Source organism: Quercus robur, chromosome 9, assembly GCF_932294415.1.
Source record: "Quercus robur chromosome 9, dhQueRobu3.1, whole genome shotgun sequence".
Lineage (NCBI taxonomy): Eukaryota > Viridiplantae > Streptophyta > Magnoliopsida > Fagales > Fagaceae > Quercus > Quercus robur.
This window is the reverse complement of record NC_065542.1, coordinates 10,893,188-10,965,276: the sequence shown is the minus strand read 5'-3', so window position 1 is coordinate 10,965,276 and position 72,089 is coordinate 10,893,188. Positions and strand designations below refer to the sequence as shown.

At 33.7% G+C, this 72,089-nt stretch overlaps 4 protein-coding genes and 1 pseudogene across 8 annotated transcripts; 4 read left to right on the top strand and 1 right to left on the bottom strand.

The window, feature by feature from the left end:
* Nucleotides 1–2,356, top strand: part of LOC126700703 (cyclic nucleotide-gated ion channel 1-like) — a 6,065-nt pseudogene extending 3,709 nt beyond the window's left edge.
* Nucleotides 2,357–6,612: 4,256 nt separating this feature from the next.
* Nucleotides 6,613–16,145, top strand: LOC126698713 (cyclic nucleotide-gated ion channel 1-like). Of its 2 annotated transcripts, XM_050396107.1 has the most exons (8): nucleotides 6,637–6,760; nucleotides 8,226–8,358; nucleotides 9,240–9,684; nucleotides 11,510–11,719; nucleotides 12,719–12,996; nucleotides 13,226–13,337; nucleotides 14,188–14,475; nucleotides 15,303–16,145. In XM_050396107.1, exons 2-8 carry the CDS (start codon nucleotides 8,318–8,320, stop codon nucleotides 15,825–15,827), a joined length of 1,899 nt encoding a protein of 632 aa, XP_050252064.1. In that variant the 5' UTR covers nucleotides 6,637–6,760; nucleotides 8,226–8,317; the 3' UTR covers nucleotides 15,828–16,145. The 2 variants fall into 2 exon arrangements, with proteins under 2 accessions (XP_050252065.1, XP_050252064.1); XM_050396108.1 differs by lacking the exon at nucleotides 8,226–8,358 and having other exon boundaries at nucleotides 6,613–6,760.
* Nucleotides 16,146–18,873: 2,728 nt separating this feature from the next.
* Nucleotides 18,874–20,180, bottom strand: LOC126700702 (uncharacterized). The gene is made up of 4 exons (XM_050398904.1): nucleotides 20,029–20,180; nucleotides 19,498–19,803; nucleotides 19,197–19,416; nucleotides 18,874–19,098 (listed from the first exon to the last, which is right to left on the bottom strand). Exons 1-4 carry the CDS (start codon nucleotides 20,178–20,180, stop codon nucleotides 18,874–18,876), a joined length of 903 nt encoding a protein of 300 aa, XP_050254861.1.
* A 24,541-nt stretch (nucleotides 20,181–44,721) lies between these two features.
* Nucleotides 44,722–53,373, top strand: LOC126698714 (cyclic nucleotide-gated ion channel 1-like). 4 transcript variants are annotated; one of them, XM_050396109.1, is made up of 8 exons: nucleotides 44,722–44,851; nucleotides 45,126–45,279; nucleotides 47,450–47,885; nucleotides 48,691–48,903; nucleotides 49,279–49,562; nucleotides 51,176–51,287; nucleotides 51,623–51,871; nucleotides 52,694–53,373. In XM_050396109.1, exons 2-8 carry the CDS (start codon nucleotides 45,218–45,220, stop codon nucleotides 53,165–53,167), a joined length of 1,830 nt encoding a protein of 609 aa, XP_050252066.1. In that variant the 5' UTR covers nucleotides 44,722–44,851; nucleotides 45,126–45,217; the 3' UTR covers nucleotides 53,168–53,373. The 4 variants fall into 4 exon arrangements, with proteins under 4 accessions (XP_050252066.1, XP_050252068.1, XP_050252069.1 ...); XM_050396111.1 differs by lacking the exon at nucleotides 44,722–44,851 and adding an exon at nucleotides 46,153–46,199 and having other exon boundaries at nucleotides 45,133–45,279; XM_050396112.1 differs by lacking the exon at nucleotides 44,722–44,851 and having other exon boundaries at nucleotides 45,141–45,286.
* A 7,674-nt stretch (nucleotides 53,374–61,047) lies between these two features.
* Nucleotides 61,048–68,406, top strand: LOC126700701 (cyclic nucleotide-gated ion channel 1-like). Its single transcript, XM_050398903.1, has 6 exons — nucleotides 61,048–61,470; nucleotides 61,566–61,781; nucleotides 62,479–62,768; nucleotides 64,942–65,053; nucleotides 66,207–66,491; nucleotides 67,778–68,406. The coding sequence occupies exons 1-6, from the start codon at nucleotides 61,048–61,050 to the stop codon at nucleotides 68,246–68,248; spliced, it is 1,797 nt and encodes a 598-aa protein (XP_050254860.1). The 3' UTR covers nucleotides 68,249–68,406.
* The last annotated feature ends 3,683 nt before the right edge of the window (nucleotides 68,407–72,089 follow it).

Below are 72,089 nucleotides of genomic sequence, written 5' to 3'. Positions count from 1 at the left end.
GAAGATGAAGAGAAAGATGAAGAGCGATATTAAAGTAGAGGGCAGTGGGGAGATGAAAAGGTAAGGGAGAGAGAAAATGTAAATATTAAAAAAAATGAGTAAATATTAAAGCCAATTATAGAAAAATTAAAAAGAAATAGGATAATGATGTGGACGCTGGTGTGGCTCAATAGGAGCGTAGCAACAATAGATGCTACGCTTTAGCTTTTAGATATATATAGATATGCTCATTTTGCTTTTAGACAACTTCAAAATCCAGTAGTGCTTGAAATTGTTGTTGAAAAGCTAGTTTGTTTTGTAGTTCTTCGATTGCATTAAAGGTGTGTTTGGCAAATATTAAAAAGCCAGCTTATTTTACTATTCAACTTATTTTTGCTACTATTCATGGGCTCCAGTACACATTTTGATATTATTCATGGGTCTCATTGAAAAAGTTTTCAGTTTCAGCAAAATAAGCGGATCTCAAAGCCTAAGATGTGCAAAAACATCTTCACATTTGTTTTCCCGTGACAGTTGCTAGTTGTTTGGATTATGTGCTTTGTTTGTATATGGTTGTAGGTATGGACCAAGAGTAAGAGTTAGGCTTCAGATTCGAGAGTGAATTTATGTTGGAAAGACTTAAATTTATATTAATTTTGTTCAAAGTTTCTCTTGAAAGAGTGTGTTTGGAACCACATACGGGGTGTAACTTGATGGTAAGAGTCTTTATTCCAGTATTTAGAGAAGAGCGGTTCGAACAATAGCCCTAAGAAGGTCCGTGTGGTACACGTGATATTACCCATACATTACTCATTGCTGTCACATGGCGTGGGGTCTATGAACTCACACCGAAGACTCATTTTTTTATTTAGCAAAAAAAAAAAAAAAAAGAGTGTGTTTGGGAATAGCTTTTAGTTTTTATGTACAACTTTTAGCACACTTTAAATAAATTTTTTTAGCAAAAATTAGATAAACTATTACCAAACAGACACATACAGTGTACATGCTTAGGGTACTTACATGTTTTTGAAGTAATGCTCCTTTTTCTCACATAAGGGGTGGGCCCCATGGTGAGACCCACGCATGGAAAGGGAATCGGGAAAAATAGAGAGAAAAGACTGTAGCAATCTAAATTATCTTTGTATCCATTTGTGATTAATTTATACAAGGGGGGATCTCTTTGGACTGAAAATATATTAAGATCAAATCTCTTCTTTGTGTTTGACAGTCGTTCAAATTAAACTTATCCGTTGTACAATTCATTAAGCCCTAGCTTTTCAACCCACTCTTTACAAATTTATTGTACTAGGCTCATTGGGCTAGCCTCTCATACGAACTGTAAATCGAGACCCTACAAAAATTTTTAAAAATTTGTTGATATTTTGATAATTGATCAATTTTTCATTGGAATGAAATTTTAATTTTTTTAAATATTTAGAATTAAGTTTTGTTTAATGACAAACCATGTTAATAATTGTAATGTACTTTACGTGAATCACATGGTCAAATTATGCTATTCAACTTATTATAACTATAATATACAACCTAATGAAGGGTCTTATAAATATATAGATTTTTATAGAATTTTTACTTAATAAAAAAATTAAAATAATGATATGGAAAATTATGGCGTTTCAAAAAAACTTATCCAATATGAGGAAGAAATCAAAGAAAAAGTCAAAACTTTTCTGGTCTATTATGTTATATTTTATATATATATATATATATATATATATATATTAATTGCATATTTGATCTCATCGATCGCATTATTCATCTGGATTGTTTTTACTTTTTGAGTTAGTTGCCGGTGCTTGAAAATATAAATGAACAACTGTTGCTAAAGATATGCAAGTCTCTCAAGCTAGTCTACTACAATGAGAAGAGCTACATTGTTCGGGAGGGAGACCCAATTGATGAGACGGTCTTCATTACAGATGGAATTGCATGGAGCTATACAACCAAAAATGATGAAGCAAGTGTCTCCTCCCTCGCTGAGTGGCTTGGAAAAGGCCATTTCTTTGGAGGAGAACTTCTTGAATTCGTGTTGAAAAACCCCTCCTTGCCCAAACTCCCGGTTTCTACAAGAACTGTTAAAACCCATGGACCAATTGAAGCCTTTACTCTAAAGGCTGAGGAATTGAAGAAAATAGTCTGTAAGAACTGGATGTGTGTTGGCGAAGGGCAATCGGAACCTTTCGCAGCTAATGTGGTACAAGCAGCCTGGCGCCGCTATCATGAAAGTAAAAAAATCTTGAAAAGTTCTCCCAGGGCGGCAGATAATTGCTCGTGCAAGATTTCCATGTATCATGCATGCTGTGTAAGGAATTCTCAATTAGGTCTTTCAGAGATTGTAATTTACTATCTAGTTGTTTAGAGTATTGAATGAAGGCTAGACTAGGAAAAATAAATATCTTCTGAATTCGAGCTAGTGCTGATGTAAGGTTGATTTGCCTTTTCTTTCTTCCCAAGAAAATGGATTTATTTGCTGAAAAAAAAAAGAAAAAAAAAAGAGGTTTTCATTTAAGTGCTTGTTCTCTGCAACTTCAACTGTGGTCTTCTTAAGGTCAAAATAGAAGTGATGTCTAATATTTTGGTTAAACTATTTCATTTTTTGTTTATGAAAAATCTCAAAAATTCCATGGACCAATATTAAGGAGTGTGAAACATGAAATATAATATTAAGTTTAGGACTCCTTTCAAATTTGTTGAACCTATCTTCCAAGTCTTTCCAAAGAGAATTTTCATATTGAATTTGAAACACATCTAATGAGATAATTAGTTCCAGACTTGCTAAGAAGCTTTTATATATATGGTTGAAGCCCAAAGTCAAAGGCATGACCGATAAAATATTGGAGCTAATTTGATTTGTCTTGAGATGGAGTTTTTAATGCTAAATTCTTCCAAAATGAATTTTTATTAAACTCATCTTTCTAAATTCAAGTAACAAGGCCCACGTTCATTAACAAATAGGACCAAACCCAGTAAGATTTTAATAAAATAGAGGCCCAATTCGTTTTGTAGTGTTGCTTGGTACTATTAGATTAAAACTTATTAAAAAAGAAAGAAAAAAAAAAAAAAAAAACAAAACTTGGGTTGTCCTAATAAAAATCAAGACAAGTTGACTTCCAATATCTATATCATATATATATATATATATATATATATATATTTTTTTTTTTTGGGTTTATGAGATATCTCAAAAACTTCCATAAACCGATAGTAAGGTGCGTGAAACTTGGAATCTCAAGATTTACGACACATCTTTCAAGTCTATTAAACCTATTGTCTAAGTGTTCTTGAAATCACATTTTGTATCGAATTCGAATTTAAAACACAGCTAATGAGATGCTTAAGTAGTTCCATACTTGCTTAAAGGTTTTAAATATGATGGTTGAAGCCCAAAGTCAAAGGCATGACGGATAAAGATGTTTGAGCTAATTTCATTTGTTTCTTTCTTTTTTAATATAAACTTGCTTGAGATGGAGTTTATTAATGCTAAATTCTTCCAAAAGGAATTTTTGTTAAACTCATCTTTCTAAATTCAATAACAAATAAGGATTTTACCCAAAAAAAAAGAAAAAAGGCCAAACCCAGTAAGCTTTTAACGAAAGAGAGGTCCAATTACTTTTGGAGCGTTGCTTAGTAGACACTGGTAGAAATTTCGGGCACGTGTGGGTATTTCACACTTTCTCAAGTCATGGCATAGCTCGTTCTTTCGAACTCGTCCCTATGAATAAGTTTTGTCTTTTAAAGTCATGGCATTGCTCGTTCTTTCGAACTCTTCCCTATGAATAAGTTTTGTCTTTTAAGTCTCAAACATACTACAAAAGTTAGGGCACCACTTTATTTATGGGAACTAGCACAGCTCTCTACTGCATTGGCGGCTCCACATGCAAGCCAGGTGGTTACAACAAGATCACCTTGACTTGCACCTGATTTACGAAAAAAAAAAAAGTATATATATACACTTGCAAAAAAAATATTATATGCTAAACTAATTTATTGTAACCACCCTAATAAAAATGTTGAACATCCTGACTTGAGAATTACAAAAATTTGGGTTCAACAAAAATAAAAGTAATGTTACATTTACAATATTTTTATAATAATTTCACAACAAATTTAATGTAGTAAGCTGTTACTAATTCTAATTTGACCCAAATACCGATATTATTTTTTTAACCACCAATAACAGTTTTTTGCATAAAATTTATTGTAAAAATGTTGTGGATGTAGCATTACTTCAAAATTAATTCTCCCCTCCCCCCAAACATAATTCTTAATCCCTTTTATAAATTTTAAAAAAATCTTAAATATAACAACAAATATAAACCAAACAAAAATAAGATAAGATCAAACAACAAGAAGTGAACAAATTATTCAACAAAAAGCCTATTATAAAAATAAAAAAACCGCTAATCATTTAAAATTATAGATCGTTCAACCTATTCCATAAAATAATATTCTCTAATTTCATTTTTCCTTAAAAAATGGTACTAAAAAAATATTGTGGTTGTGAGTTTTCTTTGATGGTAATGATAGTTATACTCTTTTTGGCTTTGCAATCGCAACAATTTTGCTCTCTTTAGTGACTTAACTTACAATTGTAGCAAATATTCAAGTTATCGCTTTATTAGATTTTGTATAATTTAGATTTCTTAGTGATCACCCTAAAAATAATTCCTCGAGCTGCCTCTACTTCTTTTCTTTTTGTATATTTTTAGACCCCTTAAAACACAAGTTGTTTAACCTAGTTATTTAGCCATGTGATTACTTAGGTAAATTATTCGGATCTAGGTTAACACAATCAAATCATATCATGTAAGTAATGCGAAAATATAAAGAACACACGATATGATAACTTAGGAAAACCAAACTGGTAAAAAACCTGGGGAGGATTTAACCTAATTATCCTCAAGGTAAAACAGGTCCACTATGTAAGAATTAAAGTTTTTACATTAGAACTTAGATCACTAACATCCTATTGCTACCTTAAGTAGAAAACTTACTACCACAATCACCTAACAGCTCCGAATCCACAGACTACTTCTTTCCTTGATCCACTACAACCACAAGTACTCCCACTTATGACTTTGAGACTCCACTCAAAGGTTTTAAATCTTCTTTAAATTCTTTATGCAGCAACTGAAACAATTACCAAGTTCTTGACATGAATCTTACTCTTGATATCTTAACCTTGATAACCCTAAGTGTGTATATATGAAGGTAAACACCTCTAGATTTCACAAGAGATTCAACACACATCACATCAAAGATCTTAGAGAGCTTTTTGGTACAAAACCCTAGATCTACAAAAGAGTCACACTCTTCTCTCTCTAAAAAGTCTTATAAAAATGTGCTTAGGGTTTCTTTTATATACTAGAAGAAGTAGATGTGAAACCCTAATCCTTAATGGGCTTGAACTGCTGTTTGGGTTTAATTTAAATTCTGCAGATATGATTCTCGATCGATCGAACCTTACTTTCGATCGATCGAGCCTTGCAGAAATTGAATAGTAATTTTCTACAATTACTCGATTCCAAACTTACATTAAACCAAACTTTAAGCAAGTCTAAATTTAGACTAAATGTTTTGATCATAGTTTGCCAACATATACAAAATGAAGTTCTAATACATTAGTTTCTAAAGTCTTAGAACCTATCACTTTTCAACGTGGAACTAAATTTTTCAATAAGATTAGCGTTCTTATTATAAAAATACTGATTATTTTAAAGTAGTGTGTCACAATACAATAATGCTAGTTTCAGTTTAACCTTTTTGTTCTGGATAAGTTAGTGGGAAAGGGTCCAAGTAAGTGTATATCTGTTAAACGTTCAAAGAATCAGACCTTTCACCATTTGTTTATTTCCCCCCTATTATTTAATTCGTTTTCTAAAAGAAAAAACGAAACCGAAGAAATGTCAATCTAAAGGAAATTGGGATGTTTTTGTTACATCGAGCTTTGGAGTTTCTGTAATTTTTCTTCTCATTCACATTCACATAGGTTTGACTCTTATTTATTTAACAAAATAAAATATTATATAATCACTAAACAATATTTTATTTGAACGTAAAATTATGGTATACGACATGGTTGTAGGATAATGCCAAAAATGATTCCATTTACTTGTAAGTCATTCCTTAAAATTAAAAGAAAATTGATATATAGCAAGTTGGCTGCCAATGCAGAACCTCATGGACAGAGACAAATAATTGTACGAGTTTCTAGTACAAAATTGAGGAGAGTAGTTAGCTTGTCACACATACAAGCTAAATATAATGAAGGTTTTATGGCCAACTAGCAATCATGAGGCTTTTATTTAATACTTCATCTTTCCATTTCTTACTTTTAATATCCTAAGTTCCCATTTGCACTTGCAATTTTCAGGTCAAGTCAATTAGCACATTGCAAAATATACATACTTTTATATATATTACAATTTTATTTTGCTGCAAATTTGTGCAGTTGGGTTTTTTTTTTTCCGAATGTTTACACTGTCATGCAGATCTGGCTGAGTGGACTTTGGAATATAAATTAACAGTTCATCAGTTGGTAAGAAAAACAATAGAATACTATTAGTTAGTGTAATGCTTGAGGAAGACACTAATTAAACAATACAATACTATTAGACACTAATTGCTTTTCTTATTACTTGTAACTTCATCCACAAGCTTTCAAAATCCAACGACAAAGCCAATTTCAGCCACTTTTTGCTTTCTCCAAATCATGGTCTCTCCTGCTCTGCCTTGTAAAATGCCTGCCACTCAAGTTTATCAGGTTCGATTTTGTTATATAAATTCTCATTCCTTTTTTTTTTTTGGTAGGGGATACTTCTTTAGAACTATTTATTGTTTTTTTTTTTTTCATTACTTTCCAAAATATAATTAGACAGTGTTTTTATTTTTTATCTAATTTTGTGTGCTTCATTTTGGCAATTAAACTAATTATTTTTGGAAATTCAGAGCTATCTTGTTAACAAAAACAACAAAACAGTAGAGACAGGGATACCCAAAAAAAAAAAAAAAAAAACCGTCTCAAACAATTCAACCTTTGTCAGAAACTACTCTGCTTCTACAACACCAATAAAACTATATACGGCAGAAAAACTACAGATTTTCTTGAAGGAAAAGATAAACTCCAGCCATTACATAGGTGATAGGACCCTCTGAAGAATAGAATTCCCTATCTTGGCATGACCATCCATTCTTGCTTTGATATCCAATCTTATTCTTTTAATCAATTGCTCTTCTATAAGGAACCCTCCATGGACTCTGGTTTCTTTGAATCCAGATGTAGATGAAAAGCCATCATGCCACTTTGCATAAGGTTGATCTGAAATCTCTACCCTTTAGATTCCTGATCTCCCATTAAACCACTTCATCCCAATCATCAGAAGCATCAGCAACTAAGCAAAGTTCCATCAATTGCCTCCTAAGTCTTCTAGTGAATGAGCACTTGAAGAATAGATGTTCCTTGCTCTCAATACTGTTTCTATAGAAAACAGTCAAACACAAACACAGTCTCCTTTGTAGCACCATTGCAGCATCCTTTTTCTAGTTGTCAACCTATTCCTCAAAGTCAACCAGCCAATAAACCCATGTCTTGGATTAGTTTCAGGGAACCATATCAACTTCCGCCATGGAACTTCATTTTCTTTATGTCTGAGTTGCTCCCATGTTGCATCACAATTCAATTTTCTTGTAGGAGATGTGATCCAAACAAGCATGTCCTGTTCACCCAATCTGATGAGGCTAAGTTTACTTTGAACAATGACCAAATCATCAGATCTAGCTGGGGACCAAGCCCACTTCCATTAAGCAACACACACTAGTTTTGCCTCAGTGGAGCTTGCTGCATCATGCACCATTCTATACCCATAAACCTGGTACAAGACTCCATCTAGATGCCACCAATCCAGCCAAAGGAAGATATTTTTACCATCTCCTACTTCCCTAATTTGAGTAAATTTCTACAACCCCAAGTGCTTTGTTGTGGAATTTTAACATTCCAATAGCACTTATCCTTCAAAGTCTTGCTATTTTTATTGAGATAGGAATAAGTAATTTTATAAAAATCTTTGCTTCTTGATCTCGTGATGCACAGTTTCACAATGACTATCTTTATTGCTTCTGGCCAGTCAAAAGAAAAAGAAACAAATGTCTTAGGGTGAACAGTGTGGAAAGATTACACTTTGAGTAAATGAAAAAAGGGAATTTGTTTAATCTGGTTCAGAACTTTTCAGGATTCAAAATTTCTTTGGTAAGGTTCGTTGGGATCTATAGTTCAGAGATTGATTCTTTATTTTGGACATTGCGTTATTGATACAATTTCGTTATGAGTCAGCTAGTGCATCGGCGAGAGAATGGTCGTCAAAGGCTAGTTTCTTTTACTTTTTGCACCATGTATACATTGAGGGGCTTTAATTGTTTCACATCCAACAGTATTCACACTTTTTCAAATCATATGTAAAATGTGTACAACTAATATGAAAGTGTGGATATTGTGTAAAAAATTTCTCATATAAATATGTGAAACAATCAATAATTACCCACATTCAAATAATATGTCATTCACATATGTCAGTAATTTGAATCAGCAAATTCTTCAAGTTGATTGTTCATGTTTAGCTAATTCTTCTTATTCTTCCTTTTTTTAATTAAAATTTTCTCCCAGTGAGATAACAAAAGCTTATTTCTTGTTTGGCTACTTGTGCTAACTTATTTAGATGCTTCTATATTGGTTATTGATATTATAAACATGGACAAATAACATTTCAGGTCCTTAGCTACTAGTTTGGATTGAAAGGGAGGGAGAGGGAGTAAAGTAGAGTAGAGTAGAGTTAGTCAAAAATCACCTTAGCTGAAAATTAATAATTTTCGGCCAACTCTACTCTACTTTACTCTCTCTCTCACCTCCTCAATCCAAACTGACCATAAAATTAGGCTAATTTCTTAATTTTTTTTTCCTAGAACAAAAAGCCTTAGTCCCAAAACTTAGAATTGGCTATGGATGCTCAACATGCTAATTAGGATGAGCTATATGTTTTCTCTCCGCTTTGGAGATAGACTATTGGGTTAAACCACGTCATGAATTATGCTTATGCTCTTGTACTATCTATCTATCTCTTTGTCCCAACATCAATTATAACATTCTCAAAACCCTCATATTTCCTTTATGAATGGTGCGTTTGACGTTCCTTCATTCGGTTTTATTGTTTTCTACTCACCCCATTTATGTTTTCTTTGTTTTTGTTCAGGAGTCATGAAATTATTGAGCTCGGAGAATACTCGAGGAATGGAGTTGAAGTTGAGGGGCAACATTCCATTAAAAATGGGGCAGATTCAGGGGAAGGAAGGACACCACCATTGCCAAGGACAATTCTTGACCCCCAGGGTCCGTTCATTCACCTATGGAATAAAATACTCCTGGTATCGTGTGTGATTGCAGTATCGGTGGATCCTTTATTCTTTTACATCCCTGTGATCAATGATGCTAAGAGGTGCCTTATGTTGGAGAAAAAGTTGAGGATCGTAGTCTTAGTTTTGCGGACAGTCACTGATGTCATTTACATAGTGCACATTATTTTGCAATTTCGGACTGCATTCATAGACAAGATAGTCGAGGAAGGTGCAGAAATTACTAGTCGATATTCTTGGAAACACTTCATAATCGATATTCTTGTCATTCTTCCCATTCCACAGGTAAGGGCAGCTTTCTTCAGCTAATTTGTTTTTATAGGGAAATGCTATTACATTCATGATGAATGTTTTCTTTAGGTAAAACTCCATTTAGTCCCCTAGCATGTATATTATTATGAGCTGATAGTTTGATAGATTATATTTTTATAGGAAATTACATTTTATTCCCCTAAACTCTATCCCATTTTATACTTACCTTTTAATCTATAAGAAAACACACTTACCCTCTAAATTGTTAGTTGCATAGCTCTTACCCAGTTAAACTATGTGAATGTATATTTACCCCCCTATACTATTACTCATATAATACTATGCTACCATGAGTAATAGTTTAGAGAAGTAAGTGTGCACTGTCATAATTTAGGAAGGTAAGTATAAAAGGAGTATAATTTGAAGATGGTAAAGTATGCATCCTCATAGTTTAGGAAGTAAGTGTAAAAGGGAGTATAGTTTAAGAGAATAAAGTGTAATTTCCCCTAACTTTTTATTGGATTGATATTTCAAAACAGTTGGATTACATATATAATTCTTCATATCCTTAACATACATATCAAGTTTTGTGACAAATAGATCTTATTTACTATTTGATTTAGAAACTCATTTTTTATGCATAAATTTAAGCATAGAAACATGAAATTTAAACATTTGACCAATGAAATTGTTATTGACCTCAGATAATTTTAAAATTTTGCAAACATGTAGATTAAAAAAAAAGTTAATTTAATCTAACGGTTGATTTGTTAAAATTCACATCCAATAAAAAAATATTAAGTGGTATAATATAACTTTTACACTAGTTGTAAGTTTTTAATTTGATACTTAATAGTTATAAACTTACTATATATAAGTTGTGGATTTTATTATTTTTATTTTTTTAATTTAATATGTGAAAAATAAACTCACATATTTTTTTAAAAAAAATTATATATATTTTTTATTGAATATTATCAATTATAAATGTAATATGTATTTTATTAATTATTTATAATTTTAAAATTATTAATTAATTATTTATGACATCACTGGTTCAAGTCTGATCAAACTAGAAAACCAAGAACCACTCTCTTTCCAAAATTTTGATTTATCCGGTATTTAAAAATATTGTGCAAATAACTTAAATCATGACATCTACATGGAGTGTGCACCCTACCCGCAAGCCTGGGTCCAACGGGTTGGGTGTCACTATAGTTATACTGCTAACTCTAGTTGCTCCCCCTACCCTTTTATTTTATTTTATTTTCATTAAAAAAAAAAAGAATTACCTTTGCTTTTAAATATATAACGTAAGCATTTTCTTTTATTTTTTTTAAAAAATTTGAAAACCTGCACAAAAACGGCTTTGTTTCACTTTGTTAACAACAACGTTGAAACGGCCAGTAATGGAAGGAAGGACTTTGATTGATCCCTTGAATACATTTATTGTGTTTTGTAAGTTTTTTTCTTTGTTTATTTGGTTTATTTTGCTACGTATAACTTTTTAACATAAAAATAAAATAAAATTTTTGTTTAAAAAAAAAATTATTATGGGCATAACTTTATGTTTGTCTAATTTATTTTTAAACAAAATATGTTAAAAGAAAATAAGGTATAGCAAACCAATCTTAAGAACCAATTAAACTGATAGCTCCTATACAAACTTAAGGGGACTAAATTATATCATAGTTTTACTTTTTATTTAAATTAGTTTACGTTTTTCTTTTACAAAAACTACATTTTTAGAATTGGTTTTATCCAGTTTCAGGAGAAAAAGAAATATATTTTTTTTAATTATTTTATCCTGCATGGCTAGATTTTATCTTTGACTCTAAACTTGTTGCAATCTATTCAGGTAGTACTTCTCCAAATAATTTATTCTGAAATGAGAAGCACCAGATCTTCAGATTCTATAAAGTGGCTGAACGCTCTCGTTCTCTTCCAATATGTGCCAAGAGTTCGTCAGATCTACATATCCTGGAAGGAACTTACGAAAAGTAAAGGCAAATTTGTTGGATGGGTTAAAGCTGCGTTCATTTTCTTTCTGTACATCCTTTCCAGTCATGTAAGTTTCTTGAGGTACTGATTTCATATTTATCAAGGGTGAATTATAAAATTGCTCGGTTTTATATTTATTAAGATCTGGTTCAGGTAAATTGCACCACCCAAAGTTACCATTCAATCCAATAAGATGTTACACCAAATTGGTATATTTATGGAAATTATATAATCTAAGAATTGATTTGTCAAAATTTACATACAATAAATTATTTTTTAGCGGAATAACATTATTTAAAGTTACACATTTTTATTATTATTTATAGATACGGTAGAATTTAAACCTATAATGTCTATTTTATAATGATTATTTTTATCATTTGGTCAAGATACTAGTTGGTTTTAGGTATAGGTGGATTTTGAACTTTATATCTTGATACTATAGTTGGTTTTTAGTGTATGCGAGGTTATAATATTTCTTATTTGATAACAAAATATTTTATCAACTAAGCTAACTGAAACTTACCTTAAGGTTACACAATCCAACCCTTTTTTTATTATTAAGTTTTTGGTAGAATGACTTGCTCTTTCATGTTTTTTGTTCATCCTATATTCTAAGAAAACAAAATTTTGGTGTGTGTTTACTGTTTATAAGAAAAAAATAATCTTGATTTGGTTTTGACCTTAAGACTAAATTATGTTCTTGAAATTGAGATCAACATGGAGTCTGATATTAAGATTACACGTTCAGACTAAAATTACTACATAAAAGAATAATAAAATTTAGTCCAGTCCTTATATATTTTTTAAGTTTTGATTTATGAATTCACATTTAAAATCTAAAGATATCTGACATTAAATTAAAGTATAATTAAGACTCTTGGTGCAAAAATTGAAATATAATTATAATTTAATTGAATTCTTGATTGAGCTTTACCTTTAATATTACAAAAGAGAAAGCCTACTCAACCAGTTTTGTAGGTTGCCATGATATCATAATTACATATTTTTTTTAAAGAACATAAAAACTTGATGAATGATTTTTAATGTCATGTTCGTCTTTCAGGTAATTGGAGCCTTTTGGTACTTTTTCTCGATTGAACGAGAGACAGTTTGCTGGCACAAAGCCTGTAAAAATCAAAGTGGATGTGCCCGAAGTTCTTTTAGTTGTGCTCACTCGGGAAATTACACATTTCTTGATGATCTTTGCCCTATAAATGCACCAAATTCAACGCTATTTGATTTTGGAATATTTCTTGAAGCCCTTCAATCTGGTGTTGTGCAGTCCTCAAATCTTCCAACAAAATTCTTTTTCTGTTTCTGGTGGGGACTACGAAATCTAAGGTTTGCATGTGCTAGACTGACCATTATTATATATTGACCAGTGATCTTGATTTTTGTTTCCTTATGATCATACTATAAAATGCTTTTATGGTCTTTCTTGATATATCTCCCAAGTAGATTTCTTCGTCTTAACTTATTATTTCCCCAAGAGTTTGTACTTCGTAGATTCTTACTTTATAGTCATTCCAGTTAAAATTCTAAGTTTAGTATGTTTGCGCCATTTTTGCAGTTCTTTTGGTCAAAACCTCCAAACAAGCAACTATCCCTGGGAAAGCTGCTTTGCAATTTTTATTTCTCTCTTCGGCTTGCTGTTATTTTTATGTTTCCTTGAAAATTTGAAGGTAAACACCCAATTCTTTCTTTTCTCTCATTTTCTTTTGTTTAAAAAGGTTTGAGATTGTAGTGGTGGTGGTGTGGTGTTGTAGATTGTTAGCTGAATTGGGAGGTGGGACTATTCATCTATGATTATGTGAAGATTTTAGACCATAAAAATCAGCTTTAATGTATATTGCCTAAGCCTGGTAATGCATTATTTGAAAGGTTAAAAACCAAGAAGGGTTTAGAATCTTTCACATCCTACAATGTCCCATCTCTTATTTTTACATCACGAATAAATGTGGACATCTGATATGAAAGTACAGACATTGTGTAAAACGTTACACATCTTGTGTGTGAAACAATTAATAATTGGCACCAAAAAAAAGCTGTATTTAGTGCAATCTTGGGCAAACCTACCTCATCAACTTCTTGATAAGTGAGTACTATTTTTTCCCTTGTTTTCTTTCATTCATTGTTTTTAATTGACTAATCATGGTACCCTCCTTTTCTTGATCATGCTTTTCTTGAAACAACAGATCCAATTTAATTTGTTGAATTGAACAGCCAAGAAAACGTATATTTAATTAGATTGTGAGATCAATCTCAGTCTCTATCCCCTCAAAATGAAAAGGAGCATTTCTCTATACATGCTAGAGGAGTTGAAACCAAAGCATCCCTTAATTCAATCTTCTTCTTCTTCTCTTTTTACTTATTTATTTTTTATTTTCCCGGTGAAAAGAGAATAATTATTGAACCACAAGTGCGACCTAGGATTAGTCTTAATCCTAGGGCAGCGAATATGTACATACTTTATATGTGCCAGATATTGTAAGATTTGAAGAATTTATCTTACTAATAGTGGAGCTGGAACAGAATTATATCCAGTCTGCAACTGAAAGCTCAGACGAGGACCGTAAGACATCAGGGGAGAAAAGATTGGAAAATCTAAGAAAGAGTAGACAAAGAATAGTAAGAGGAGAAATACAAGTATGGGCCGAAAAATACATGTTCCCCGATGAAAAAAAGCAAGAAATTATGAATATCTTTGATGAAAATTGGAAAGAAGACATACATGTTAATGTGGAGAATCTTTTCCTCATTCTTCCTCCAGAACTGAAAAGTTATATAAAGCACCATCTCTGCTTTCATATGCTAGAGAAAGTGAGTTCCTCTGGCTCTATATATTTCCTAATTAACTTTTTGTCCCCATGCATGCATGATGAGTAAGAATAGTACTTCATTCATATATCTACACTCCCCCAAGAAAGAAAGGTATCGTTAAAAAAACAATTGACGGTTCTATTTATGTGAGAGGAGCAACTGCATGCCTTTATGATTGATTTCCATTTTTTGAAAAAAGAGTTAGGAATATGTATTAATTAGAATTTTAAATATATATTATGGTGATAAATGAATAAGTTTTATTAAATTTAGTTCAAATAAACCTATAGTAAAATCCTACTGAATTCTATATCTAAAATCAAATACCATACTTGAGAAAAAAAAGAGTAATGCTACAACTATAAAGTATTTTACAAAATTTTTATAAAATGTTGATGTGACCAACTTCTTATTAGTTTTCATTTATACCCACCATTAATATCACTTTTTCATCTACTAATAATCATTCGTTACATCAGTAGTTTGTAAATTTTTTTGTAAAATAATTTGTATATCTAACATTATTCGAAAACAAAATGTTTAAAATATATTTAGAATTTAATGTTTGTGTGTGAGAAAAAAAAATATAAAGATGAGATAAAAATAACTTTCTGAATGATAATATGAAGTATTTTTATATTCATGCATACATCATACTCTTAGGGGGAAAAGAACTGCACTTTAATATTTGTAAATTTGATAATATGATTTTTTTTTCATGCTCACAAATATGCCACGGACATGATATATATATATATATATATATATATATATATATAATTTCTTGTCATTATGGCATTATTCATCTCGATTGCTTTATAACTTAGGTGCCAGTGCTTGAAAATATGGAGGAACGATTGTTGCATATGATATGCGAGTCTCTGAAACCAGTCTCCTACAAGGAATACACCTACATTGTTCGAGAGGGAGAGCCAATTGATACTACTTACTTCATTACACGAGGCATTGCATGGACCTACACAACCCGTAATAATAATGGTGAAGCAACAGGCTCCTCACACGCTGAGTGTCTTGAAAAGGGTCACTTCTTTGGAGAAGAACTTATACAATGGGGATTGGGAGAGGCCTCTTTGTCTAACCTATTCAGACTCCCACTTTCTTCGAAAGTAGTTAAATCCCATACAAAAGTTGAAGCCTTTGCTCTAATGGCCGATGACTTGAGGAATATAGTCTCTAGAACAAAATTTCATGTTAGTGAAGAGGAATTGGAAACTAAGGTAGCTTCTATGTTTCAAGCAGCCTTGCGCGGCAAGAAAGAAAAGTCTTCCCAGTCTGGTACAAGCGGCGGGGATGAGAAGTTACCCAGTTCATCAGGTACACAAGTCAATTAAAGCACTGCTCGTTCAAGCTGAGACCTATTATCGTTAGGATATTGTGACTGCTTATTGACATCTCTTCATCATGAACAAATGTGTCTACTTTTGAAGAGTTAATCGGTTACAGAGTAAAACTAAAGTCATTGTTTTGCCACAACGTTACAGTCTTACAGATTGTAGTGCGTGCATTTATTGAATCATTGTCGTATCACAGGAGGCAACCATTCAAAAGTTCAAAAACACTTGTGATGTTATATTACTGATTGTTTTAAAAGTTTAAACCATTGAGATCTGATAAATTTAATTATTTAACTATATACTTCTAAGTTTTAACACCCCCTTACGTGTGGGCAGAAACTGCATTTAATAGGTGAGGTCCAACACAAGAGATTTTAAATGAGAGGTAGAGTGGATAAGATAATGATCGAACTTAAGATCTTTTGCTATGATATTATGTTCTAGTCTTTATTATTACTAGTTAATAAAGACCTACATTTTTCTTTTTTAGAGATAGTTTCAACTTATGATGTCCGCTCTTGATGATAGTTTTTTATCATCAGATCACGACACCAGTCAAGTTTTTTTTTAGAGATAGCTTAAACTAACTGGTACTTTATTTATTATTTATATTTTTCATTTTCATCAATTTCAATGAATTGGACTTACTAGACTGACCTAGACCATAATGGACCGAATGGACCAAAGTGAATCAAATGAACCAAAGTGAACCGAATTAGACCTAAATGGAACAAATCGGACCGAGGCGGATGTTTATTATCTCTATTTCTTGAAATTGATGAAAATGACATATGGTTCTCTAAGTAGGAGCGGAATTGGACCATTTAACTTGACATTGAATACTACATTAGCATACATATATGAGTATAGTGGTGCAATAGGATTTTTGTGTGAGTATAAACTAAAAATAAATAAATGGTGTCTTCGACCAAGTTGTTTTTAATACATTCATTTTTTTATTATAAATTACATTTAGGTTCTAGAATGTGTAAAATTATGGTAGTAAAAAGTGATAGTCCTATCATAATTGGTAAGTTACAATTAGTTTTGAAAATGTGTAAAGACATAATGCATTATTGTATACATTAATATACATATAAGGATGGAAAGAAAATGCATTAATGATCACTGATGTGACTCAACAGAGTCTAGCAACAACAAATGCTACGAACTTATATATATATATATATATATATATATTTTTTTTTTTTTTTTTGAGAAGAAGCTTTTAGATATTATATAGGTTACATTATCCTAGTTTCAACTGTTATAGTATTCCTAACTATATTACATATAATTAATAAAACCCTAAGGTTAATCTTATTATAAATACTGATTATTTTACAGTAGTTTGACACAATACAATAATGCTAGTTTCAGTTAAACCCTTTTGTTATGGATTAGTACTTGGTGGGAAAGGGTCTGACCAAGTGTACGTCTGGTAAACATTGAAAGATGTCAGGTTGAATTTATTTAATCATGTGTTGGCTTTATTCCGTGCCAAATTTGCTTGTATTTTAGCAATTTGATACCCTGTATTTAGGTGAGAATAATGTAAGGGTTGTATGTGAGAAGAGTGTGAAGAATTCAAGTGTGTGAGCATTTAAGAGGTTTCTCTCGACTGGCAACTCGCCAAAATGTCACACGTGTGAAGCATGCAGGAAGCTAAAGGGTCACGACAGCTGGAGCACTACAGGACAAAAATTGACAGTCTGGCCTGGCAGTTAACTCGCGACTCAAACTCATGACTCATCCCACTCGTAAGACTAAGTCGCCAGAATGTCCTGTTTTGTAGAAAAATGACTTTTCACATTCCTCACGTACCCTACTATAAATACCCACCTAAAAAATGTAAAGAGCTTCCAGAGAGAATTTTGAGAGAGAAACCCTAGAGAAAACCAAGATTGACTCATCCACAATCTTAGACATTTGATTCTCCAAATTCCTCTACTTTCACTCTCTCCATTGATATATCCTTGAAAGGTTCATTTGTCAAATTCTTATCTCACCATACCCATATCAGTGAAGAGGTATTTTGGTGCTTGGGAAGCAGTTCGGAGATGACCAATTCATTTGGTTGATGCAATGGGCTTATTGTGGGATTCGGGAAGCTAAAAAAGCTTAACCCTGTTGGAGCAAGAAGCTTGGAGGGCTTAGGTGCATTGGGTAGATTAGGCTTGGGGGGTCTACTGCTATTCATGTATCCCAACTTTATTCTTTAGTGGATCATTTTACCGCTTGGAGGGTAGCGGAGAGGTTTTTCGCCGAGTTCTTTGGTTTCCTCTTTTGTAACACGTGCCGGTGTTATCTTTGTGTTTGCATCTCTCTAACCCTTACTCTTGCCTTTTAATTACTGCTGTGTTGTGATTAATTATGGTGTAGATTTGTTTATCTGGTTAGGTTTTTGCTTGTACTTATTATTTCGCTTATTTATTGTTTAAGTATAAGCTTGTGTTGGTTATATTTAAAATTAGGGGTCTAAACATTCATTAATGTTTTATACACCAAGTGAAATTTCAAAAGAATTAAAGTCCTTCACCCTTTGTTTGTTTTCGCCCTATTATCTAATTCATTTTCTAAAAGAGAAAATGAAACAGATTTAATGTCAAACTAAAGGAAACTAATGTTTAGATGGAGGGTTTATCTGCGACACAAGCATGGCTTTTCGAGATTCATGTCTTTGTTACATAGAGCTTTGGAGTTTTTGTAACTTTTCTTCTCATTCACATTCACAAAGGTTGACTCTTATATTTTAACAAAATAAAATATTATATAATCACTAAACAATATTGTTAGGTTTTTTAGATCCCTGTAAACTAGATTGTTTAACCTAATTAATTAACCAAGTGAATACTTAGGTTTATTATTTAGATCTAGGTTAAAACAATAAAGTCATATCATGTAAAGCAACGGAAAATAAAGAACACAATGATATGATGACCTAGGAAAACCAAACTAGTAAAAAACTTGGGGAGGATTTAACCTAGCTATCCTCAAGGTAAAAAGCAAATCCACTATAGAAAATCAAAGTTTATAATAAGACTTAGATCACTAACATCCTATTGCTACCTGATGCTTGCATGCTAACTGATTTCAACTCTTTCATTGCCTTATCCCACTGCTTATAATAAGTTGCAGTAGCTATCCTCCAAAAAATATCCCTTAAGATCAAGCCAGGATATTTCTTCTTAAAGTTGTTGTACAAATGCCTAACACATAGTCTATGGTCCACCCCAGGCATCAACTCCTCAAATGTGGGCATTAAACCCTACATAACCAAGATAAACACATATCAATAACAAATAAATAATGGACAAACTATGAATAAACAAACAGCATTAAAAGTAAGTTAAAGTTTGGACAAACCTTTTGTTGATCAAAGATGAATGTCAATCTACGCTGTGAACTAGCATTTACATCACTTATAAGCTTTAATATAAACCAAGTCCACGAGTCCTTCGTCTTAGCTTCTACAACAGCAAATGCTAAAGGGAACAATTGATTGTTAGAGTCTGTAGCCACAGCAGTCATGAGTTGGCCACCATAGTGTCCCTTCAAATGGCATGCATCCACACCAATAAAAGGCCTATATGTGACATAGCCCTTCTTACATGCATTTAAACAGACATACAACCTCTAAAATAGTGGACATAATGTCCTCCCAAGCCTCTCAATCTCCTCAATAGGTAAGTTAGCCGTAACCACATTCAATAGGACTGAACTACCTCTATTTGTCCTCAACAACTCAGCACAATATTCGCGAATGTTGGTAAAATGTGCTGCTTGGTTGCCATTAATCATGTCTTGTGCACAAAACTTTGCCCTATGTACTTTGCTCCTTGAAATGTGCACAAAATATTTCTCCTGAGCTCCTTTTACAATTGTGGAACTTGTCATGTTTAGGTGGTCACTCAACTCGCCCACCAGTGTCTTCCCCAACCATTTACTAGTGCATCTCATGTTCTTAAAAGTCCTAGTACAAGTATGTCAACCATAGTATGTTCTCATCTAAAATGTCATTTGGTCCCTCATCGTTGCAACATATGCTATCTACTTACACCCATCTTGACAAACTGCCCTCACTCAAACTTTATCATATTTTTTAAAACAAATACCCCAACCCCCATGAACTACATAATTAGTTACAACATTTTTAAATTGTTCAAGTGAAATAAACAACATTCCCTTTACAAAGTACATATGTTTTGGGTTTGTAGGAGGTATGAACACAGGATAAGGAGGTATAGCATTGTTGTCTTCATCGTCCATTCTAAGAAGCACCTCAGAGTCATAAGGCTGGTCATTCTTACTAAGACCAGTTACAACCTTGGCATTTGACTCTGTCGCCATGTTACTATCTTGTTCTTTGCTTGCCTGGCCTAAATCAACTGGCCCCATCACCAACTTGTCAAAAGCATCATCATCACTACCACTTGAGTCTTAAGAATTATCAGAAATGTTTATATCATCACCTTCATCCATATCACAATCATACACCTTAAACACATCATCAAAAGATGCATCACAACCAACCCCACCAACAATTGCAACAGATTGAGTGAAATTTCCCACATCATCAATTATGTTAGGCACATCCACACAATGCTCTACATACAACTCTATCACCTTATGGCCCTGAACAGCATCTGCCATTCCTATAGCCAAATCATCATTGTCAGTAGTTACAGGCCTAAGCCCACCATCCTCCAAGCTCACCATAGGCATCCTATACCACAACTTACCATAACTCATATACCCCAACTCATATACCATAACTCATATACCCTAACCATATTTCTCAATTCTTGGGCAGACCAACAATCACGATCATAGCCATCAAAATAATTTATAGCAACCCCCTCATACCTAATTGGATTGTTCAGAAGTTTCCCACCATGATGAACTTCCATAGAAAATTCATCCATTCTGTGAGAGACTGCGCCCCCGGCCCATTTTTATAGGATGTTGGGCCAAACCCACGTGAATGGGTGGAGTCGTGTTATTACCTCTCAAAATGGAGGTTTGACTAGTTATATTTTTCCCTTTAGATTAAGGGTTTTATAATTGAGTTGCCACTTATTTAATTATTGGAAAAATAAGAAACCATAATTGAAAAATTCCTCATTTTATTAATTTGAAATTGAATTTACATTGATCATAGGAAAATTATATGACTTTGGTCCTAGATACAATCTAAGATAAAGTACATGGTTTTGTTTTCTAGTTACAATCTAAAAATTGAAAATTACATGGATAAGCATTTGATCTACTAACCCTTGATCTAAGCTCGGAGGCTATGTTACATGGTGGGAAGGTGTTAGGCACCCACCTTACCCGGTGAAACCGGTCTTCTAGACTATGGTGGCCAACATTCATATCACATCATCCAATATGATATCAATCAATTTGCATGTTGAATTTAAAGTGTGTGCATGTAATGACCTTAATTCAATTTATTAAGTATTGCATTCGGATTGAAAAATAAATTCTAGTGAATGTGTGTGGATGGTGATAACCTAGATTCAAAGATCTGAAAGAATAATTAAACAAACATGTTTTTTCATATTTTTAATGTGGATTTAAGATTAAATCTAGTGATATGCATGAACATGTGATGAACAACTAAGAACATGTGAAGAACACATAAGAACAATTAAAAAAATTTAAACATATTCAAGAGAATTATCATGTTTTAATCTTAAATTCTCATCATGGCAACATAAACAAACAGTTAGGGAAAGAGATTATATCTTCATGCAAGATTCATATGGTGGAGGAGGGGACTCTTGATGGAGGTCCTAAGGGTGGAGGAAAAGAAGAGCTAGAAGAGGGAGAGTGAGTCTCACTCAATACCTTAAGTCTTAGGAAGACCAAGATATGACAAGACTACTTAACTTCACTAGAACTCAAGAGAAGAGAAGAGAGGAGGGTTTTTTGTGTCTTGGAATGAAGGAGATGAGAGGTTTATATAGTAGTAGTGGAGGAAATATGAATGGAAGACCATTTAATAAGGGTTGACAAAGAATCATGAACCTAGACCTCATCTTAGCCTTTGGGGAAATTTGGTGCATTAAATGTGGAGATTGATGAGCAAGTAAAGTCCGGTTTTCCCGTAGCTGCTGTAACAGCATGTAGAGCCAACTTCGAAAAATCATATCTGACTCAATTCTGATCAGAATTATCTCATTCTTATACTCAAATTGAAACCCCAGATGTCTAGTTTTTGGGAAAATTAACCTCATTCACAGATTCAAAATATTCTGAGAGACATTGATGAAATAGTGAGCAGAGGTCATTTGTTAGAAAATGGTTTCAGCATAATTAACATTAATAGATCTCAAATTAGCTCCCAATTAACATTAAATGACTCTAATTACTCCAATTTCAGACTTAATTGGTTCCAAATTTATTCCAATTAAAAGATAATTGCACAAATTACTCATTGAATAATTAATATTTAACTATCTAGTTAATTAGGTATGTACAACCCTACCATAAAATGTAGTCCTAACCAATCAAATTATGACACATCATCGTTCTCAAATTGATTATACTTATAATCAATTGAAATCAATTGTTCATAATCACATATAGTCAGACTCAATTTGTGATAATGCATCTTGGCCATTAAAATTTGATTTGATGATAACTTTCAATCTGATGGTCTGATTAGGGCTTATGACCAGTTAATTTGATTGTTACAACATCAAGATCATTTTGGTGAAATGAGATTAAGAATCTAATGACCAGAATCAAGATGCATATGTCCAAGGTGAAATTACCCTTCTACCCTCCATATAAAGTTAAATACGGGTTACAAAATGGGGTGTTAACACATTCTTGCAAAAAAAAAAAAAAAAAAAAAAAAAAGATACATCCACATTAATTATATTTCATAATTTTATTAATGTGTGGTATTTTTGAAACATACCAAAATAAATTAAGAAGTACACATGATATTATGTAGCTAGAGTGTAAACATTGAAAAGCCAGAAAATTTACTCAATGAACAAATCAAAAACTGTTAACAAATCAAACACTCAAGCAATAACAATGAAAACAGCACAATACAAAACTACCACTTTCAAAGAACGTAATCAAACTTTTTTGTTTTTTCTCAATACCCAACAGATTGAATAGATATTTTATATCATGAAAGACAATTTTGTGATGAAACTATGGAGTAGAGAAATGGGTATAGGGAATTGTGGAGGAGTCAGGGGTTTGGGAATTTTTTATTATTGTTTGGATTACTCAAAGAGAGAGAGAGGGACGAACCTGAAGCCACTAGAATAAAGAAGGCGCCGTGGGAAGGAAGGAGAAGGCATCGCCGGAAAGGAGAAGAGATTTTGGATTTTAGGGAGAGTGTTTTACATGGGACTGTGACTCTCCCTATTTAATGAAATAAACAAAATTCTGAATCAAAATAAAAAGATTTTATTTGGTTTTTTTTTTTTTTTTTTTTTTTTTTTTTTTTTTTTTTAAATTGATATGTTAGTCTAGGTGGCGGTTAATGTGGAAATTTTGTTATTTTTTATTTTTTATTTAGGCTGTTTGACACATCAGACTTTTCCATCCAAGAGATAACAGCAGAGACTAAATTGACACACCATTGAAATGTTAGGGACCAAATTGACACAATTGAAATGTTAGGGACTAAATTGAAATATAATGTAAAGGATAGGGATCAAATATGTAATTTACCAAATATGCACTGATTTTTATTTTTAAAATAAGCTGGCTACTGACAACGTTGAGGAAGGACAATATAATCTTGTGTGTGTTTGTCTTGAGCTTCTTTGCTCAATGTTTAGTTTTTAATTTTTACATACAATTTTTTAAAATCTTACATTTTTTCTTTTATTGAAATACAAGTATACTTTAATACATTTTTAGTATAAAACTAAATAAGTTGTTTTCAAAAGTTTTAGGTTTTAGTGTTTGATTGAGAATTGTTTATTTTGATAAGTTTAACAAAAATCTAAAAGCTAACTTATTTAAAAAGCTGAAATTATATTATTTGAAATAAAATTGAGACAAAAAATAACGTGAGACTAGATTATAACATATATATATTTGCCTTTTTTTTGTCTCAACTTTTTGGTATATTTTATGTTAAATAATTTAACTTTTAACTTTCTTGTTCATTTAGGGTCAGTTTGAGATTTGTTTATTTTGCTGAAACTGAAAACTTTTTGTTGAAAGTATTGTAGATAAAGGTAAATGTTAGTTGAAATAGTACAGTGAGACCTATGAATAGTAGCAAAAATAAGTTGAATAGTAAAATAAGTTGGCAAAAAATAAGCTAGCCAAATAGACAGTTAGGGTCTGTTTGGATACCACTTATTACTGAAAACACGGTAGCAAAATAAGTTTTAAATATATAAATAGTACCGTGGGACCCAGTTTTGAAGAAAAATTTGCTGAATTAGACAACTTGTGGGTCCCATGAACAATGCACGGGACCCACTGTATTGGATGCAATAAACTGAATTTCAACGCAATCCAAATGGAGGCTTCGCCTTCGGTTGGATACCAATGAAAAATGAAAATTATTTCACTGTTCAGCTTATTTTTGTTACTATTCATAAACCCCACTGCACTTTTTGATACTATTTATGGGCCCCACTGTACTATTTCACTAACTTTTACATTTATTTACCGTATTTTTAGTAATAAATTTTCAATTTCAACAAAATAAGTAGTATCTACATTACTAAAAATTATATCTTTTAAAAAACTTTATGTAAGTTTTTCCTAAACACACTCTGTATTGTCACATGAATTTAATATCATGAAGGTTTTAAAAAAAAAAAAATATATATATATATATATATATATATATATTTTTTTTTTTAAGTCAATGTTGAGGATGTTTTTGCAACAAGGGTCGAAAATGCGAGAAAGGCCCAAATCTCCCATTGGGTTCTTTAAAAGTGTTTATTATGGAGAATCAAACCCAAAATTCCAAATGTATAATGAACAAACGGCTAATGGTGCTTTGACAAGAGAGAATCAAAATGCTAATAACAAAAGTGCAGAAAAAAAAAACATAAAAATATAACAGGTCTGAAACTTCGACCCGCAGTCACCAAGAAGAGGAAATTGAGAGAGGTTGTGAGGAAGAAAGGGAAGGTTCTCTTGTATCCATATTTTCACCCCTAAGGTTTAGAATTGTGTGAATGTTTCCTGGTTTAGTGGGTTTTTGCTCTCAAGTTTCAGCTCTATGGGGAAAACATGGTTCAACAGGTCTGAAACTTCGACCCACAGTCACCGAAAAGAGGAAATTGAAAGAGGTTGTAAGCAAGAGAGGGAAGGTTTCCCTGTACCCATATTTCCACCCCCAAGCTTCGAAATTGTGAGATTGTTGACTAGTTGAATGGGGCTTTGCTCTGAACTTTCAAGTATGTGGGTAGAATGTGGCTCCTCTCTTTATGAGTTGAAGAGAGAGCTTTATATAGAGTTTGGGGTGTTGCTCTTGACTGGTTTTTGAGTAGTAGAAGAGACTTTTATCCCCTATGATACTATTTTGGTGTTTTGGCTTGGGTTGCTTTTGTTTAGGGAAGAGTTTGGTATGCTTTTAGCATGATTTTGGAAATGAAGTGGGTTTGCTCTAATTGGTTGCCTTTGGTCAGAAATTTCAGACCATTGGGAAGCTCACCTAAGTGAGGGCTAGCAGATGGAGTTGGCCAATGGGAGCCAACTATGTTTAAAGGAAAAGAAAGGGTTTGGGTAGAAACTTTGGGTCACAGTCACCCAGAGCATAAAAATTGTTTTGGGGTAGAAATTTCGGGTACAAGATCTCCTCCATGAGCTTAAGGTGCTACTAGTATCCCTTGCCCACTTGGTAGCATGTATGTGTTGGGCTCATGCAAAAGGTCTAAAAGGAATCGACCTATACCCTCCAAACCACACTTCCTCAATTTTTCCCATAAGTCGCATGGGCTTGGGCCATGTTTAAAAGAATAAAATAAAATATAATACATGAATTGAGCCCACAAGGAAGTCAGGCTTGGTTGAATCGAGCTTGTACAAAATGTGTCGTGAAAATGGGTATCAACATTAGCCCCCGGAGCATGTGTGGCGCTTGCGACATACGTGTGAGTAGTTGATGATTCCCATTGCTTGTAGATGTTGCGAGTTTCGAGAATTAGTTTACCCAAATGCTTTATTTTTTGTTGACATGACATGGGTCAAAGAAGCCCATATGTCGAAATGTTGTCGGTCGTAGAGCCCGCTTTAAGAAAAATCGCCAATTGAAGAAAAAAGCTTGTATGTGTTGAAATATTGTGGTGATGAAGCCCGTGAGACTATGAGAGTCAAGTTGTAACCGGATGAAATTGTTCTTGGAACTTTGACTCTTTGAGCTTTAAGTCCAACTATTTGATCAATAGCCTTCATAGCCACACATATAAGAATAATAATATTCTTATATAATGTTATTATTTCTTCTTCGGCCTTCTTGTAATTTGAATGTGGCATAGACCATAGATGTTTGATGAGTACTAAACTTTATATGACTTAGCTGCCAAAGGAATGATCTTGGCAATGTTTGTGCATAGGCGTGTGGGCTAATTTAGTTTCACATACATCAGCTCATATATTGAAGCTTGGCTCGCCACTTGGTAGTCGACTTATTCTCAACATGTATTAGGTTGTTATTTCGTTAGTTTCAAGAAGCCCCTACATATGGGCTGCGTTTTCGCGCATTGCGGCTCATGGTGCATTTGTTCGTCACCATTTCATAGGGTGATCACATTCTCACATACAATGCATAGGCTTGCTAATTTCTTGAGGAAGAATTTTATCCTCGCGTATAGCAAATTACCATGTGGCAATAAGGTAGTGATCCGTTGCATTGACTTTCCCATATTTTCAAGGGATGGTTATGTCCTCACATCTAGTGGATCATCACACTTGGATCATAAGACATTATGTTGGCTTCCTTACCACTTTGTAAGGCTTGTTGTTAAGAAAATGTTGGCTTTCCCTACTTTGTTGAGGGCATTGCATCCTCGCAAGTAGGGGTCTTGCCACATATGTTCTCTAAGGCAACGGGCAAAGCAGACGTCTAGTCTTGGTCATTGACATTTATCACGGACACGTCTAGTTCAGGGTAGGCTTTCTTAACTTGATGGAGTGCGTCATCAAAGTCTTGAAGGAACGAGCCCCCCAGCTCGCCTAGTAAGGCGTCGGAATCACGGTATTCTCGGACTGCTACCTCCTTAGCCTGACGGAGCTTTTCCTTTAAGTCTTGGATTTCCTTTTCTTTGCCCTCCAGGGCCTTCCCAGCCTCATTTGTCTTTTGCTCAAGCTCTTTCCTTACCTGCTCTGAAAGGTCAAACTTTTTCTCCATAGTGGACTTCCACTTGCTAAGTTGACTTAACTCACTCTCCGTCTGCTCTGCCTTTGCTCGAACACGTTCCAGGGCCACCTCACGGTTAAGGCACTGGTCCATCAGGCCCTTCATCATGACCAAGGACTGAAACAAGCAAGTTAAGAGTGTTAGAGAAAAACAAAGTAGAGTGGACGGGCGTAAACCGACGGACAAAGATTACCTGTGCAATAGCAAAGAGACTCGTCTCCCCCATCGCCTCCGTCGAGTGATTACCCAAATCCTCGTAATCCTCAGACGAGATTATAGAAGAAAGTTTCTTAAGGGCGAATTTGGAGTCATCACGAAGGAGAGGGGGAGGCTTCTCTTGGCTTGTGGTCGGGGCCTTCATCAAACCTTTGCCGGACCCATGCTTTACTGGTGTGACGGTCTTCGCACCCTCAGCCATTAACCCGATGACGGGTTCCAGAAAGACTTTCTGCTGCTTTTGTGGACGATCAGATTTGGACGGAGGCTTTCTTTTTATCGACGGAGCCGTCCCCTTAGGAACCACCTCGCCAGACTCTTTTCTTTTGGCAGCCTGTGCCTTTATCAGAGCCCTCCTCTTAGCATCGTCCATCTCTGCAAAGAAGGACGGATAAAATCATTAACCAAGTTGAAACCGTTTATACAAAATGAAAGTTGACGGACTTACGTCTGTGGATTCTTTCGTTATATCTGACGAATTCAGGAGTGGGTTCAGGATCATCACAATACCAATAAATGGTATTTGGGTTCACCAACTTTGCCCAAGTCCTTTCTTCTGGCTTGGTCTTCTGAAAAATCTTCTCGAGAAAGCTAAACTCCTCAATACTAACTTGTGGGCACCATCTACCTGCAGAGAAAATGGACGGTTAAAAGAAAGAACCATAGTTGACGAATACAAAAAGTATTTGCAAATTAGGATGGGTGCATACGAGATGAATGTAATACTCCCCAAGTTGTGTCGACGGGCATATACTTCGTCTCTCCTGGATGGCTCATCCATTCGTTACCCTCTAAGAAGAAGTAACGACTCTTCCAGTCTCTATTTGAGTCGGGTGTTTCAAAAGTGACCTTCAACAATGGGCTCCTACTGGCAAAACTATACATTCCTCTTGACCTGTCAATTTCGTCTGGACGATAGCAATGAAGGAATTCACGCACCGTCAGCCTCCTAGCACCGTCTATCATAGCACCATAGAGAATCTCCATTGCTATGAAGACCCTCCAGGCGTTTGGGGATATCTGGGTGACGGATAGACCCAAATATTTTAAAAGTTCTCTATGTAGGGTACTTAGCGGAAACCTAAGTCCAGCCTTCAGCATCTGCTCATACACTCCAACACCTTCTACCCCGTCATAATAACATTTCTCTGATACGTAGGGTAGACGGATTGGAATGTAGTCCGAAATTTGAAAGTTAGCTCTAAAAGTGCTGAAATGTTTCTCCCTGATAACGGATGTGAATTTATGCACCGTCCACTCTGGTAGCATGATGAACTCCCTAAGTCCATCAGCACCGATGACGGGTCCCAATGGTTGATCCTCGCCGTCATCAGACGTATCTTCTACTTCAACCATCTCCATATCCTCATTTGTTGAGGACGAGGAAGAGACAAACGGACTCCTATCTTCGCCGGGACTCTCTGGGTCTTTATGACCGGACGGGTATACTTCCTCGTATTCCGCCCCGTCATGGACTACTGATTGATTACTTGACGCACTAGACATTTCCTACAATCGACGACAAAACCTAAGACTGACGGATCTAGTAGTGACTGATGAATGTGTGGGTCTAGCAAAATGTAAGCACAAAATGCAAGACTTGAAAAAATAATAAATACTCACCGCTCTCTGATTAACGAAAAGTCGACGGTTGTATAGTTGACGGGTACAGATGTTCGACGGAGTACTCTGACAAGGTTGACGATGGCGCTCTGACAATATGTTTTGGCTGAAAAATGTTGAAATGAGGGAGGAGAAGTGTGCTATATATATGAGAGATGCACGGAAGACGAAGCGACGCTTCTATCCGGTACAAAATCCAATCAAAAACTGACACGTGGCATGCCTCATAAATGCTTGACAACCTGTCAACAAATGTTCGCAGTACATGTCCCCTTGAAGAACCGTCAACTTCAATAATCTTCAACCGTCAACCTAAGTAATCTTCAACCATCAACCTAAATAATCTTGGACCATCAACATAAACAATCTTGGACCGTCAACCCCAATTAAAATTGAACCGTCACCCTACTGGTCTGACCACCTAAATCATGACAGACAATAGGGTGAAGGGGGCAACTGAAGAGGTAAAAAATAGCATGACGAATCTTCGCTACATTGGACCTGACGGATCCTAGCCCATGGGCCGGCAATGGGAGAGAGCCCAGGGCCAAGCATGACTTAAAATACTTGTTATACACGTTTGAAATTCGAGAGAATCCTAAAGGAAATCAAAATCCTAGTGCAAGGATAATTCTAGAAGATACGCGCTTAGTGAAAGACCCACTCTACAAGGAAATGTTTTGCCCATCACGTTTGGGATTACTCAAGTAGAGTCCTATAAGGAAAAGACTTCTACAACAAGGAAGAGAGGCCAACCTTCTACTACTATAAAAGTCCCAATATCCTCACAAATCAAGGTACGCGTAATTTACCCTCTCTAGCACTCTAGAGTTGTGAGAACAATTCTAACTTGACCTTTGGAGGGTATTTGGCCGGCACCACACCAGTGCTCTTTGTGAGGTCTTCTATTATTTTGTTATGCAGGTCTATTTTGAGTGTGCGAGTGCTGTGTGACCTATTGGTGATTTTTTGGCATCATCATATATATATATATATATATATATATTTATTTATTTATATGTATGTATTTATTTATTATAGAAACTACAAGATAATTGTTGATGTACGGTAAAGTTCATTTGAAAGTTGAAATTACCCCTATTAATCCATATAATGATATAATAAGTTTTTTCCTGAAAGAATTTACAATGCATAGTTTATTGACTTATTCATTACAAAATGATTAATATTTTTTTAATAATATTTAAACTAGTCGATAATATGTGCAATTCACAAGAATATTTCACAAAATATTTTTCTCTCTTATATTTTTGGTCTAAAATAAGAAATTAAATAATTATGGTAAAACAATTTACAGCTTTCACTTTTTAAATGATGGTCTTTGTATAATATATATTTGTTTTAAGCCTGTAAGTTGTAAAGAGACCCACGTCGGCGCTGGGCATGAGATAGCAAAGAGAGAGGGGGTGGAGTTGTGGAGAATGCAAAGAGTGGTCGGCGCTGGGCTGGGGCTTCGGTCGGCGTTGGGCAGGGGCTTGTGTTTGTGTAGAGAGGCACGGGTAGCGGAGAGTAGATGAGGGAGAAAAAAAATGAGAAGGAAAGAGGAAGAAAGAAGAGAAGCCGGAGAGAGAGTGAAAAAGAAAGAAAGAGAAAATATATTTTTAATGGAAGAGGAGAGAGAAATTCAATAAAATAATATTTTTTTTTAGCTCTCATGAACAGTGCACATCTATCTATAGATGTGCACTGTAGCAATGGAGCTAAAAATTATAGATTTAGCTCCACTGCTATGAGTATGATTTTGGGGTTTGAAGAGCTAAAATATAGCATTATAGCATTATACCTCCACTGCTGCAAATGCTCTAATCCTGGTTTATGTTTGCTTATCTTGTGCCCCACGTGTAGGCTTTAATTCGTTTTAGATTTTTTAAAAAATATATAATTTTCTGATATTACCATCTCATACATTATAGTTGCTTCAATTTTTTGTAGTCTTCTTGATATTTACCTTCAATCAAGTACCTATATCTGGGAAATTCGCTTCGTAACTTTGATTGCGATCCTTCGCTTGCTTCTGTATTTGTATTTCATAATTGGAATTTTTCAGGTTGGCACTCGTCATCTCTTTTTTTTTTCCTATGCTTCAGGTCCTTATTTATATAATTGTGTGTATGAGCATTAGAGATGGTTTCTGTATAAATAGAAGGACATAGCATTGCCATTCACTTTCTATATACTAGAACAACTTATCCAAAAGGCGAGCTTTGAAGATTTTATTTTATAAAGCTGCATTTGGTGTAATACACTAGTCACACTCGATCATCAACATCTTTAATTGGTTTGTTGATTTATGGTTTTTTTTAGGCATATTAATTTTTTGGAGGGCCAAGAAACATCCATTTAACAAATAATCTTATTAAATTGTAAGATCAAAATGAGTTTTAGGGTTAATTTAGCAATTTAAATATGCAGCTCAATGCATGAGATGGTATGGGGGCACAGCTATTCTATATTATGATTCTCATACATATTGTTAGGTTCTAGAATATTTAAGATTAAACTGTTAAATTCATCATTGTTTTATCAGCAGTATTAAACAAACTGAACTTGTTATATTACAGACATACTTCCAGTTAATATCTAAAAAATTGGAGGAGGATATACAAAGATTGGAGGAGATTATACAAAATGTGAAATCTAACGGACAAGATTTGGAATTGTGGGATCATAGCAATGAACTGCTAAATGATATAAAAGAGATCATTTCGAACATGTCTCACATATTGGAGGGAAATGAAGAGTTTGATGAAGAACTTGCAATGAAAATTAAGCGTCATCTTCGCAAGCCCTATATAAATTTTTTTTTTTCTTTTTCATTTTCTCCTACTTCTTCTTTTCCATTTTATAGATAGATTCAAAAAGTAGTTTGATTAAAGTTATATTGCTTCAAAGCAGTCTACTAGTAATATAAATCTTTGGAAAAAGCTGAGAATTGAGTTGTTAATTATTGCTAATTATTGTGTTGGGTGGTGGCTATTTTGGGCTGTGTGTGGGGGCATGGTTTTGTTGTTCCTTGTTTGGCAGCTTGGTGAGTGTATATTTGGGTTGTTGTGTTGTTCTCTTGCTTTTTAGTTAATAAGATTTGCTAAATCATAAAGAATAAAAGATTTTAATTATTTTTCTTTGGAAGATTTGTGAATAATATTGAAAAGTTGGAAAGATCTGAAATATTATAGCAATGTAACGGCAATATGATCCTACTCAAAATCTCTTGTTTTGATATCATGTTAAATTACCGATTGTCCTAAAAGTTTAACTTATTGGAATATGATAAATTTAATCATTTAACCACATACTTTTAATATATGATGAAATAATATACATGGTAAAGAATATATACCTATATGTATTTATTTGGTTTAAAATTTCAAAAAAAATTTATAAATATATATTTTTGCTAAGAATTTATATATATATATATATATATATATATATATATGCGTGTGTGTGTGTGTGTTGGGGAGGGGGGGGGTCCGAGGACTGAGGAATACTAGATAACTTGCCTAATCTAGACCCAGAAGGGTAAACGAACTCCGAGGACTCCTCCCACCTGAGGAGAATAAGAGGATTAGGACAATTCGTATCCTGTGAATGCCCCAAGAGAGAAGAAGAGATAACGATGTGGGCAGGGAAGGTGGGAGGAAGTTTCCTGAAGGATATATCTCTCACCTTTGCATTCAATGCCATATACCAACCTTATCAGTTGCATTAATGTGGAAATGATCTCTGAACAGTAAATTCACATCTAGTAGCCCTTCTCACCACTTTCAGTAGAGTTTTGATGGGACAAGTATCCTGGGAAATGCCCTGAGGCATATAGGTGGAGGGCTATGATGCATGGAAAAGGGATATAAAAGGGGGAGAACCCCCTAGAAATAGGGGATGAACATTTGAAGGACCATTAGAATAGTAAAAAGAATAGTAAATAGTCTGGTGTAAAACTTGAACCACATTTATATAGAAGAAAGCTAATCCTCAGACTTGCCCAAGGAGGACATTATACTCAATTGTTGTTTAAATCACGCTAATCTATTTCATTGGGCTCCTCGGCCTTAAGCTTGGGCTTGACCTTTATTTTCGAGTACTTACAATATATATTGACTTACTTTTACATATATTACGGATTTGAATAAATTTTCAAATGGTAAGAGATTGGTGCTAGTTCGAACTTCCAAGTTTACAACCCTCTAGCATGGCGTAATCATTGGGCATGTTGGTATATCTGTCAGGTTTCAGTGTAGACAAATTCAATTAAGTGCTTTTTTTTTTTTTTTTTTTTTTTGAGTTGTACGCATTTTGTTTGAGTTGCAACATAGGGTGAGTTTGGTTCGGCTTTTTGAAGTTGGGTTTTTCGAAAAAGTTGAGTTTTTAAAAAGTGCATAATGAAAAAGTGTTTTTTCAAAAAACTGAGTGTTTGGTAAAAACTGTTAAAAAGTGCAATTTGAAAAAGCTGAGTGTTTGACTAGCACTTATAAAAGTTGCAATTTAAGGGATAAATTACTAAAAAGGACAATGTATATTGTGGGGCCAGAGAATTTGTGGTCCCGGCCCACTTTCCATTAGGGCCTAAAGCCCGCGCCGAGGAGAGTAGTTGCCGAGGACAAGTAGCGAAAGTCCAAATGGCCTAGAGATGCAGCCGAGGATGACCCTGTCCTCGGCATCCCGAGGACCAAAAGGGAATAACAACACGTCATCAAAGGCAGCCTCCAAAGCGCTCCCAGAAGAAAAGGCGAATGGAATGGGACTCGTACGAGGCTGCAATGTGGGAATGGTTGAAGGAAAAGACGTCACCTCCGCATTGAATGCGCCAACAAACGTCCTAGCCACATTGATGGGAAAAGACCCCTGAACAGTGTGGTTTCGGTTATTGCAACTAACAGAAAGTGGGGGGAGGCGGTTGATGGGACAGGCACTCGAGTAGTTACCTGCCTGATTGACAGATGGAAGGTCAGGATCAACTGAAGAGGGCTATATAATGTAAGGATCCATGCACCAAAAAGAGGGGGGGGGGCGGAAATAATTGTACCCAAAAAGTGAAAGGAATAATAAGAACATTAAGTTCAATGGACAAGGTCCATGGACAAACTTAGTTCACCTTTGTGCGTCCACCATGAACACCATGACTAACCTCTGTCCGGTGACCAAGACTTAGCCTTTTAGCCCACGTTCTATAAATTTTATTGTTTAGGCCTCTAACGTGCGAACCCAATACCAGTTTGGGGTCATTACAAATTGAGTCCTTACAATTGACGCCGTCTGTGGGGAAAGGCTTGTGCGTTGGCACAGGCGGTGGTAGGATCGAGCTCCTGTCAAACAAGGGACTGAGAAAGCCCCTTTGTCATTTCCAGCAACACGCTATTGTTGCCCTAATATAAAGTTCCACTAGGGGCTATGCTTCGAAGCACCAGTGGCACGGGCAGTTCTAGGGGCTTCCAACATCAAGTTAACGCCCCACACCTTGGTCGAGGGGCTAATCCTCGAAATTATCCTCGGACTCAAATCTATGGGGAAACCAACTACTTTAAAGAAAATCTAAGTTTTGGATAGAATCAAGGTATTGCATGGTCCTCGAACTTAAACCTATGGGGAAACCAGCTACTTAAAGAAACTATAAGTTTTGGACAGAACCAAGGTATTGCATGGTCTTCGGACTCAAACCTATGGGGAAACCAACTACTTAAAGAAAATCTAAGTTTTGGACAGAACCAAGGTATTGCATGGTTCTCGGACTCAAACCTATGGGGAAACCAACTACTTAAAGAAAATCTAAGTTTTGGACAGAATCAAGGTATTGCATGGTCCTCGGACTCAAACCTATGGGGAAACCAACTACTTTAAAGAAAATCTAAGTTTTGGATAGAACCAAGGTATTGCATGGTCCTCGGACTCAAACCTATGGGGAAACCAGCTACTTAAAGAAACTATAAGTTTTGGACAGAACCAAGGTATTGCATGGTCCTCAGACTCAAACCTATGGGGAAACCAACTACTTAAAGAAAATCTAAGTTTTGGACAGAACCAAGGTATTGCATGGTCCTCGGATTCAAACTTGTCCTCAGACTCAAACCTATGGGGAAACTAGATACTCCAAGAAAATCTAAGTACCCGACACAGCCCAACAACACGCACGACACCTCGGATGATGTCTTTAGTCCCTCAGAAGTATGTTTAGATACAAATTCAACTCCCCATGGGCGCGGGTAAGTTCGAACTCTTGGATGTGATCCCAAGTATATCATGTGCATAGCTATTCATACATGTTAAGATAATTGGTTCAAAAACCATGAGATTCGCAACAATAGTAAATATCGGCAAGGATAACGAACATGTAATTTAAAGGAAAAAGGAAGAAAAGAATTTCATACATGTGGTTAAAGAGTTTAATTACAAGCAAACTCTAAAGTCCTCAAAACAAACGGGAAACTAATTAACAGTTAAACTAGAAACAAATGCAAAAGTTGGCCAGGGCTTCTACTTCTTCAATTTCGTTTTGACCACACCTTGGGAAGGCCGAGCAGGATTAGCCTCGGGGCCCTGGGAGACATCCCCTTCCTGGGAAGGCTGAGCAGGATTAGCCTCGGGGCCCTAGGAGACATCTCCTTCCTGGGAAGGCTGAGTAGGATCAGCCTCGGTGCCCTTGGGGACATCAACAAGGGGAATGGCCTGAAGGGACTGAACAAAGATGGCTGGCTCCTCGGCACCAGAGATCTGAGCACTTACTGTAGACTTGGCAGCCTCTTAAGGCATCTCAGGGTTCAGACCTCCAGGTGCTTCGGTCGCCCCATGAGGCTCTCCTCCCTCAGTCGACTCACCAAGAATGACAATGATCTGAGCAGCTTCTGACTGAGCAGCCTCAGCCTCCTGTGGAACGCTCATAGTCTCGAAGCTGACGGAGGCAGTCTCACGGATGGCTGGAGGATAAAATACGCTCTCCGCCTTCCACAAGTCGGACGAAGCCTCCACCCCAGCTCGTTTGAGGGCCTCATCCCAAACCTGTGAGCAGTATAGTCTACATACTCCAGGGATTTGAGCTTTAAGGAGGGCCTGGGTTTCAGCCATCCCTGCCTCATAGCCCTCCTCCTCGGCCTTGTCCTTAGCAGCTCCGGCCTCAGTCCTAACAAACTTAGCCTCCGTCTTGGCCCTCACGGCTTCATTCTTGGCAAATTCCGCCACGCCCTTAGCATTGTTTGCTTCGATCAGCTTCTTCTTTAAATCACTAATCTGTTCCTTGGCTATCTCCAATTGCTCCTCGACAGCAAGAAGGCGCCTCGTCTATTCCTCGGCCTGTTTTTGGGCACCAGTCAAGCCTGCCTTAGCACTATCCTTGGCTCGGGTTGCCTCTTTTAAGTCCTTCCTGGCCTTCGCGAGGTCGGACTTGGAATGTTTGAGGGTTCGCGCAGCATCTATACGTTTATTGCGCTCAAGCTCTGCGGTCTTACTCTGCTCCATAACTTCTTCCTCCATCCCATAGGTAGCCTGGATAGCCTGCCAATTGAGACAAACATGTTATGAACGAGAATCTAGAAGCAAGAATCGACGGAGTTATAGGTTTTAGGAGCCTTACCATACCCAGGTACCTCTTCACGCTGAGGGCAACCTCCTGCATCCTCATATTCTTCAACTCTCCCATATCAGTGGGAAGCAGCAGGGCCCTCTCTAGCGCATCGGCCACATAACCACCTTCGCCGTCTCCAAGGTTCCTCATGGATACGTCTTCCAACAATGGCTCCCCGTGGAGCATTGGGGCGAGAAGCCAAGCACTTGGCGCGGATTGGGCATCGATCCCTTTCTCCCGGCCTTGATGCCCGATCTTTAACTGCTTTTGGGCTGGCGGGGCTTCGTCCCTCTCTTGAGAGGATTGGGATTTTCCCCCATCCATTGGTTCCTTACCTTTGGGACTCCTCTTTCTCTTTGAGTCAGTGGGCTTAGGCCGAGGAGGCAGAGTTGATTGAGGAGGAGCAGGAAGTTTCGGGCAGGGAGATTGTGGTTGCGACTTGGAAGAGGAAGATCTAGTCTGGACAGGCTGGGCCTGGGGTGGGAGAGTTGGAACACTGGATTGCGAATTTCCCTGCGCACCCTTCCCCAGCTGACCCTCAATGAGGTCGAATAAGTTGGTTGGGGGCTTTCTCTTAAGACCCATCTCGGCTCGAGAGAATGTACCCACTGACAACAGTTCCGCCTTGGACAATTCAGGGTCACCCAGATCACCAGAGGGGTCCTCGGATGGGTCAGTTTGGTCAAATGCCCCAAATCCCTCCTCGGTCAGGCCCAAATCACCTTCGTCCTCCGCTACCTGGTGAGACGAGGAAGAGCTCGCCAATGGGATGCCCTCCGGGACTGGAGATCCTTCAGAGATCAAAAACTCGTTCTCGACTACAGTGATTTTCGGAAGCCGAGGATTGTTAGCGCTAATCACGTGCTTTGGGTCGGCAAATGACTTCTAGATGGGATCGTACCCTAAGATTTTGTGAGCGGCTCTGCCTTGACCATCCTTGTCATTTACAAAAACTGCCGCTTGAAGAACAGTCTCCAAATCCACCTGGTTGACCAGATGAAAGTGTCGGTTAAAAGCGTGTGGATCTGCAAAAAAAGGCATGTATATGGTTAGTAACCGAACCACGCCAAATTAAGACGGCGCAAAGGATTGGCACCCTCCTATTCTCTACACCCCACCTGGTTCTCCCTCCACAATTGGGCAAGGAAGGCCATCGTGCCATTCCCCAGATACAATAAGAAAGTCCTTGTTCAACCCTTTGTTGGACTCGGGGAGGCACTGGATTAGTCGAACCCTATCGTCTCTCGTCTTCATGTAATAGGCTTTGCCCTTCAAATTTTTGGAGATTGTAGCACCAATTTACGTCATGATGGGTTAGTCTTAGCCCAATTTTTTCTTTTAAGGCATCCACACAACCCAGAATCCTAAACATATTGGCAACGTACTAGATGGGAGCTAATCGGAAATGCCTAAGGTAACTCCTCATTATCGGCCCCATGGGGATTCTCATACCCCTCTCTACGAAAGTAAGAAGGGGAATTACCACTTCGCCCGTCCTTCTCTTAAGATGCCACTCCCCCTCCTTGCAGTGCCTCAGACTTACGTTGGGGGGAATCCTGTAGTCGGCGATAAACTTTTTCATCGCCTTTTCGGTCTCAACCAACTTTTTCAATTTAACCATCTCTAGGAATTACTAAACAGACTTAGGGGGTGACGGGAGAAGGAGAGGAACAAGAGAAAAATAAACCCAGAAAAGAAAAAACACTAGTTAGAGAAGGCAGAGAACTTACAGAAAAGAGGAAAGGTTCCTCGGACAGGTTTTTTGTGCTGGAGATAGACTTGAATTTGGATGAAAGTTTGACTGAACCCAAGATATGTGCGCTAGAACTCTTAAGTGCAAAAGTGAAGAGACAAATCAGTTTTAAAAATTATTTATACCTCCCATCGAAAGTAACTGCACGAATTTTCCCGCCCATAAAGGTAAGGAAATCTCCACCGTTAGATCACCATCGTGTCGTTAAACGTGGGAAGCATAGAGCCGCCCGCATTTAATGAAGACACGTTTCACCTTCCAAGACTCCAAGAACGTGTTTCGGGCAGACGAAGTGTCTTTGGAACTGATAGATGACAAGGATTGACAAGCTATGACAGAGGCTTGATGTCATCAAAACCCTCCTCTTCGTTCGAGGATCCGGACAGTAGGATTTTGAGGGGCTATTGTGGGGCCAGAGAATTTGTGGTCCTGGCCCACTTTTCATTAGGGCCCAAGGCCCGTGCCAAGGAGAGTAGTTGCCGAGGACAAGTAGCGAAAGTCCAAATGGCCTAGAGATGCAGCCGAGGATGACCCTGTCATCGGCATCCCGAGGACCAAAAGGGAATAACGACATGTCATCAAAGGCAGCCTCCAAAACGCTCGCAGAAGAAAATGCGAGTGGAATAAGACTCGTACGGGGGTGCAGTGTGGGAATGGTTCAAGGAAAAGATGTCACCTCCGCATTGAATGCGCCAACAAACGTCCTAGCCACATTGATGGGAAAAGACCCCTGAACAGTGTGGCTTCGGTTATTGCAACTAACAGAAAGTGGAGGGAGGCGGCTGATGGGACAGGCACTCGAGTAGTTACCTACCTGATTGACAGATGGAAGGTCAGGATCAACTGAAGAGGGCTATATAATGTAAGGATCCATGCACCAAAAAGAGGGGGGGGGGGGGCGGAAATAATTGTACCCAAAAAGTGAAAGGAATAATAAGAACATTAAGTTCAATGGACAAGGTCCATGGACAAACTTAGTTCACCTCTGTGCGTCCACCATAAACACCATGACTAACCTCTGTCCGGTGACCAAGGCCTAGCCTTTCAGCCCACGCTCTACAAATTTTATTGTTTGGGCCTCTAACGTGCGAACCAATACCAGTTTGGGGTCGTTACAAATTAAGTCCTTACATATATATATAAGGGAATTTATTTCATACTTAATCCAACTACTTCATATACTTACTAAATAATAATAATAATAATAATAATAATATATTATTGGTATTATTTTAATAATGTTTGGGCAATTTTTCTTTTTTAGTGTCATAATTATTTGTTATTACCATTAATGGCTTATTTTTCAATATTAATTAAATCTAAATAATTTTCATCATCATGAAGTACAAAATGAAAATGTAAAAAGATGATAAAATATACACCAATAATCCAAGTTTAAATTGTACTACATATAAATGTAAAAAAGATAATAAAATACATACCAATAACCCAAGTTTAAATTGTACTACATGATATTAAAAAAAAAAAAAAAAAAAAAAAGACAACTACTAATTATTATCCCCCCAAATGGAATTAGCAATGGAATCACGAAGAACCACCATTGCTAATACTACTTTAATATAAATCAACATAATAATCAGAACATCAAGACAATTCAGAATATATCAAGACAATTCAGAATATACCAACATTGTAATGAAAATTCCAAATGTGTTTACATCATTGTTATTAATTCCGTTTCAAACCCCGTTTTGGTTTGTCTAGTAGAACGGAATATTTTGGTACCGGCCTATTTCGGCGTACCGTTTCAGGGTGTTTCGAGGTTCCCAAAAAAAAAAAAAAAAAAATATATATATATATATATATATATGTGCGTGTGTGTATATGAGTACACATATACAACCTATTATTTACAATTTATTGTGTAAGTATTGTGAAAATGTTATCAATATAACATTTTTCTAATAATCATATTTTTTAAAAAAAATAAATTAATATTAATATAATACCTCTGACATTTGCTTTTGGGGCTAAAAAAAAAAAGAAAAGACATTGCTTTTGAATTTTTTAACTTTTTTTGTCATTTCCAAAGCCACTCACGTGATGGGCTTAGAAAAGTTGAAGTTGAAATTTGAAATACTCTAGAAGACACCAAACACTCAAGACAATGGAAAATAAAAGAGCAAAAGACCAGTCCCACCAACCAGTGGATACAAAACGAAGAAGAAGAAGATAAAGAAGAAGAAATGCGCTGGAACGCTAGGTTCATTCAGGCAAATGGTAGGCCGGCGTCGTTTGGACCTTTACTTTTTTTTTTTTTTTTTTTTAAATTTTAAACAGGCTAAATCCTGTACCGGTCAGAATTTACATCTCGGCTGGAATTGGCCAAAATTGTCCGAAATGACCGGAATGGCCCGAAATCTGACCCGAGGTGGAACATGGGGTATTTTGGTACCGGTTTGCATACCGGTACGAAAAATTCCGGCCGGAACGAAACGGTATCAATATCAATGGTTTACATTATACATATATTAGTCTAAAGCTAATACTAAATATCACATAACTTAGTTTAAAGTTAATACAACATAGCTAATACTAAATATCACATAACTTAGTTTAAAGTTAATACAACATATCTAATACTTAGTTTAAAGTTAATACAACATAGTTAATACCACATAAGGTTGGTCACTTCTTTTGGTTATAAATCATTTCTTGTAGTCACTCCAGCTGTGACTCTGGGTCCTTGAAAGTTAGGAACATCTCCCAACGTGACTTTTTTAGTAAGATATAGGAAGCTTGAACCACAAACTTACTATAGAGTCTTATAGAGATTCGAGATGCTAGTAAATAATATAGTTTGGAAACCGGAACTACTAACTATATAATTGGAAAATTATGGTTAAATTCTCATTTTTGCCTTTTACCATATTTTCTATTTAAATAATATTTATTATTATTATTTTATTAATATGTATCTTTTTAATATCTCATTTATCTTATCCTCATCTCAAGTCTCAACTGTGTTTCTCCCTCTCTCTAAATTCTTCTCTGCCTCTAGGACTCTCTCAACTCTCTTCCTCTTTCATGTCTCAAACCAAAAGGTCTGGTACTCTCTGAACTCTCTTCTTCTCTCATATATCAAACCCAAAACTCACACATGGCAGAAAATCCAAAGGCGGAAGCAAGCAGATCCGGGCAGCAGCAAGGTAGATCGGCAGCGGCAACAACGGTGGTAGATCTGACGGCAGCAATGGTGGCAGATATGGTGGGTTTGGCTTGATTTTAAGTTGGATTTTCTAATGGTTTGGTTTGATTTTCTGTTGATTTTAGGTCAATTTTGTGGTGGATTATCAACTGTTGAAAATGGATTGCAATGGTGGTGTTGGGTTGGTGGTAGGGTGGTGCCCCTCCTTTTCTTTTATTCTTCTTTTACTGGATTGTTGTGTCCGTTGGGATGTTGTGTTTGTTCTGTGTTTCTTTTGGTTGGAGAATGGTGAAAGAGAGAATATGAATGGTGAGAGGAATGAAGGAGCTTGCGCAGAGCAGAGAGATGACCCAAAGTGGAATGAAGGCACTGTGCGATCTTTGAAGACATGAGCATTTGAAGGGCAATTTGGTAATTGCCAACTCACCCCCAACGGATAGCCCAAAACGCCCAAGGACTTTTGGAAAATGGACCTGATGAGGTCCATAATAGGAGATGCGCGTTCAGAGCATTTTTTAAAACGCAACTTTTGACCCAAAGTTGCGTTTTGTAATAACCAAACGCAATTTTTGGGCCAACTTTTTGCAAAACGCAACTTTTGTACTCCAAAAGTTGAACCAAATGGGTACATAGTCAAATTACTGGTTCAAGTATACTAAGCCATAGTTTCTTTTTTCACTGATCATACTTTGTGACATTAAAATTGTGGCAAAAAGTGAGAAAAATTTTGTAATCTTAAACTTTTAATACAGAGAGGGTTGATTTTGACGCTGCGTGGACTGATTCTTTAGATTCATGTATTTGTTATTGAGAATTTTGGAGTTTCTATAATTTTTCTTCACATTCATACATGAGTTTTGACTTTCAAATTTTTACAAAATATTTAATATTTTTTTGTACAACATCTTATCGGAACGTGGAATTTGTGGTTTACCAAATGGGCAAAGCAACGAAGGATATTGATAAATTGTGCGTTTGCACGTCCATGTTTTTTCTTTCTGCGTTTTCCTTTTTTCCCAAACCGCAGTTGTTGACCAAGTCTTCCATAAACAGTATTTTTGTGTACTGTTTACGAACCCACAAATTACACTTTTCAACAACCATTTCATTAAAAATGGGTCCCACAGTACTATTTACACATTTAAAAATTATTTCGTTACAGTGCTTTCAATTTCAATTTTTAATTTCAGTAAAAATAAGCTCAATCCAAACGGACTCAAAAATGATTCCGTTTTCTTGATAAACAGTTTTTTTTACTAAAACTTTTACACTAAACTCCAAATGAAATAATAAGCTTGGATATTTTTTTTTGGGTGGGATTCGCGTAGGACCCATAAACAATAAATAAGTCAAAGTAAAAAGCAAATGCCGAACATGCACTGATTTATATTTCTAAAATAAGTTGGTTGCCGACAACCTCAGCTTTAGGTATTTTGCTGAAATTGGAAATCCTTTATTGAAAATACTGTAAATAAAAATAAAAGTTAATTAATATAGTACAATGAGATAATAATATCAAAAAGTGTAGTGGGGTCTATAAATAGTAACAAAAATAAACTGAATAGTAAAATAAATTAACTTTTTAATTTAAAGCCAAAAACACACTTAGAGTCTATTTGGAATCCTTTTATTTTGTTGAAACTGAAAATTTTTTGTTAAAAATAATATAAATAAAAACTTTTAATACGGAGGGTTGATTTTGACGCTGCGTGGACTGATTCTTTAGATTCATGTATTTGTTATTGAGAGTTTTGGAGTTTCTATAATTTTTCTTCACGTTCATACATGAGTTTTGACTTTCAAATTGTTACAAAATATTTAATATTTTTTTGTACAACATCTTATCGGAACGTGGAATTTGTGGTTTACCAAATGGGCAAAGCAACGAAGGATATTGATAAAAATGATTCCGTTTTTTTTTTTTTTTAAACAGTTTTTTTTACTAAAACTTTTACACTAAACTCCAAATGAATAATAAGCTTGGATTTTTTTTTTTTTTTTGGGTGGGATTTGCGTAGGACCCATAAACAATAAATAAGTTAAAGTAAAAAGCAAATGCCGAACATGTACTGATTTATATTTCTAAAATAAGCTGGCTGCCGACAACTTCAGCTTTAGGGTTTGTTAGAATCCATATATTTTGTTAAAATTAAAAAATTCTTTATTGAAAATACTGTAAATAAAAATAAAAGTTAATTAAAATAGTACAATAAGATAATAGTACCAAAAAGTATAGTGGGTCTATAAATAGTAACAAAAATAAATTGAATAGTAAAATAAATTGACTTTTTAATTTGAAGCCAAACACACACTTAGAGTCTGTTTGGAATCTTTTTATTTTATTGAAATTGAAAACTTTTTACTAAAAGTAATGCAAATAAAGGTAAAAGTTAATTGAAATAGTATAGTGAGATCTATAAATAGTATCAAAAAGTGTAGTGAGGTCATGAATAGTAGTAAAAATAAGATAAGTAGTAATATAAGCTGACTTTTTAATTTGGAGTCAAACGTACGCTTGATGTTGTGTTTGGATTGATTATATTTGGCAGCTTATTTTACTATTTAACTTATTTTTGCTACTATTCATGAGTTCTACTACACTTTTTGGTACTACTCATGTGTCTTATAGTACTATTTCAACTAAATTTTATCTTTATTTACAATACTTTCAGTAAAAAGTTTCAATTTCAGTAAAATAAACAAATCTCAAACGGACTCAAGTTTTAATTTTTAGCTTTTAATTCTTATATAGCTTTTTAAAACTTTAATTTTTCAACTTTTTCTTACTTTTAAATTTTTTTTAAGGTACAAGTATGTTTTAACACACTTGCAAAATTTTTTCAATAAAAAACTAGATAAGTGTGAATTTATTTGTTCAATTTTTATTTTTTACCCTTCAGTTAAAATCTCACATTTTTTTCATTTATTTAAATATAAGTATATTTTATCACATTTTTAGTAAAATAATTAAGCTTATTTGAGAATTGTTTATTTTAAGTAACTTATTTGAATAATGTGAAACAAAAATCTAAATGCTAACTTATTTTTAAAAAGATTACCAAAAAAAAAAAACTTATTTTTAAAAAGCTAAAATTATATTATTTGAAATAAAATTGAAACAAAAAAAATAATGTGAGAACCACAAAGAATAGCGATAGAGAATTTAAGCAAAATAACGAGCTTATAACAATTTTTTTTTATTTTTTTATTTTTTGGCCTTTTGCTTTTTTCTCACATTACTCATGTAACCAAACAATTCCAATTCTTCATCACCAGCAAGATCAATCGCCGCCGCCGCCAAAGCAATCGCCGGTGAAAGGTTCGCTCTTCAGCCTATCTCTCTCTTCACTTATTTGGATCTTTCTCTTGTATCCTTCAGATCTGGTACTGGTTCCTTTCGGTCCAGATCGGTCCATTTACTTCATCTCCTCCCTCGATACTCACAAATTAGAGTTCATATATCATTCTTTTGCTTTGTTGTTCTTGATCTGCCATTGTAATAGTCTAAAGCATTGATTTTGAGTAATTTTGCAAGAGGCTAGGAAATTGTCAAATCTTGTAATTTATAATGTAAGTTTTGTTTGCAACTACAGCGTTAGATTAAGAGTTCTGAAAGAGATGGGAGTGGAACTTCGAAACGTGAGCTCGCATTGCTCCGTCGAGAGGCAGCGATCGTTCGACGGTGATGAACCTGACGGTGGAGCTGTGGAGGCCGGCGGTGGCTAGTGAAGATTTTAACAGCCAAGGGTAAATGGTATTACACACTATTTTACACGTCAGTGCATTCTTAGGTACTCTCGGAGGTACTTTCGGAGTTAGGAGAAATAATGTTTCCTCTTCTCACATGGTGGCTCCATTATGAATTTAATAAGTGGTGAGAGAAGAGAGCATCATTATCTGTGTTCTAGAAACACTTAAGAATTACTCGTGGCATGTGTGTACGAATGTGTAAAACAGTGTGTATATAACAAACACTTCTAGGAAAAATTTGCTAAATTGCATAATTTTAGGAAAAATTTGCTAAATAGCATCTGACCAAAGTTATTAGAATTATGTTTAATTTTTTGAGCAAAAGAATTATGTTTAATTAGATTGGCATAATGCTTGGAAACTCGAGTTCCAAAAAGATGTTACATAACTAAATAACTTTTGGCCCTGTGCTTTTTTCCTACATTATTTCTAAAATTATGCTATTTGGCAAAAAATGATGTGACATGTATTTGGGTTTGTAGATTTGACACTTTGTATTTCTGACTTGGTGATGATGTGTTTATTTTTTACTTTTTGTCACTTTGTTATTGGTCCATTTGATCATACTGATAATTCATGGATGAGCAATGATTGATAAGACAAAGAAAAAGTGAAAAATTATTCAAAGAAAGACTTGAGGGTTGACTGTTGGCAATGATTCAATAACTAGAAATAATTTAATGAGAACAGCAAGAGTACCCCTTGTTTATAACTTGCATATGCATTTGCACACTCTTAAAATCCTTTGAAAAGCCTGTGAAATGGCTGCAAGTCAAGTTCATTAGTTTCAATCCCATGTTATATATTTATAGATATATTGTTTAGTTTGGAGGTTGATTCTTTATTTTCTGACATTGTATCTTTGAGAAGCTTTAAGTTATGAGCCTCCGTGGGCATCGGAAAGAAAATGGTGTGAGGTTAGGTTCCAATCCTTTGCTGTTCACTATGTAGTTACTATAAATTGTTTTGATTAATGCCATTATAAGCATACATGGAAGGTTATTGTTTCACATTCTTTGGTGTATACTACTTCACACAATATCCACATTTTTTCAAGATGTCTACACTTTCCACATTATGTAAAAAAGTATGGACACGGTTGGATGTAAAACAATTATACGGCTGAAAGCCTGAAAGGAACCAACTATGTAGAGATTGACATGCTTTTTTTTTTTCTTTCCTCCCTTAAAAGAATCACGTGCTCATATACAAAATGTAGTGTATAAAGTGTATGTGATAAGCAAATAAACATTAAATATCCTGCACTATTTTTTTTTTTTTTTCAATTATTATTGCCAAATTTTGGCACTACTTATTGTAATGCATCAATATAAGAAACAGGTTGGATCCGTTGCATAGTTCTTGGTCATTAAAATTTTAAATGTATGATTTTTCCTGGAACTATGAGCAAATGTAATGAGGATAGAACTGAGGTATAGTTCCTTGGTATAGTACACTAGATTCCCCAATCAAATTTCAACACATAATTGTCTTAAGTTTAATTGTTTCTAGAAAAGATAATATGGGTAGTGTTTCCTTTTTCAATACAATAATTTAATTTTAAAAATGAGATGGGTTAGGTCAACTGCATGAGCTAAACATTATTATTTGTTCTCTGTGTTGTATGACATTACACGCTTGTAAGATGTGCTATGTGCTATATATATGGGTAGTACTATGTTTCCTATATTAGAATTAGAGCATTAGTTATTGTGTGGATAGGTAATCATATTTAATTGTTTATCACATGAGCGTCTTTTTATTTTTTCTTATAGAAAAGTTTATCATATGAGTGTCAAGGTATTTTCTAGTTGAGTGATGCTATGTACTACATATTTTATTCATTACATAATTTTTAGAAAGTAATATATCAACTCTAAAACACAAAAAATTAGAAATTTATTTATGAAATTGTTGATGTGATACTAATCACAGTAATTATCGCGCTAGTTTTTATAAGTTTTTTATAATAAAATTGATGATAACTTTAATATTTTTCTTTAATAGTTTTTTAAATGCATGAAAAAGAATGAAAGGAAAAAAAAATCCTGTTTTGGGGTATTCTATCTAGAACTTCAATGGCGCATTTGATGATTCTTCTTTCAGATTGATGTGTCTATTTTTTGTTTCAAGATTGATTCTTTGTTTGTTTGTTTGTTCTGTTCAGGAATCATGATAATGAGAGGCAAGTTCTCATGAATGATGGAGTTGATCCAGGGAAACAAGGAACAATGAGAAAGACAATTCTTCAGAATCTTAAACTAGAGAATAAGTACCTGCAAATGTGGAATATGATGTTTGTTGTTTCTTGTACAATTGCAGTATCAGTGGATCCTCTGTTCTTTTATCTTCCCGTGATCAATGAAGAAAACAAGTGCCTAGCATTGGATGATAAATTAAAAATTGCAGCTATTTGTTTGCGATCAGTCACCGATATGGTTTATGTCATGAATATCATTTTGCAATTTCTTTGCCCTTCTATAGATGAGGCTCCTCTGAAACTTGGACGAACTGTGTTAGTTACAGATGCTTGGCGAATAGCAAAGAGGTACTTGTTGTCCTACTACCTAATCGACATTCTTGCTATTCTTCCCATCCCACAGGTAAGGGAGACTTTATTGTTTCTAAAATGTGTGTATTTTTTTTCCAAGCTCAACTGCAAGAAGGATTAAATCTATATTTCATGCAAGCATCTTTACTTCAAAATTTTTGATTCCTTGCCTTAAATGGTTTTCCCTTTTTCTCCTTTTTTTATTTTATTTTTATTTTTAGTTGGAAAGGGGGGATTTGAACTCTAGGAGATGGAAACACTGGGAGGTGTCAACTAGTTGGGTAGGTGGGGAATTTGAACCCTAGATGTTTTATTTGGAAACACTAGAAGGTGCCAAATAGTTGACTACAAAACTTTTGGCCTCTTACTCTTACTTAATTGTAGTAAATAGCTAACATTGCATTACTAATTGGTTTTTTGTATAAGGGGAGATTGAACCTCAAATATTTTATTTGAGAACAAAATTTTTTATTAGTTAAGCTAACTAGAACCCACAAATATAATATTTTTATTAAAGGGCTTATAAAATCTTGAACCTTAAAAATGAGTGGGTTTAGATTTCTTAAACACAAGTAATCTAAACAAATTTAGATTAGATTTGAAATAATAATTTTTTTACAAGTTTTGGTTTAAGAAGGTTTTTCCCATTGTAAACTTGTGCTTGTAAATAATTATTATAACTATCTATAAATAATGATATAAAAGATAATGACTTACCTAAGTAGAGCTCACAAGCCAAGAGCCTTGTAGATTAGTTAGTTGGCACTACCTAAATGACTAATGTCTCTAATAGGTATCAAATTATCAAAAAAGAAAGAAAAAGGTAAAGCTCACGATACTCATTGTCATTTGTGTAGGTGGTAGTGCCCATTATTTTTTCGGAAATGAGGGGCTCAGGATTCTTGAATAAAAGGAAGTTCCTGAATGCTGTTGTTCTTTTCCAATATGTGCCAAGAGTTCTACGAATCTACCTATCATGGAGGAAACTTATCAGCACTGACAACAACCTTTCCAGAATTGTATGGGTGAAAGCTGCTTTCAATTTCTTTCTATATATCCTTGCCAGTCATGTAAGTTGGATTTTCAATTTCATTGTATATCCTTCCACATAATTGTTTAGTATGCCTGTATGGCTAGTCTAGTGATCTATCAAGAGTTAGAGCTTTATGCCTCTAGCATTTTTCCTTACTTTTTTCGGAGAAATTACGTAAACTAAATTTTATTTGCGTATGATAAGTCTATTTTTATGTGAGAGGAATGTCATGTGTAGTAAATAATTTCAACTTTGGGCTTAAAAAAAAAAAAAATCAACTTTATATATTGGTGGAAATAATTTTTTAAATAATTTTACTCTACTTTTTGCTAGAAAATTTGCACAATCAACTAATCTTTTATTCTTCTACTAAAATAAAATCTAATCTTTTATTGACTCCGTGATTTTTTAGGTGCTGGGTGCCTTCTGGTATTTCTTTTCTATCGAACGAGAGACAGCTTGCTGGCACATAGCCTGTAGAAATCATATTGGATGCAATCAAAGTTCATTTAACTGTCGTTATAGTGTAGGAAATCAAACATTTTTAAATGATTATTGCTCAGTAGAGACACCAAATGCTGCAACTCCTTTTAATTTTGGAATATTCATTGATGCCATTAAATCTGGTACCGTGGCATCCAATGATATTCCTAAAAAGTTTGCATACTGTTTCTGGTGGGGCCTGCGAAATTTGAGGTTTGCACATATTTAACTCTTTGACATTCCATATTATGCTATTTTTTTTATCAGTGTTTGTCATATATATGATCACATCATGCTATTGGAAAACTCGAACATGTACATTCTTTGTCAAAAAGAGCTTTTGTAACGAAGTTTGTTCAGAAAATTCTAGATTCCATGACAAAAAGATGTTTAAAAAAAATAGTTTAAGTATAAAGTTTAGCTACCAACTTAGTTGTATTTAAGGGCTATAATTCAACTCAATATTTTTTTATTGGGTATAAATTTTGAGAAATCTACCATTAGATTATATTTTCTTCTTATATCCTCTATGCTTACAAAATTTCTAAAAAAATCAAAGATTAGTAGTTGTGTCATTAATCAAATGTTTAAATTTCAAATCTTTGTAGTCTAAAATTATTAATAAAAAATAAGTTTAAATTTGACATATTTTTTAAGAATATAAAGAACATATAATTCAATGATTAGATTTTCAAAATATAAAATCATGCTAATTGTTTTAGTAAATGTTATAGCTATTGGCTACAACAAAGTTTGAAACCAAACTTTATCCTTATAATAAAACATACTTTCATGTAATGCCCAATGCCACACTTTTTTGCATTGCCTATATATCCAATGGCTGAGAAGAAACTTATGTTTGGGAGGTCATGGTTAACTTCTGTCCCATAGATATATAAATAAATTGTATACAACTGTCATAGACTCAGCTTCAATCATTCTTTACTTATAAGTATGGAACTTAATTTGTTTAGGTATTTTCTAAAACTGATTAGTAACTGTGAAATAGATTTGGAGGATAACGTATTATTTTTTTGGTGATTGGTGGAATTTAAAAATTTTCAAAAACCATGGTTCCCCCTCTTCATGTGGACCAGTCATTGTGCTAGTCATGTTCCGTCATTAGTGTAGGAGGTACTATTACATTCATCTAGGGTCCACTCTCATGTGAGACGAGATACATGGTAAATTTTCCTTGTGTAGGGTCACATTTGTTCTTTAGAATGCTGTTGGAATTTTTTTTTTTTTTTTTTTACAAAACTACATCACTTTTTGACATTCATTTATTAAGTTGTTGACACCAGCCAATTACATTCATTGACATATCAGCCTGTAAAAGTTATGTAATAAAATTTGTTGTATCTTTAATATATACCTTCCTTTTATTATGCTATATTTTTAATGAGAAAAAATAAAACAAGAAATAATTGCATTCTAGGAGTTCTACGTGTGTATGTGTGTTAGTGTGCAATATTGTAATCAAATTCATGGCAAAAAGTTATTTGATACATACACACATAACATATTATATATAATTTAAGCTCAATCACAGCTAGCTCAAACATGGATTTCGGTAAAATAATTTGTAGCATTCTCATTTTAAGTGATGGTTTTTGTAGTATTATCTTCGTGTTTTAGGCTTGTGATCTTGGTCTCTATTTGCTTTTCTTAAGGCCGATGTACAGCTCTAGTCTAAACTTTTACCACGTAATGATCGTTTTAATTTTTTTTTAAATTATTATTATTAGTTTTTTACTTTGACCATATTATATCTATAATTTCTGATATTACCATCTCATACATTATATTTGCTCCAATTTTTGCAGTTCTCTTGGTCAAAACCTTCAAACAAGTACTTATATCTGGGAAAATTGCTTCGCTGTTTCGATTTCAATCTTCGGCTTTCTGTTGATTTTGTATTTCATTGGAAATTTGCAGGTTGGCGCTCAACGTCTTTTTATTATTATTTTATTTTTAAGATTAATGTCCTTATTTATACATAATTATGTGTGTGAGCTAGCAGTAGAGATGGTTTCTGTGTTAGATTGCGAGATCAAAATGGGTTTTAGGGTTAAATATGCAGCTCGATGTGCATGAGATATATGGTACGAGGTCACAAAACTATTCTTTTTTACGATTCTCATAAATACTGTTGGGTATTAGAATATTGATTATATGTACAATTAAATTCATTATTTTGTATCAACTTAAATATTTAGGACAAATAGTAATTTATCAATAGGATTTGACAAACTGAATTTGTTATATAACAGACATATATGCAATTAGCAACTCAAAGGTCGGAGGAGATTATACAAAAGTTGAAATCTAAAGAACTGGATGTAAAGTTGTGGATTCATAGAAACGAGCTCCCACCTGGTCTAGAATACGAGATCATGCACAACATTCCACACATACTAGAAGAAAAGAAAGATATTGATGCAGAGAAGCCACTTCTTCATCTTCCCATAGAACTCAAAAGGAAGATTAAGCACCATCTTTGTGAGCCTCTTCTAAAGAAAGTGAGTCTTCCTTTTTTTACATTTTTTAGATAGATTCAAAATGCAATTTGATTGAAGGTGTTTTTTTTTATAAACAAAAATAAAATTTTGGAAGAAATGTGAAAAATATTGAAAATATTTGGAACAACATACAAATAGGATAAGCAATACGATAAAAGTGATTAATATACTGGATGAAATATATAGGATACAAAATATGTATGTGTTTTATTTGGTTTAATGTTTCAAAAAAGGGGAATAATTTTTTTTAAATAGATGTTCATGCATGTATGTTACATATTTAATAAAAAATTAGAAAAAATTAATGTATTATATTAAATTATTTACTTAATTTACTATATATCAATTTAGTAACATACTTATGTTATTAGTTTCATAATATATTATCAAAACCAATCAATTAAGTTTCAAATATTTATAGTAAAACAACAAAAAAAATTTATTTATGTTCTCATATTAGTATAATTTTAACTGATTTTATTTTTACTTATTTAAAGTCTAATATGCACAAACACATCATATATGTCATCAAGATTTGCTAATCCAAAAAAAAAAAAAAAAAAAAAACTTAATACATTAATAAAAAAATGATAGATTATAATAAAAATTAGGAAAATGTAGATGTTCATCAATATAAATAATAAGATATGGAAAAAAGAAATTGATTTTGATAATTTTATTATCGTATATAATAACACAATTTGATATAATTTGATTTTGATCTATTTTGCCATGTCTAAACATGTCAGAGTTAATTGTTTTACTTCTGGAAATTAAGAATTTCTTCTTTCAATTGGTTTTTTCTCTGTTGTTTGTAAGCAGGTGCCAATGCTTGGTAAAAAAAACCAACTGTTGCAAATGATATGTGACTATCTCAAGCCAGTGTACTACAATGAGCACAGCTATATTGTTCGGGAGGGAGAACCACTTGATGCAGCGATTTTTGTCACGCAAGGCATTATATGGAGCTTCGCAACCAGTAATGGTGAGGGTACTGTCTCCTCAGGGGCTCAGTGCATTGAAAAAGGTCATTTTTATGGACAAGATCTTCTAGATTGGGCTTTGAACGACTCCCCCACATCACTTGACCTATCCAAGCTCCCAATCTCTACAAAAACTGTCAAAACCCATGCAAAAGTTGAAGGCTTTGCTCTAATGGCCAACGATTTGAAGACTGTAGTTTCCAAATGGAAAACCGAAGCAGCTTCTGCTTTACAAGCCGCATGGCGCCGCCGCAGCCATCCTGAAAAGAAGAATGAAAAGCCTTCCCAGTCGGCTTCAGAAAACAAAAACTAGCTATCATGCTGGTTAAGCTGCTTTTAGAATAAAAATTCAGAAGTTCCTGATGTTGTTGTTGAAAAGCTAGTTCGCTAGTGATAGAGTTGCTAGTTTTTTGAAATTAGATGATGAACACATTAGGCAATAACCCCGGAATGGGGACAAAATATTTGTTTTAATTGCTTTGAATATTGTTTGTAAGAGCCTTTTAAAGCTTCATTTTTTTTTTTTTTTTTTTATTATTATTATGAGTTGAAACAAAAGAGCTATGGACACCTTGCAATCCTAAAAATGCACATTTTTCAACATTTTAGTTCTAAGGGAAAAATAATAATCTCACATAGGTGCAAATTACATAATTCACCTTGACATTAAAATTATCATCACATAAGGTCATTATTGATTTAAGGGCAAAAAAACCTTTTGAGTTAGAAATAGGGCCCAGGTATTATGAGAAAACAATTTTGATTGGACAAGAAATAGTTTTAATTACCATAGGCATGCATATTCTAATTATTTTTTATTGGCCCCCTTTTTTTTAAAAAAAAATTGAAATTTAATAAAGAAATTAAATTCTATTGGTCCAAATTTTGAATTATGATAGCTATGCAAGTACAAGATAATCCCAAGAAGTAAATACTTCAATTTATTGAATTATTTAAAAGATTATTTTACCTTGTTGAATAATGTTATTGTCTTAATAGTTATATATATATATATATATATATATATATATATTGGAAATATATAAATAAAAAAAAAGTTGAAAACCTTGTTTTATCTTCTAAAATAAATAAAAATTCAAAATAAAATCAGAAAAACAATACCTTAAGTGTGTTTGTTTCTGATTGTTTTTGGTATAAATGTTAATTTCTTTTAGGACTAAAAATAGCACCGATCCCTAAAACACTGAAAGGACCTCCCCCTATAAATAGGGGAATCATGAAAAAGGGATCTAGTTTTGGTGATCTATCATTCAGTTATTTAGTGTTCTAGTAAAAGAAACCTTACTACCACTAAAACCCACAAATTTTCATCATCGCATCTATATTTTCATAGCATAAAAATTTGTTAAATAACACACAAATCACTTAGAAATCCCTAAAATCCACCACACTTGAGTTGTTTTATAAATAGAACAATCGGTATATTGTCATATTCAATGGATGAAAGCATTCGACCAAAATCATGTCTACTTTGCCAATTTCATAAGTTGTGTTCCTGAATTTGAAGAGAATAAGGAGCTTGATGACTAAAGGAGTCCAAAGGAAGAAGAAGGGATGGTGATTAAATTTGTGGTCAAGAGATTAGTAATGAATAATTTTGAGGATTTAGCACTCACTTATGTATCGAACAGTGCATGCATAGGTAAAATGTTGTCCTTATTAGTTAATTAGAGTTAATCTTATTTGAATATGATTTCATTTATGTAGTTCTCAAGTATGGATATTCATAATATCTAAAAGGATATAAAAAAATAAAAATAAAAATATTTAGGTAGAAATTTCTTTTGATGATTATAACATGTCATTTGATTGATTGTCTCTTTGTTTTAGAATGTTAATAGATTTGGTTTTCCATGTTATTTGAGTCATCATCATGTATTCACATATTCATGCATTACATCAAAACAGTATTTCAAGTATTAGGATAGTAGATCTAGTAATTTTGATTTTCAAGAACACATCTTGCATATCCATAGATCCATATGCATAGATTAGTGATAAAAGTGAAGAACTGCCTTAGTTAAGTTTTTCACATGAAATAACATCTTAAGGCATCATTTACAAAAATTTCAACATGTTTTTTCATTATCTGTTTTCTCACGTGCTTATGCATTTCTCTAATCGTACTCATGCATCTTTCATCTTTGGTATAGATTGCATTGCATTTTGGTTCACTTTTTGTTTAATGTACGTTTAATTAATAGGTTGACTAATTTTGTGAATATGTGAAGTAGCCCACCAGAAATAGGCCTAGTCTGATCTGGGTTACATTGGAGTTGGACTTGAATCTAAAATGGGCTTGGGTTTGTATTATCTACTTCTTGGGCTTAAATTAATTCTATGAATTTGGGTTGGATAAGCTTCAGCCTTCAGGGTTCTGTTTGAGATTTAGATGCAGGCTTCATTGTTGGCCCAAGTTGGTGGGCATTGAAGTGGACTTAACACTTAAGAGACATTTAGGTTTATTGGACTAACTGGTTTTGGGCCTTAGGTTGGACAATGGCAACAGGGGTTGAGGGCAGGTTTCGGTTAAGGTTCCTTAGCTCTGATTTTTGAGTGGCCCCAATCATGGATGGTCTGTGTTGGAAATCATGATGATGGACATGCTTGATTAATTTGGGTGTGATCTAAGTGGGCTAGTTCTGTGCATTGATGAGTATGTGTAAGCGTGCCAATGCATATCGAAGTGTATGCTTGTGTGGGTGTAGATAAAGGTTGTGTGAGCTTTTGTGTTTATGTGCGTGAAATCAATGTCGTGAGTTGTGTATGTGGTTGTGTGCTTTTTGTGTGAATCTGTGTATATATATATATATATATATATATATATATATATATATATATGCAGTGATGGAGATGATATGAAGAAGGGCTTTAAGGGGCTAGAGCAACTACATCAGTGGTTGCAAAAATTTACAAAATATAAAAAGTGCTCAATTTTGCACATTTTAACTCAAAAAGCACCTACACCACATCAGTATTTATAAAAATGTGCAAATATACAAAATTGCTTTGCAAATGAATAGTTACCATGCATATAGGCACGATTACTGTTCATGCATGAACAAATGATTTTTTTATTCTTTTTTTTCTCCCCGTCATATTGCTCTCTCATCTGTCTTCTTCTCACAACAAAGAAACAAAAAGGTGGGTGGGGCCATGTGGGTAGTGGTTTGTTTGATCTAATGAAAAATTAAAGAAATATTATTATTTAAATAAAATAGATGATAGAATAGATAAATTAATGTAGGTGTTTTGTAAAAGTGGGTGTGTAAAATAGAAAAAAAAATTTTTTTTCTTGCAAAATAGATAAGAATTTTGCATGGATTAATGTGATTGCACTTACTTGTGGTTGTAGGGTCTGTTGTTGTTGTAGTTGCAACGTTGATGCTGTAGTCGATTGTTGTAATTGCTGGTGGTAGCTATTTCTTATGGTGATTTTTCTATTATGTGGTAAAGATGATGGTGATTAATTATGAGGAGAACTAGGGTTTTAGGAGGATATGAATGTCAGGATCAAAGTCTTTTTTTTGGTAGGATTTCTCCTTCAGATTTGTACTCTTGAGGTTTTCTTTTGGGCAATGCTATGTACACAATATATATATATATATATATATATATATATATATACATTTATATATTTTACAATTTCACAATTGTTAAAATATTATTGAATTTTATGTGGCTCACCACTTGTTATTGTTTTCATTTATAAGAGAAACAATGGATTTGTTAGGTCATTTGGATGATGTCACTTAGGTAATGTCAAAAAAAAAAAAAAAAAAAACCTTCAGAATATAAACATGTGGTAAAGTATGTTAATGCCAAGTGAAAAAAAAAAAAAATTCGGGTTGACATGTGGCTTTGATGGGATCCTATAATCTCCCACATGGGGAAAGCAATTAAGACATGAACTAAAACATGGAACTGCTTTTTTTTTTGTTTGAAATCTACCCCATTCCCCCTTGGGTTGCTACTCTAACTTGGGAGCCCTGAATATCCCCAAGACTTGGGGGCACACCATAAGGCTTTAATAGCAATTGATTCTATCCACAAATAAAAGATGGTCACATCTCTTGTTTAGTTGATCAAGATTTAATGAAATTCCTTAAGAAAATCACGTGCATATTCCAAAATAAATTGGTGTCGCCATTTTAATAATATTTAGAAAATTTTGTGGTTTAGTGTGGTAGGAAGCAGCCTGAGCTTGTAAGTTTGAATAATAGAAGTTTGAATAATAGCAAGCTTTACTAATGCTTAAGTGGTGTCATGCCATGTCAAATTGAGATCTAAGTAAGTTGGGATAATAACCATAGCAGCAACCTTATTTTTGTTATTTTAATGGGATTAATATTTTATAATCCCACAAAAAATAATGTCATGCTGTCTTGATAAAAAAAAAAAAAAAGACAATCACTCTCTAAAGAGAAATATATCCAGGAAAATAATAATATTAAAGTGATTTGATTTTTTTTTTTGTAGAAAACGATAATCAATAAAGAAACTAAACAACGTCTATATATAGAGACCAAGGTCTCTCATAATACATGCCAGCAAAGTCATAAAACAATAACATAAACAGGTCCACAAACGGAATATCAAATAACAAAAGTTCTTAGTTTGAACCGGCTCCCATCCTTGCCAAAGCATCTGTACATTTGTTGGCTTTATGATGGTAGTGCTTCATCCCCACTTGAGGAATTTGGTTGATGAGAGTTTTGCAATCCATAATAAGGGAGGCATGAAGTAAATTACTACTATCATTACTAGAGACCCAACCAAGCATAACGATAGCATCAAATTCAATCTCAACAGCCAATAAATTTAAATTAACACATAACATAAGTCCATCTCTCAAAGCCTAGAGCTCGGCAAAGTGATTTTATCTTCAAAACATATGAACTTATTTTTCCAAGAATGTACAACGCATTTTCAAGTCAGAGACTATTTGTCATATACTGTGGGAATGCTCTTTTGCTAGAAACGTTTGGGCCCTGGTTCAAGCAAGAGTACAAAAATGTTCAAATGCGTCGCCATAATTTTTCTTATTGTTTCAGCTTATGATGAAAAGCTGAATTTGAAGGAACTTGAGATTTGGGGCACGGAACAAATTCTATTTTTACAAAGTTCAGTTACACCCAGAGGCAATTTTGGATGGAGCCACTGAGCTGTTGGCAGTATACCAGAGACTAACAGCGACACAAACAAACTCCTAAAGTAGTTTTGCTTGTTATGCAGTATTTTTCTTGTCTTGCCTTTCATGAGCTCTGCTGTTCTTTGAATACTGTGGTGTGGTATTCTTGTCTGGACGTGCTGTGTTTAGACTTACAATTGTATACTTTAATACAATTTCTTTCAATTCTTTAATAAAATTTCTATCATTTAGCTCCCAAAAAAAAAAAAAAAAAAAAAAAAAAATCTTCTAAAATTCTAAATAATCAAATAAGAAGAAATTTTGTCCTCTTTTATAAGGAATCATATTTTCTGCGATCTCACTTTTTTGGTTAGATATTCGCCAAATTAACTTGGTGTTACTCTTTCTCAAAAAAAAAAAAAAAAAAAAAAAAAAAAAAAAAACTTGGTTAACCTTGTTTAATTTAGTAAAAAATGATGGGTAAAGAATTAGGTTTCATAATATAAAAATTTGTGAAATTTATTCTGATATCTGATAATGAATATACAAAAACTCAGTAAAACTTCGATCAAACCTTAGTCTTTGGAACTTCTGGTAAAAATAATACCTTTTAAGTCGTCTGTATTGCATGAAATGTTTGAAAATTTTACGATAGCCTAAATGGGGTAGCAAGACCTCCTCCCCCAGAACGAACAAGAAGAATTGCTAAAAAAATAAGGACTTATCCGCGTTGCGACTCGCGATTCGTGAGGAAGGTTCTTGAGACTCATGTTATGTCCTTGTTACGGACAGAGTTGGAGTTTATGTAATCGTTATATAATATTTCACGTGAAACATTCATGGTTTACCAAATTATTATAAGATAGTGTTAAAACTAGTGATTCCGTTTACTTATCTGTCATTCTTTGTTATTTCTAAAACTGCCAGTTGCTGCCACACCTCGCGGACAAACAAAATTAATCAATTTGCAAGTTGCAAAATATACTTATTATTTTTAGCTAGTAATAAAATGATCGTGGAATGTAGTTGAACTTGGATTTGTCACATGCAATCTCAATATCATAAAGTCTTTAAAGTCAACTAGGAACCTTGAGGTTTTATTTTATTATCTTTCATCTTTTCGTTTTCTTGAGTTCCCACTTGCAATTGCGAGGTCGAGGTTGCAGTCAATTAGCAAATTGCAAAATATGCTTTTATATATATAAATATATATATATATATATATATATATATATTTCTTACCATTTTTTTTTTGCTGGGAATTTGTGAATTCATGTCTATAGCTAGCTGGCTTAGATTAGTTTGCAATAGATTTAAATTCGATGGTTGGTAAGCGAAACAATACTATTAAAGAAAGACTATAGGATAGACTGTTGTTAGTGCAAGTGGTTCCATAAGTACTGGAAACTATTTATGAGAAGTGAGAACAGTGAGGGCTACCCTTGTTTATAAATTTCCTCCACATTTTGCTTTGTACTAAATTCCAAATCGAGCTTAGTCTCTTTAATTTGCTCAGTCAGACTTGAAATAAGCCTGCTACTATAGTTTATCAGGTTCGATTTTCTGTCATATAAATTCACATTCTTTTTCTCCGTGAGGGGATACTTCTTTAGAAGTATATATTGTTTGGTTTCATTAAACATTTCCAGAACAACCTGACAGTTCTCTTTTCTTCTTTTATCCATTTATAAATAAAATTATGTTTAAAGTAATTAATCTAGCATTATTTTCTTGTTTTGAATACTGCGATTGAGATAGTATAAGTAATTTTACAAAAATATTCATTCTTGATCTTTTGATGCACTGTACTTATAATGGTGATTTTTTTTTTTTGGGCTTCTGCCCAGCCAATAAAAAAAAAATCTTAGGGCAAGGCTCAAAGGACGGGGGCGCATTCCCGCCAAAAATTTCATACACATTTGTTTATTAATAAATTTGCCCCTTTGACCCATCTTAAAATTTGATTATCTTATTTTGTTTTTAACGATTTTATTTTATTTATTTATATCATAACTAATAGATTATTATTATTATTTTTATTTCAAACTTATATTAAAAAGAAAATCTTTCTTATATTATCAATGTCTTTTAAGGTTTACAACTTACAAAAGGAAAATAGTGGTTGATAAAAAAAATAAAAAAATAGGGGTTTTAATCGAAAAGAGAAAAAAAAGAAAAAGAAAAATATTATTACATTTCAAAATTAATTAAGAAAAGATAAACAAAACTCAAAGTTTTTTTAATACTTTATCTTTTTCATTAATATATAATTTATTCTAATTTTTAATATTGTTTTTAGGCATTAAAATTTGAGGTTTTAGTGTTTATATATAAATTGGTCTCAAGTACTTGTTTGCACATGCCTTTATGTGCATATCACTTATAATTTTTTTGAAGTCAAATTCTAACTCCATCACTGTTTTTCAATATGCACACTCAAAAGAGGTTTCTTTTTACAGTACTTAAAAAATAGAATTTGTCTAATCTATTTCTCACTTTTCAGTGATCAAAATATTTACTTTGTGTTAATTAGGTGCACGTTTATTCATAATTCAGACGTTGATTATTTTATTTTGGAAATTGACTCATTAAGAAGCTTTAGGCATGAGTCATAGTAGTGGGAATCGGCGAAGAAGTAAAGGTGGAAGCTTTAGGTATGATTTCTCATCTTGGTTAATTCTCAACTTACAACCAAATCTATGAATACGTTTTGTTATTTCATTACAACATGTTTTATTCCTTACAATAAAAATTGTCACTGCTGTACCAATCTTTTTTTCGGAAGTTAAGTTAATAGTAGTTTAGTTACTTCTAAATCGATCATCACTATAAACATGTTTTGCATTTTGTACGGTTTAGTTTGAAAGGAACCATGTTTTTTTTTTTAAAAAAAAAGGATAACTGATGATTTCATTCATAAAAAGTAGAATACAGTCAGAACAGGTGTAACTAGTTGCACAAAATAGCCAACACTAAACAAGCAACAACTCCTAGACCACCCTAGTAATTCAATGTCCGCTATTTTTTATTTCACAGGATTCATGATGTTGAGACTTGAGAGGCAAGACGAGAGGAATGAAGCTGAAGATGGAGGTCCTCTAGTGCTAGGATCAAGCAGCTCAATGAAAATTCGTGATCGCTGGTTCCTTCAATCATGGAGGATAATATTTGGAGTGTCGTGTGTGATTGCAGTAGCATTGGATCCTTTGTTCTTTTACGTTCCTGTGATCAATGAAGATAAGAAGTGCATTGGGATAGACAAAAAGTTGAGAGCCATATCTCTTATTTTGCGCTCTGTTACCGATATCATTGGCATTATAAATATTATTTTGCAATTTCATGATGAGTATACCCATGTAGACGAGACCTCGGGAAAGGTAGTTAAAGATTTTCGGAAAAAAGCGAAGACTTATCTGTGGCCATACTTCGTAATTGACATTCTCGTTATTCTTCCCTTCCCGCAAGTAAGGGAGTGCTTTATTTAGTTCATTGTTTTCTTCAAAATTGTTGCATATTTAAATTTTATCCCTTGACTCTATACTTGTCGTAATCTGTTCAGGTGATAATTTTAATTATTTTTCGACAACTGGAAGGCTCAAAATCTTTGAATAAAAGAAAGTTGTTGACTTTCTTTGTTCTCTTCCAATATGTGCCAAGAGTTATTCAAATCTTCCAATCCTGGAAAGATCCTAAGAAGAGAGTCGACAAATCATCTGAAACCCCCAAACGAGTTAAAGCGGCATTCAATTTCTTTCTCTACATCATTTCCAGTCATGTAAGTTTGATTTTGTACTAATTTTAGATTTCGAATGTATTATGCTTAAGCTTATCAAAAGCATTTGCAAAAACACATGAAATATATATAAAATGTGAAATACTTCATTTATTATAAATGGGTACTCCTATTCTCACATAAATAATAAAATAATATTATATCTACAATAATTTCAAGGAAATCTTAGGAAGTAGTTTGTTATTGCTTATTGGTTTTAACATCGGCCTACTACTAATATTACTTTTTAATTCACTAATAATAGTCTACAATTTAGAATTTGCTAAGAAAATGTTGTGAACGTACGTATCATTACTCAGATAGAGAAAATCTAAAAATATAACAAAATGTCATAATATTTTTATAACACCTTTGTCTTTAAGTTATCAAGAGTCTTAATCTAATATTTTAAGTATTTATTTTGACCTATCAAAAACTGACATCTCAACTATAATAAAAATGTTGTGTCAATATATTGTGTTTCTAGAGCAGTGACATGTTATTTTAGCTCAATCAAGAATACCTTTATTGTCCTAGGTCAATTATATGACCACCAACATAGATATTATATAGAATATAAATACATTATATAATTCATGTATAAATCCTTCTCTCTGTGTACAATTTCATGAATTATTATTATGATTATTAGGAAAATATGAAGAGTTTATTGATGTTCAATGTCTCGATGGTCTTTTAGGTATTGGGAGCCTTTTGGTATTTTCTTTCTATTGAAAGGGAGACTGCTTGCTGGCACAGAGCCTGTGAAATTCATACAGGATGTATCGAAAGTTCTTTCAAATGTGATGACAGGCTTCACAGTTTAGGAAATTACACATTTCTAAATGACGTTTGCCCAATAAATCCACCAGATAAAACGCGCTTTGATTTTGGAATATTTCTTGGAGCCCTTCAGTCTGGTGTAGTGCAGTCCAAAAATTTCTCAGAAAAATTCTTTCACTGTTTCTGGTGGGGCTTACAAAATCTAAGGTTTGCACATAATATTGACTCTGCTATTCCATATTACTAGCATTTCAGAATAATTTTTATTAATAATATATTTATGTCCATATTGCATTATTTGTAAGTTATTACGAGACTTTTATTTTATTTTATTTTTTTTTTGAGAAACTGTTCTTACGAGGCCATAGTTTGCCACGCCCATTCGTGGAGCCAAAATTTTGGTTTAGGGGGAGAAAGATTGCTTAATCTATTGAACAAAAAAATCGATTAAAGTAGAAAATATAATGTAAATATAAGTTATAGTTTATAATTGTGTATTAGATATCAATTTATATTTTTGAGTCTAGTATTAGCCAGAATATTTCTCAAAAAAAATAAAAACATATTAGCCAGAATCAGTATACTCACTATTATGTATGATTTATTTATTCACAATTTAAGCTGAATATATATATATATATATATATTCATATAAATAAAAATATAAAAATATAAACAAATAAAAAATCAATATATACTATATAGTCATTATTATATGAAGTGAAAAGATTAATCTAAATATATTAGCTTAAAAGTATTAACATTATGATCACATACTCAAAATATTTAAAATATTCTATGTATGAATTGATTTTGCTCTTAAAAGACGCTATATGATATTTTTATTCTTGAGTTTAATTAAAAGTATGAATATTTATTCTTTCTATCTTAGAATTATTTAATGATGGGTTGATTTGCAAAAGATTGTAAAAAATATACTGAATTGTAAAAGAATTATTTTGTTAGAAAAAATATATAATTCAGTACATTGTCTAGGTGACATAGTGATAATATATCTTCTAATATTAAAATTACATATAATTGTTTTTTCTTGATTACATTAGGTGTTAAAATTTATTTCTAAAAAATCATTTTTGATTTTTTTGGGAAAAATATTTTTTTTATATTTTTAAATATTATAAAAAACTAATTTTCAAAAGAACTTTAAAGCTTAGTTTGGTTGGGAAGATAAAAAAGAGAGAGAGAGAGAGAGAGAGAGAGAGAATAAAAAATATTTAAATTTTTTATCATATATGTTTGGTACAAATGATCAACAAAAAATTAAGAAGGGTGAAAAACAAATATTAATTTCATTTGTTTGGTTGTAAAGAAAATTGAGAGGATATATGTAAAAAATAATTTATATGAATTTACTATTATGCCCATGTTACATAATATATAAAAAAAATATCTAAATAAATTCAAATACTTGTGAGCATAGTTCCTCAAATTATATAAAGAAATAAAAATAGAATATTCTCTTCGGTTTTTGTTCCATCATTTTTCAATCATTCCTAAAAATCACTCTAAACAAACAAAAGATAAGGGGGATTTGGATGGGGTCACAGGCAATGGACCTAGTGTCCCCCCTGCCCCTACACACACACATAATCTGCCATACAAAAATACTTGAGATAAATTAAAGATGTATTTTTGCTGTATATAAAAAAGAAAAGAATTTTAGATGTATTACTCCCTAGCCACCCTTCTCATCCATGGCTTACAATTATGTCCAGGAATAGAGCTAGGATTTCGAGTGAGGGGGACAAGATACACTCAAACCCAAATGCTTAAAAAATTTGTTATAGCCTAAATCTTCATATTGTAGCTCTAGATTAACCCAAAGAAAACCATGTTTTAATCCAAGCTTATTATATTGTAGCTCCATGTTTATTATATTGTAGCTCTAGAATAATATATATATATATGTGTGTGTGTGTGTGTGTGTGTGTTTGTTTATCCCAAGCTTTTTCGGGGAACTTCATCAAATATTTAAATTGTAATTATTCTATGCTAATGCTTTAAGATAAATTTCATAAATCATTTAGAAAAAGAATCAAAATTTAATGAAAATTTGAATAAAGAAAGTGTACTTTTTGTAAAAGCTTGGAAGTATTGAACAAAAATGGAGCATGAAAATTCAAAACCAAGCTTTATATATTTTATATTTTGCTTTTTCTCATTGGGTAGGGGGGCCATTGCTCTCCCTGGTCCAAGCATAGCTACGTCCCTGATTATGTCTCCTGGCATTTTTGGTGCATCTCTTGGCAGTTTCTCCTCTGCAGAATGCTCTTCTTCTTTCTTTTTATTTGTTATTTATTGCAGGTTTGATTTCTAAGATTATTATATCTAACACATTATAGTTGCACCGTTTTTGCAGTTCTCTTGGTCAAAACCTCGAAACAAGTAACTATGTCTGGGAAAAATGCTTTGCAGTTCTCATTTCTCTCTTTGGCTTGTTATTGTTTACATATTTCATTGGAAATTTGCAGGTTAGTCTCAATTCTATTTTTTTAAAGGCTTAGGGTTCCTACTTCCTAGTTATACAATTATGAACTGAACAATATTTAGGCTAAAACCAAGAGTGGGCATTAGATTGGTTTTTAGGTAGAAAGAATGATACCCCTCACACTTGCTATGTATTAAAATGGCCAAATTGTTGTACTGTAAGTCTATGATGTCTATTTATAATTAAAATAATTTTCTTTTCACTATTATCCAAACTATTCTTACTATAGTAAAGTGCTTTGAAGTTTAATTGACACTTCATAATATTTCCAATGAAGATATTTATAGTTCAAATCTTCTCATGATCTTGTGTTTTCAATGGGGATATTTATTATTCAAATCCTCACATGGTCTCACCTCAACTCTCCATATATCTTAAGTGTCTTTAAACACTATCCTTTCTATTTAGGTTTTTATTATTATTTATTTTTAATAATATTTGATGATCGAGAAAAGTGAAATTTGAATCTTTAGTGTCTTTATTGGAAATACCAAAAATGTCCATTGATATATATTTTTTATTAACAATTGATGTGTTTAGATTTCTCTAATATTTAATTTTCAAAGGAGATCCTATGAAGCTTATTATTTATATAATATGGAGTAATTTTGTATTAATAAATATCCAAAATATAGGTTTTAAAAATCAAGAGGTTTGGAGCTCAATACCTACCGGTATTTCTAATAAAAATATTTATAGTTCAAATAATTCCACCCAACTATATATATTGCAAAAGTGCTTAAATTTCTGTTTCAATATAAAACTAGAATGGATGTCATAATAGATTTTGAAACTTTGGATTTAACATTACAAATTCTAAACCTATAATTAAGGATACGAAACTTAGTCAAAAGTCTGGGCTTAACTTAGTCACATTTTGGTGTTTTCAATATATTTAAGGCTCAAATCTTTCCACCCTCAGTATAAATAAATAAATTTAAAAAAAAAACTTCAAAGGTTTTCTTTGAAAAAGAAGTATGATCACCAACGTGCATTAGATTATATATCTCAATCTTACGGCAATGAATCGGTTACAAGGAATATACACTCACGTAAAATATTCGTTTTTTGTTCTTTGTCTACTTAATTAATACCATAAGATTTGACAAATTGAACTTACTAGTAGAAGTGAACAGCTATACATGCAGCTGGACTCTTCAAAATCGGAGGAAGCAAAAAAGAAGAGGGAGGAGAAGGAGGAAAGAATGGAGATGGAGATGAAGGAGAAAAAACGAACAATAGAAATATGGATGTTCAAATACAGGCTTCCTGGAGAAATGAAAAGACAGATTATGCAGAACGCAATGCAGATTTTGAAAAAAAACAAAAGCCTTGTTCATGTGGAGAACCTGTTACGTCAGCTCCCTGAAGGACTAAGCAATTCTGTAAAACGCCACATCTACTTAGATCTACTAAAAAAAGTGAGTTCGTTAATTAGCTACGATAAACTTGCTAAATAATATTTAATTTGCACCTGTGCAAGATTAGTGCTATTATTGATATCACTCTAAAAAGAACGAAGAAAGAAATAAGAGCATTATAGTTTTAGTCAACTGATTGTTTAACCATCACTGCAGATGCAGCACTCATGCATAAAAAGATTATCAATATATAATTAAAATTTAACAAAAAAATTAAAAAAGTAATTTAAGTGATGAATTAATGCACATTTTGTAGTGCTATGTTTTTATTAAAAGAATAAAGATTCTAATAAATATAAAATGATTTGAAATATATAATGAAAATTTCTTTTAAATTTGTTGATACTTTATTAATTAATTTTTTTATTTAAATAGTATTTTGATTTATTTAAATATTTAGAATAAATTGTACAACATAATTTCACTATATGACACTCTATGTGTATATGACTCACTCTATGTGTGATATATATATATATATATATACACACACATATTAGCATTACTAATGGTAATGTACATATTACCATTAGTAAATAGTAATGGTCCATTAGTAACATGGTCAACATAATTTGTAAAAAATGTTGTAAAATGTTGTAATAATTACAATATTGAGACACATAATATAAACACGATATATACAACCTAACCTAATGAAGAGCCCCATATATATGTAGGGTTTTTAAAAATGAATATTTATAGAACTTTTTTACAGAAGAATATTTATAGAATTTAAATTAATAAAAAAAATTAGGATAATTATATGGAAGATTCTAGGCTTTCAAAAATTTACGCAATAACATTAAAAGAAATCAACAACAAAAATTCGAAGATTTTTGACCAAAAATGCATGATGTTTGATTTATTTTATAATATTTTGTCATGTAATCTTTTGAGACCTTATAATTTATTTTAATATGTATATTTCAATTAAATTTAACTTTCCTTCTATATTTAAACCTACCCTTTAAATTTTTGACACATTATAATTTCTTTTAATGGTAGAATATACAATTTAATATAAATATAATAAAATTTTAAGGGTAGAATATTTAGTTCTATATACAAATACAATTATAATAAAGACCTACAGTTAGAATGTATAATTCCATACATAATTACAATACATATCTATTAATAAATATCATAATTATTAAATTTCATATTTAGACAATAAAAGAGAAAAAAAAAATTATATTTTGTTAAAAATTTCCGTGCATCACACAATTTACCAATATTTGATCTCATGACAGTATTTATGCGGATTGTTTTACTTTTTGAGCTAGGTGCCGGCGCTTCAAAATATGGATGAGCAACTGTTGCTAAAGATATGCGACTCTCTCAGGCCAGTCTACTACAATGAGCAGAGCTACATTGTTCGGGAGAGAGACCCAGTTGATGCGACGATCTTCATCACTGATGGTGTTGCATGGAGCTATTCAACTAGTAATAATGGTGAAGCAATCAGTGGCTCCTCTTCACTCGCTGAGCGTCTTGAAAAAGGTGACTTCTTCGGTGGAGAACTTATTGAATTCGTGTTGAAAAACCCATCCTTGCCCAAACTCGCCATTTCTCCAAGAACCGTCAAAACCCATGGACCAATTGAAGGCTTTGCTCTAATGGCCGAGGACTTGAAGAATATTGTCACTAAGAACTGGAAGTGTGTTGGCAAAGGGCAGTTGGAACCCTTCGCAGCTCATGTGGTGCAAGCAGCTTGGCGCAGGCATCATGAAAAGTCCTCACAGGGCGGCAGATAATTGCTCGTGCGAGATTTCCATTTATCATGCATGTTGTGTAAGGAATTCTCACCCGGGTCTTTCAGAGATTGTAATTGACTAGCTAGTTGTTTAGAGTATTGAATGAAGGCTAGAGTAGGAAAAATAAAAATCTTCTAATTTAAGCAGGTGTTGATGTAAGGTTGATTTGCTTTTTCTTTCTTCCCTTGAAAATGGATTTATTTTCTGAAAAATATTTATAAAAAAAAATGAGGTTTTCATTAAAGTGCTTGGTCTCTGCAACTTCAACTGCGGTCTCCTTAAGGTCAAAATGCAAATGTCGTCTAGAGTTTAATTTGGTCAAACTATTTCATTTCTTGTTTATGAAAAATCTCAAATTCTCCATAAACCAATATTAAAGAGTGTGAAACATGGAATATAATCTCAAGTTTAGGACTTGCCTTTCAAGTTTGTTGAACCTATCTTCCAAGTTTTTCCAAAGAGAATTTTCATATTGAATTTGAAACACATATACTGAGATAATTAGTTCTAGACTTGCTACGAAGCTTTTATATATATGATTGAGGCCCAAAGTCAAAGGCATGACCGATAAAAATATTGGAGCTAATTTCATTTTTCTTGAGATGGACATTTTTAATGCTAAATTCTTCCAAAATGAATTTTTGTTAAACTCATCTTTCTAAATTCAAGTAACATGGCCCACGTTCATTAACAAATAGGACCAAACCCTGTGAGATTTTAATAAAATAGAGGCCCAGTTCGTTTTGTTAGAGCATCATCATCATCAGGTGTGCCAAATGCCAAATATTTGTCATTTTACACACCAAACACCAAAAACAGAGCATCATGAGGTGTGCTATATGTTTTAAAATTTTGAAACATGTTACAGTACGCTCTCAAATATGAGAGCGTACGGACGAGAATACCATAATTTTTTATGCTTATTTTATTTACTTTTCCTCTCTCCTCACAACACTTCTCACTCACTCTCTCTCTCTCTCTCTCTCTCTCTCTCTCTTCCACAGCACGTCGATCTCACCAAAGACCACCACTTGACGTTGCCGATCTTCGTGCCAGGACGGAATTCCACCCCACGAACTCTTCCGAGAACCCGACCTGACTCAAGCTTCGAAGACGATAGCTCGACGGAGATCTTGCGCACCACGAACTGAGTCCAATCAACGAGTTTGGGCAGCGAGCGAGTTAGGAACACCAACGAGTCGCATCGGAGCGAGTGGATTGGTCTGAGGAGAGGCTTTTGGGGCTTGAGAGATGGGGAAGATGAACAAATGCCAGAGATCGAAGCCATTGGAGATCGCAAAGAAAACGGCATCGTTTAGAGAAAGGTATACTAATAGTAGTGGTAGTACTAATCCATGGCAAGGTTTTGAATTTCTGAGTTGAGAAAATTTGGATTTGTGTTTGTGTTTGTATTTTGGGGTTTTTGTCTGATTTGGGATGGGTTTTGAGGTTTGTGAATGTGGTGGGTTGTTGTGGATTTATTTATTTATTATTATTATTTTTTTAAAGGTGGCGTTGGTGGATGGGATTGTGTCGGTGGTGGCTGTCAGTGTTGTGCGGCAGTGATTGTTGGTGGCCATTGTTGTGGCAGTGGTCGTTGTTGGTGTTGTTGTTGATGATGATGATGATAGGGAAAAGTTAATATATTATTTTAACGGGTAGTAAATATTAATTTAATGTATAGAATTAAAGTATAAAACATCTGATAAATGGTATATTGTAAAATAATGTGCTAAAATGATAAAGTAGGTTTTTAGTGTGTCAAAATGACATTTTTTATGAGAGAGCTTATGAGAATGCTCTAATGTTGCTTAATTGGTACTTTTAGAATAAAACTCATTAAAAAAAAAAAAAATTTAACTTGGGTTATCCTAATAAAAATCAAGACAAGTTGACTTCTAACATGTTCTATATCATTTTTGTTTTGTTTTGTTTTTTATTTATGAGATATCTCAAAAACCAGCGTGCTAATGTAATTTAGAGTTCTTTTTTGTTATTTTTGACAATCCACCGTCTGTGGTGAAGAGTTTACTGTTTCTTTATAAGGTAGCTAATGTTTATAGTAGACTCATTTTTATTTTTGTTTAGTCTAATATATTAGCCCTTCTACACTCCCTCCCCCCCCCCCCCCCCGGCCGGGAAAAAAAAGCTAGTTTGTTTTGCAGCTAATGTCGCAGAAGCTATAAGAAACAAACATGTTGCTTTTTGAATGGAAAAAGAAACTAAACACGTTAGCTTTTAAATGAAAACCTCAAATCCACTAGGGGTCTCATGAATCCACATGGTGATAAGGTCTTAGAATCCACTAGAGAGAAATAGACAAAAATCTGAAAACCCTATTGCCTTAGAGGCTATAATATGTTTAAATAGTAAAAAAAAAAAAAGGAAAAACCTATAAATAGTGATTAGGTGGCAAAAATAGTGAATTTTGCCAACAATAGAAAAATTGAGATAATTACAAAAATTGAAAATACTGTCTCTAAGAGACGTCCCAAAACAGACAAGACCTTATTCTAACTTTTAAACTAAAAATTATTAAGGAAAAACAAATATTATTATAAATAGAAAAAACACTGGAAAGCAATTGTTAGGTCATCTGGATGATCTCACTTAGTTGATGTCAGCAATTGGAAAAAAAACTTTAGAATATAAAAATGTGGCAAAGTACGTTAATGCCACATGAAAAATATTTTGGGTTGACATGTGGCTTTGATGGGATCCAATAATCTCCCACATGGGGAAAGCAATTAAGACAAAGACTATGACATGGAACTTTTTTTTTAGGTTGAAATCTACCCCATTCCCCCTTGGGTGGCTACTTGAACTTGGGAGCGCTGAACATCCCCAAGACTGGGGGGTACACCATAAGGCTTTAATATCAATTGATTTTTGAATGTTCAAATAGTGTATAAAACACCTTGAACGTTTAGACCCCCAATTTATAAATTACCAATTCAAGTTTAATATAAAACAATATATGTGCAGAAAATGAACATAAGCTTATAATAGAATTGATAAACAATCTAAACCAAATAAAATCACATCCACAACAGAAATTAAATGGCAAAGATTAAGGGAAGAGAAATGCAAACACAATGACAATACAACGATGTGTTATCGAAGAGGAAACCGAAACGCTGGGCATAAAACCTCTCCACCGCCTTCCAAACGGTAAATAATCCACTAAAGAATGAAGTTGGGATACATGAATAGCAAGAGACTCTCCAAACCTAATCTACCCAGTATACCTAAGCCCTCCAAGCTTCTTACTCCAACGAGGTTACACCAAACCTATTTCTTCTTTAGTTTACCGAATTCCGCTATAACCTATAGTATCAACCAATATGAATTGGTTCCTTTTGAATTTCTTCCCAAAGCACCAAAAAGCCTTCTCACAGATATGGGTATGGTGAGAAAAGGTTTTGGCTAATGTACCTCTCAAGGATGTAACAATGGAGAGGGTGAAAGTTGAAGAATTTGAAGAGTCACTATGTAAAGATTGTGGATGAGTCAATCTTGTTTTTCTCTAGGGTTTCCCTCTCAAAGTTCTCTTTGGAAGCTCTCAATATTTCGTGGGTATAAGGGGCATTTATACTGGAGTAAGAAAGGAATGCAAAGAGTCAATTTTTCCATAACAGAGTGAACTGGCGACTTGACTGAATCGTGAGTCCAAGCCATGAGCTAACTGAATGGCCAGTCTGGACTTTTTATCCTTATCTTGTAGTGCTACAGCTGGCATGACGATTCAGCTTCCATGACAGTTCAGCTTCTTTGTATGCTTCACTCGTGTGCATCTTCTGGCAGCTTGCAAGCCACGAGCCACCCGCGAGATCCAACCGCG

Coding starts and splice junctions, on each gene's coding strand:
- LOC126700702 (XM_050398904.1), bottom strand. CDS start 20,180: ATGGCGACAGAGTCAAATGCCAAGGTTGTAACTGGTCTTAGTAAGAAT. Junction 19,804..20,028: donor CCTACAAACCCAAAACATAT/GTACTTTGTAAA, acceptor TACTTGTACTAG/GACTTTTAAGAACATGAGAT. Junction 19,417..19,497: donor CCTATTGAGGAGATTGAGAG/GCTTGGGAGGAC, acceptor TGTCACATATAG/GCCTTTTATTGGTGTGGATG.
- LOC126700701 (XM_050398903.1), top strand. CDS start 61,048: ATGATGTTGAGACTTGAGAGGCAAGACGAGAGGAATGAAGCTGAAGAT. Junction 61,471..61,565: donor TTATTCTTCCCTTCCCGCAA/GTAAGGGAGTGC, acceptor TAATCTGTTCAG/GTGATAATTTTAATTATTTT. Junction 66,492..67,777: donor ACTTAGATCTACTAAAAAAA/GTGAGTTCGTTA, acceptor TTTTTGAGCTAG/GTGCCGGCGCTTCAAAATAT.
- LOC126698713 (XM_050396107.1), top strand. CDS start 8,318: ATGAGTCAGCTAGTGCATCGGCGAGAGAATGGTCGTCAAAG. Junction 12,997..13,225: donor TGGGGACTACGAAATCTAAG/GTTTGCATGTGC, acceptor CCATTTTTGCAG/TTCTTTTGGTCAAAACCTCC. Junction 13,338..14,187: donor GTTTCCTTGAAAATTTGAAG/GTAAACACCCAA, acceptor GAGCTGGAACAG/AATTATATCCAGTCTGCAAC.
- LOC126698714 (XM_050396109.1), top strand. CDS start 45,218: ATGAACCTGACGGTGGAGCTGTGGAGGCCGGCGGTGGCTAGTGAAGAT. Junction 45,280..47,449: donor GAAGATTTTAACAGCCAAGG/GTAAATGGTATT, acceptor TGTTCTGTTCAG/GAATCATGATAATGAGAGGC. Junction 51,872..52,693: donor GTGAGCCTCTTCTAAAGAAA/GTGAGTCTTCCT, acceptor GTTTGTAAGCAG/GTGCCAATGCTTGGTAAAAA.